Source organism: Haliotis asinina, chromosome 2 (assembly GCF_037392515.1).
Source record: "Haliotis asinina isolate JCU_RB_2024 chromosome 2, JCU_Hal_asi_v2, whole genome shotgun sequence".
Classification (NCBI taxonomy): Eukaryota; Metazoa; Mollusca; class Gastropoda; order Lepetellida; family Haliotidae; genus Haliotis; species Haliotis asinina.
In genome coordinates, this window is record NC_090281.1 from 10959189 (window position 1) to 11031277 (window position 72089).

General features: G+C 39.3%; 1 protein-coding gene, 3 non-coding genes and 2 pseudogenes across 4 annotated transcripts; 1 reads left to right on the plus strand and 5 right to left on the minus strand.

The window, feature by feature from the left end:
* Positions 1 to 3741: 3741 nt before the first annotated feature.
* On the minus strand, positions 3742 to 3925 carry LOC137274921 (U2 spliceosomal RNA). Its single transcript, XR_010956272.1, has one exon. It is a non-coding gene; the product is annotated as a U2 spliceosomal RNA (small nuclear RNA).
* Positions 3926 to 13096: 9171 nt separating this feature from the next.
* Positions 13097 to 13280, minus strand: LOC137274922 (U2 spliceosomal RNA). Its single transcript, XR_010956273.1, has one exon. It is a non-coding gene; the product is annotated as a U2 spliceosomal RNA (small nuclear RNA).
* A 9169-nt stretch (positions 13281 to 22449) lies between these two features.
* Positions 22450 to 22633, minus strand: LOC137274924 (U2 spliceosomal RNA). Its single transcript, XR_010956275.1, has one exon. It is a non-coding gene; the product is annotated as a U2 spliceosomal RNA (small nuclear RNA).
* Positions 22634 to 31839: 9206 nt separating this feature from the next.
* Positions 31840 to 39456, plus strand: LOC137271359 (uncharacterized; annotated as a pseudogene).
* Positions 39457 to 46669: 7213 nt separating this feature from the next.
* Positions 46670 to 55414, minus strand: LOC137271371 (ATP-dependent DNA helicase RecQ-like). The gene is made up of 5 exons (XM_067803992.1): positions 55357 to 55414; positions 51494 to 51651; positions 47808 to 48010; positions 47188 to 47297; positions 46670 to 46935 (listed from the first exon to the last, which is right to left on the minus strand). Exons 1-5 carry the CDS (start codon positions 55412 to 55414, stop codon positions 46670 to 46672), a joined length of 795 nt encoding a protein of 264 aa, XP_067660093.1.
* Positions 55415 to 71014: 15600 nt separating this feature from the next.
* Positions 71015 to 71190, minus strand: LOC137274928 (U2 spliceosomal RNA; annotated as a pseudogene).
* Positions 71191 to 72089: the final 899 nt, after the last annotated feature.

The window sequence follows — 72089 nt, forward strand, 5'->3', positions numbered from 1 at the left end:
AACCATGGAGCGTATGGTAAACAGTCGATTAACATGGTTTCTTGAAACTAACAACCTTATCACAAATATTCAGTGTGGTTTCAGGAAGAATCGTAGTACCATTGATCATTTGGTACGTTTAGAATCCTTTGTAAAAAATGCATTTATCAATAAGCAACATGCTGTACCGATCTTTTTTTGATCTCGAGAAAGCATACGATACCACCTGGAAGCATGGCATTTTAAAGGATTTACATGGTTTCGGTTTAAGGGGTCGTTTACCTCTGTTTATATCGCAATTTTTACAAGGCAGGCAATTTCAAGTCCGAGTAGGTTCTACCCTGTCTGATCATTACAATCAGCATCAGGGTGTTCCGCAAGGCAGCATTTTGTCTGTGACCTTATTTAGTATCAAGATCAACAGTTTATCCAAGGTTTTAAACGATTCAATAGATGGATCACTTTTCGTGGATGATTTTAATATTTCCTGTCGCGGTAAGAATATGCATACTATTGAACGGCAACTGCAATTATGTTTAAACAAAATAAATAAATGGTGTCTTGAGAATGGTTTTAAATTTTCTAAGACAAAAACTAATTGCTTCCATTTCTGCCGTAAGTATAAACCACATAAGGACCCAGAATTATTTTTAAATGGCACTCCTATCAAAGTCGTTAAGGAGGCCAAGTTCTTAGGTTTGATTTTCGACTCTCATTTAACTTTTCTTCCGCATATCAAATACTTGAAAACTAAATGCCTGAAGGCACTTGATCTATTGAAAGTTGTGTCAAATTCAAAATGGGGAGGGGATCAAGCTACTCTCCTGCACCTATACCGTGCACTTGTCCGTTCGAAGCTTGATTATGGCTCCATCATTTATGGTGGAGCCTGTAAAAGCAATCTAAAACTCCTTGATTCTATCCACCACCAAGGTCTGAGACTTTGTCTTTGGTCGTTCCGAACTTCTCCTATTGACAGTCTCTATGTCGAAGCCGATGAACCATCTCTTACACAGCGCCGTATCAAATTAGCTCTACAATATATTACAAAACTATACTCTAACGAATCCAACCCTGCTTTTAACTGTGTTTTCGATCCTCTTTATGAGCATTTATACATCAAAAAGTCTTCTCTTGTTCCACCTTTTGGGCACAGAATTAAACCATTCATTTCTGCTGCCGGCATTGAGCTGAAAAGTATAGCGCCTTCTCGTCTTCTCCTCCTTGGCAATTAGTGAGGCCACAAGTTGACCTCACATTAACAAAGTTTAAAAAATCAGACACAAACGAATTACAATATAAACAAGAGTTTATGCAATTAAAAAATAATTATAGTACATACAAATCCTTATTTACAGATGGTTCCAAGGATGGTTGCACAGTTGCTTGTGCCACTGTCATTGGATCCAGAACAATATCTTCTCGATTACCTGATAACAGCTCCATTTTCACTGCAGAAGCTAACGCAATATTAACGGCTCTTCAATATATTCAAAGACATCCTAATCATGTACAGTATATAATTTTTTCTGATTCTCTTTCTTGCCTTCAGGCTATTAAAAATTTGTCTTGTAAACATCCACTTTTAATTGACATAATTGAATTGTATAATGATCTTACAACTGGCAGTGCGACATCTTTTGTTGGTTACCCAGCCATGTCGGTATTTCTGGGAATGCAATGGCCGATCTTGCTGCTAAGGCTGCACTCAACAAATCTGTGACACCACGACTTATTCCATGCAGTGACTATAAAGCTAGCATTAGAACTTACATTCGTGATCTGATGCAAAAGAAGTGGGACACCCAAGTTGGAATAAATAAATTACATGCCATAAAACCTTATATTGGTTACACTCACTTGGGCTGTCAGTCCAGATTTGAAGAGGTCGCATTGGCCATACGCGTTACACCCACAGTTATTTACTAAAAGGTGATGATCCTCCGTTTTGTATCCCTTGTGATGAGAGAACCACGGTCAAGCATATCCTGCTTGACTGTTGAATTCTCCATCATAAGGGATAACTATATATTTCAATGTCAAAACAATGAAGGATCTTTTTAGCACAGTTAGTACTCATTTAATTCTTGGATTTTTAAAAGAAATTGATTTTCTTATTGAATTGTAATTGATATGTTCTGTAGATAGTTGTATTTTAATGATTGGTAGTTTAAATTAGTAACTTAGATTGTTAGTGGCTGTACCCTCAACGGGGGTTGAAGTATTGTAAAATTATTGTCCTCCTGAGAGGGTACGTAAGTCCAATACTCTCATAGTCAATTTAAATCTACTACTAGTTTTTAATCGTAGAATATTTGTTGTTTTTAAGTCATGGCTAAATTTCAGGATAATCGCCAATAGCTGAAGGGGTGGTGTAAATCCAGCTAGGTTTCATGCAGGTAGCAGAAGTAATGTAAGTCCCCATGGACCTTAGTATGGTGATCTACTTCAGTTGTTGGCGATCTATAGCCCCGGTTTTATGTTGTATTGTCTTCTTTAAATCCAATGTTTTAACTTTCAATGCTAGTTTTATGTTCTGTGATACTCTAGTGTTTTTACTGTCCTTCGCTGACAGGTTTTACTTTTTCTCTTTTCTCATCCTAACATTACTATAACTTATTTTGTTCTCGTCACGATATGGCTGCAATATTGCCGATGTGACGTTAAATGTTAACTCACTCACTCACTCACTCTATAAAATACTGAGCCCACTGAAAGCAGTAATCGCACTCTATTTTCGTTCTTAAACGTCACAAACCAAGTGCCATTCGCCTTTGGTTTCCATATTGAAAGAATTGGTTGCATGTTGAATAATATCAAACACATTTTCCCTGTCAAAATTTCTAATTGCAGATTTCATACGAACCGTCTGATGTATCGTCCTCCGATCCAGGAAACGGGTCGGCACAGCAGGTTCCACAACTGCAGCATGATAGGCCATGGTCCTTAAGAACAATGGGGGTAGACCCAGAGGTCACATGAAATATGACAATTTTTGTGAAGGCAACAAAATGTTAAAATAACCTTATTTATTCCTTTGAATACACAGAGTGCAGGCGCTAAAACGTCGGGGCGACGTAGGAAAAGCATCCTGCAGCTAGCGCCATGAGCCGGTGGATTGGCGCTTAATTAACGAGGCGCGGGGACACAGCACTTGGAGGAGTTTGTGCAGTCACCCCCAGACAAGCGTAAACAAACAGTGCAACTGACCGCGTGGACTAAATCCACTAAACTTAAATACAGTGCAAGTATCAAAACAATGGTAGGATACGTGAACTTTAGTCACAAATGTTGTTTTATTTAAAAAATATAATGAAAGTTAAAGACATTTTGAAATTTCAATGTAAACTGATCCAGGGGAAACGCGCCGAAGTTTCTGGTATCTCCTTACCACTTGAAAACACTTACTAGGGGTTAGCTGGCTCTTAAGACGTGTGTTATCGGGCAGAATGTGGTTGTGAGGGTGTGAGAATCTACGACGTTATTACCGGCGTGCGACACCATGGCCAACGTCCTTGGATACTGGGACAGACAAACTGCAAGTGGAAAATAAATCACTTTGAGGAACTTCCCGGGGCTTGGTTTGGTCGGAGTACAATGTGGTTGAGTGGATGGGTCCATTTCTTCAGTTTGGAAGTGGTTGCATGGTGCCTCCAGTGAAACGGACGCGCGAAAAGGTAGGCAAAGTGAGATTAAAAAAGGGAAATGATATGTGGAAAAGAGAGGGCTAAGTTAAGCGTTCTATTTTTTGAATTGTATTATGAGTGGTGAGCCATTCCCGGAGGTACTGCAATACCGGGTCAACCCGTGATGAGGGCGGAGCAAGCTCCGTGGCACCTCATCCCGTTGCAAAAATCAGTTTAATATCGATGTCTCCAATAGGACACGTATCAGATATTAAGCTGATAAGAACAGATACTTTTTTTTTCTTTTTGATAAAATTTAATGCATATAACAAATTTACAAGCTCGGCCTAAAAGTATATCACAAAAAAGAAGTTTTGCCCTGCAGCGCTAACAACTAAAGAACTAAAAGAGGAAATTGCCAAACCTGGCTACATGCAATACACATTCACACTATATACATCAAATGAAGATAGATCTAGATGAAACACACGTAAATGAAGCATACATAATATATATTAACAAACGAGAAATACAAACAAACATGCCATATTCTAACTGACAACCAATCAAACCATATATATATATAAAGAATCATCAACATGCACATACTATATACATCACACTATACAAACAATATACATGCACAACATCACTATGTAAAATGCTACACATGCCAAAACCTGGCTACATGCACAATACATATTTACAATATAAAGATCAAATGAAGTATGAACTGAATGAAGCGAGCATAAATGAAGCATTCGAAAAGGAAACAAGGGTAAATGAAGCGTACGTAAACCAATAAACTCAAATGAAGCGTACATAATATATAGATAGATTCACAAACTTTTATGCCACATTATGGCTACAAAGTGTCAGTCAGTTAGAGCAAAAGTATGTGCATATATTTATCTATTAAGTTAAATATGTAATTCTAATAAATGATCGGGATTGATTTTACCAAATACTGAAGTTGAAAGCCAGTACCAGGAAAAGACAGATAGCGGAAAGCGACAAAAGTCAACCTTGACACGTGTCCTAAGGAAACATAGAAAACGCAACATGATATCATTTCCATTTAATTTTCTGTGCTCAAATTTATTTGAATTCCGAATAAGCAAAATTGTATATTTTGCCAAAGTTAAAAGGTAAATGCATAATGATTTTTTATAAGAATTTGGAATTTTAGGAACCAAATTAAACCGAATGACTTCGTTAGATCTTTCCAATAAGCCAAAAGACAATTGATCTAACCACTGGAAAACGATATCCCACAAAACATCAACACACGAGCAATAGATGAAAAGATTGTCAGAAGTTTCTATTGCTATACGACAGAGTGGACAGTTAGGAGTGATAGACATTCCCCGAGTATAAAGTGTATACCCCAAGGGGAGAGAATCATAGATGAGACGATAATTGACCGATTTCGAAAGTGGATCCACGAAGGAATTGTGTAGATTAAGCCAAACCTGCTGAAAAGGAATACGTGGATACAACGTTTCAACTTTATTTTCCACAACAGTTTGTAATAAACAAGCATAGTACTGTTTTGATGTAAACCGAAACATATCTATCAAATAATTTGAATTGACAGCTTCAAACTGTCTTAAAGCCAATAAACACGTCTGATACAATAATGGCATCGTCTCAGAATGAGGAAATAATAGTGAAGCAAAAGTAGGACAATAGTGACGTAAAGACATTCCTAACCAATATTTTGCAAAAAATGTCCACTTAGTTGAAGAATTATGCAAAAGATTTTGAATGTGCTTTAAATAAAAAGAATATAATTTTGATTGGATGTGAACTACACCCAAACCCCCATCCAAAATAGGTTTATAGCACACAGACCTCCGAATAGGCTTAGCAGTGGACTGTCAAATAAAACGAAAAGTCTCCCTCTGAAAAAGGTCGACATAATGTTTTGAAAATATTGTTACAGCCCCTCGATACCAAAATTTAGACAAAGCCATGACATTGCACACAGTAGATTTGCCCAGGTGATAACACCTTAGACACACTGGCAACCGACCCGGGGCAGTGACTAGCATGGACATTCTGTCACCCAGTCTAACAATATATGGAATATCTTCAGCTTTTCCACTGTCAACTTGCAACTGGACAGTTCTCACACCAGTCTGAACAGGGGATCCCCCAATTAACATAGTTTCAGGAGTTATGCTCAGCACCTTCCCAAATCTCCTAAAGTAGGAATCCAGGAATTCATTGGATACTACACCATGAATCCAGTGTACTCTCAAATCCAGTACTTCCTTGTCGTAGGGAGAAAAGTCTATTTTAATGTCTCTATAAAATAAGCACCCATGGCGAGCCACCTCCTCGTGGTGGGTGCTGGGTAACGCTAAGTGCTCGCCAACCCCCCGTGTGGATCCGGGGGCATATTTGGTCCACCAATCCGTTGGCCGTGGGTTGCGTCCCTGTGTCGGTGGAGGAGGGGATCCTGGTGGTTGAGGGTAATGGGGGCCTCGAACGACGTTCCTGTTACTCAACACACCACTTTGGCCCTGACTTCACCTAGACGGGTGGTAGAACTGGCCCGGTTCTATCAATCGGCTGGTCACGCCATGCCCTGTGCATGGACAAACTTCCTCAGCAATTATTGTGCATGTTTGTACATTTGTGACAATGAGCGTTTGTTATTATCATACTCTATACTATAATAATTTGCCTAGAGTCCTATGCCAGAAGGCGGTGGCTCATGGGCCAATCTAGTGATGTTGACCTCCGAATGATGTATGTCTCTAATTTCTTGTCTAGGGCCGAACCAGTCTGGCATTGAATTGGTCGACAAATACAGCTATTCGTGTCATATTCGCTGGAGTATACTATCCCTGTATCCCTGGTGTCAGCATCTTGGATACCCGTTGCTAATAGACACCGTCCTTGTTGACACTCCATGGTGGGTGGGGAGCAGGGATGGTGAATGATTTTCCTTTCGCCATGACTTTCCAACAAGCTGGTTCAACTCGACATGACAAAAAACGACGTCTGGACGAACTAGATCGTCCATCCGACACAAATTCAACCACTGATTCCTGGGCTAATCGAAGCAACTGATTTTCTGCCTAACAAACTCAACCCATTTGCCGTGTCAAAAGCTATCTATGGGATCTGTGGGGAGGTGAAAAATGTCACCCGTCTCCGTAATGGTTCACTGTTAGTTGAGTGCGCACGGAGACAGCAATCTCTAAATCTTATGTCTGTTAAAACATTTGCCAATATAGAAGTTGCCGTGTCCGTGCACAAAACTCTTAATTCGTGCCGTGGTATCATACGTGACAGGGCACGCTCTCTGTATGATATGAGTGAAGAGGATATTGCAGCTGAGCTTGAAGATCAGGGGGTTACAGCAGTGAAACGTTTCACCATTAAAAAGGATGGAATTGTAACTAAAACAAATATATATCTTCTAACATTTGCCAGACCTTCTTTACCACAGTCAATTAAGGCAGGATATCTTAACATCGGGGTGGATGTGTATTGTCCCCAATCCACTCCGGTGTTATAAATGTCAACAGTTTGGTCATGGGACTTACTCATGTCGTAATCCTGCAGTATGTTATCGCTGTGGCGATCCTCATGATGGCACAGGTTGCGAGAATGATCTCAAGTGTGTTAACTGCAAAGAGACTCATGCTGCTTCTTCAAGGTCATGCCCTATATATCAAAGGGAATCGAAGATAATGAAAATAAAATGTGAAAAAAATCTCTCTTATTTTGAAGCCAAAAAACTTTTCACCACTCAGTCCTCAACCCCATCAAATATAACATATTCTGCTGCAGTTACCCGTTCTGTAGCAATGTCCTCAGCTGCATGTCAAACTGACTTGACCTGGGTCAAATCAGAAAAATCTGTGTTTTCATCTAACAAACCTGCTTCTGAACCGAAAGAATCTACTGCCCCAGTCACTCAAATAACGTCTGAGTCTCAGACAGAAATTCAGTCTGAGTCATCACAATTGACTGCTTCGCCACTAGCCACATCACAACCACCCACTATTCCAGTGAAAAAGCAGAAAGGTAAAAAATTACATATGACAGAAACACATGTTGTTCCTCTACAAAATACTTTTGGGCCTCTAGACATGGAGGTGACCCCATACTCACAGGACGAGCGGAGGTGCTTACCCCCGTCACGTTCTCGCGAAAGATCGCCCATTGAGCCACCATGACTCAGCTGGCCAATATAATTCAATGGAACTGCAGAGGGATTAAAAATAACTTTAACGAGTTACAGTTACTCGTACAAGATCATCAACCGTCGGCATTCTGTATCCAAGAGACATATCTTAAAGATACAGATAATTTTAAATTGAGACAGTATGATGCTTACCATTCTTTTTCTCCTCAGAGGGATCGTGCAACTGGAGGAGCTTCTATTTTAGTACATCACAACGTCATCCATAGCCCTGTCGCTCTAAATACACAATTGCAAACTGTAGCTGTTCGTATTACTTTGCACATGGCGCTGACATTGTGCAGTTTGTACATACCGCCCTCTTCAAATATTCACAAATCAGATCTTCAAAATTTATATGATCAACTCCCGAAGCCATGTTTAATCACGGGCGATCTTAACGGACACAACCCACTTTGGGGAAGTGTCAACACAAATAGGAAGGGTAAATCATCGAGGATTTCATATCTGATAATAACTTATGTATTTTCAATGACGATTCAGCTACTTACCTACATCCAGCTACGGGAACATATTCTTCCCTGGATATATCATTTGCCGACTCAAATTTGTGTAATGAATTCGAATGGGAGGTGCATGATGACCTGTGTGGGAGTGATCACTTCCCAACTATTCTTAAAGGCATTATCCCTGGGGATGATCCACCCTTATCCAGACGGAACTTCAAGAAGGCTGACTGGTCCTTATATAAAACACTTTGTATTGATCATTTAAAACCTGATGTTTTTGTAAACAGCGAAGATCCTATACAGCTGTTTTCAGATATAATCAATAACATTGCTGACCAAACTATCCCCAAGTCCTCTGCAATTCCACATGTTCGCAAACCATGGTTTACTAATGACTGTTAACAGGCCAGAAAGAGTAGGAGGAAAGCGGAAAAGTATTTTCGCCGCCACCCTACAGTACATAATTTAGATAGAGTAAAAATTTTAAATGCCAAGGCTCGACGCACTTTTAAACAGAGTAAACGCCTGTCTTTGAGGAACTATGTCTCCAAAATTAATTCCCGTACACCCATGTCTAAGGTGTGGAATATGATACAAAGAATTACGGGCAAAGGTTCCAGATCTACTGTTCATCATCTGAAGGATGGTGACCGGGTATTAACTGATAAATCTGATATTGCCAACAAGCTTGGTGAAACTCTCGCCAAACATTCTTCTTCGTCCAATTACGTACCTGAATTTAAACACTACCAGAAACAGCAGGAGAAGAAGAGAATAAATTTTACCTCAGACAATGGCGAAGACTATAATGAATTATTTTCATTACATGAGCTACACACTGCCCTTGAGCAAGCTCATGATACAGCGTCAGGAGCTGACTATATTCACTATCAGCTCCTGAAACATTTGCCCAAATCATGTTTGGAAACAATGCTCAATATTTTTGATTCAATATGGACTTAGGGAAAATTCCCGTCTTCTTGGCGTAATGCTATTGTAGATCCTATTCCAAAACCTGGCCGGGATCATACTGATCCGTCGAATTACAGACCAAGTTCTTAAACGAGTTGTGTCTGTAAAACCATGGAGCGTATGGTAAACAGTCGATTAACATGGTTTCTTGAAACTAACAACCTTATCACAAATATTCAGTGTGGTTTCAGGAAGAATCGTAGTACCATTGATCATTTGGTACGTTTAGAATCCTTTGTAAAAAATGCATTTATCAATAAGCAACATGCTGTACCGATCTTTTTTTGATCTCGAGAAAGCATACGATACCACCTGGAAGCATGGCATTTTAAAGGATTTACATGGTTTCGGTTTAAGGGGTCGTTTACCTCTGTTTATATCGCAATTTTTACAAGGCAGGCAATTTCAAGTCCGAGTAGGTTCTACCCTGTCTGATCATTACAATCAGCATCAGGGTGTTCCGCAAGGCAGCATTTTGTCTGTGACCTTATTTAGTATCAAGATCAACAGTTTATCCAAGGTTTTAAACGATTCAATAGATGGATCACTTTTCGTGGATGATTTTAATATTTCCTGTCGCGGTAAGAATATGCATACTATTGAACGGCAACTGCAATTATGTTTAAACAAAATAAATAAATGGTGTCTTGAGAATGGTTTTAAATTTTCTAAGACAAAAACTAATTGCTTCCATTTCTGCCGTAAGTATAAACCACATAAGGACCCAGAATTATTTTTAAATGGCACTCCTATCAAAGTCGTTAAGGAGGCCAAGTTCTTAGGTTTGATTTTCGACTCTCATTTAACTTTTCTTCCGCATATCAAATACTTGAAAACTAAATGCCTGAAGGCACTTGATCTATTGAAAGTTGTGTCAAATTCAAAATGGGGAGGGGATCAAGCTACTCTCCTGCACCTATACCGTGCACTTGTCCGTTCGAAGCTTGATTATGGCTCCATCATTTATGGTGGAGCCTGTAAAAGCAATCTAAAACTCCTTGATTCTATCCACCACCAAGGTCTGAGACTTTGTCTTTGGTCGTTCCGAACTTCTCCTATTGACAGTCTCTATGTCGAAGCCGATGAACCATCTCTTACACAGCGCCGTATCAAATTAGCTCTACAATATATTACAAAACTATACTCTAACGAATCCAACCCTGCTTTTAACTGTGTTTTCGATCCTCTTTATGAGCATTTATACATCAAAAAGTCTTCTCTTGTTCCACCTTTTGGGCACAGAATTAAACCATTCATTTCTGCTGCCGGCATTGAGCTGAAAAGTATAGCGCCTTCTCGTCTTCTCCTCCTTGGCAATTAGTGAGGCCACAAGTTGACCTCACATTAACAAAGTTTAAAAAATCAGACACAAACGAATTACAATATAAACAAGAGTTTATGCAATTAAAAAATAATTATAGTACATACAAATCCTTATTTACAGATGGTTCCAAGGATGGTTGCACAGTTGCTTGTGCCACTGTCATTGGATCCAGAACAATATCTTCTCGATTACCTGATAACAGCTCCATTTTCACTGCAGAAGCTAACGCAATATTAACGGCTCTTCAATATATTCAAAGACATCCTAATCATGTACAGTATATAATTTTTTCTGATTCTCTTTCTTGCCTTCAGGCTATTAAAAATTTGTCTTGTAAACATCCACTTTTAATTGACATAATTGAATTGTATAATGATCTTACAACTGGCAGTGCGACATCTTTTGTTGGTTACCCAGCCATGTCGGTATTTCTGGGAATGCAATGGCCGATCTTGCTGCTAAGGCTGCACTCAACAAATCTGTGACACCACGACTTATTCCATGCAGTGACTTTAAAGCTAGCATTAGAACTTACATTCGTGATCTGATGCAAAAGAAGTGGGACACCCAAGTTGGAATAAATAAATTACATGCCATAAAACCTTATATTGGTTACACTCACTTGGGCTGTCAGTCCAGATTTGAAGAGGTCGCATTGGCCATACGCGTTACACCCACAGTTATTTACTAAAAGGTGATGATCCTCCGTTTTGTATCCCTTGTGATGAGAGAACCACGGTCAAGCATATCCTGCTTGACTGTTGAATTCTCCATCATAAGGGATAACTATATATTTCAATGTCAAAACAATGAAGGATCTTTTTAGCACAGTTAGTACTCATTTAATTCTTGGATTTTTAAAAGAAATTGATTTTCTTATTGAATTGTAATTGATATGTTCTGTAGATAGTTGTATTTTAATGATTGGTAGTTTAAATTAGTAACTTAGATTGTTAGTGGCTGTACCCTCAACGGGGGTTGAAGTATTGTAAAATTATTGTCCTCCTGAGAGGGTACGTAAGTCCAATACTCTCATAGTCAATTTAAATCTACTACTAGTTTTTAATCGTAGAATATTTGTTGTTTTTAAGTCATGGCTAAATTTCAGGATAATCGCCAATAGCTGAAGGGGTGGTGTAAATCCAGCTAGGTTTCATGCAGGTAGCAGAAGTAATGTAAGTCCCCATGGACCTTAGTATGGTGATCTACTTCAGTTGTTGGCGATCTATAGCCCCGGTTTTATGTTGTATTGTCTTCTTTAAATCCAATGTTTTAACTTTCAATGCTAGTTTTATGTTCTGTGATACTCTAGTGTTTTTACTGTCCTTCGCTGACAGGTTTTACTTTTTCTCTTTTCTCATCCTAACATTACTATAACTTATTTTGTTCTCGTCACGATATGGCTGCAATATTGCCGATGTGACGTTAAATGTTAACTCACTCACTCACTCACTCTATAAAATACTGAGCCCACTGAAAGCAGTAATCGCACTCTATTTTCGTTCTTAAACGTCACAAACCAAGTGCCATTCGCCTTTGGTTTCCATATTGAAAGAATTGGTTGCATGTTGAATAATATCAAACACATTTTCCCTGTCAAAATTTCTAATTGCAGATTTCATACGAACCGTCTGATGTATCGTCCTCCGATCCAGGAAACGGGTCGGCACAGCAGGTTCCACAACTGCAGCATGATAGGCCATGGTCCTTAAGAACAATGGGGGTAGACCCAGAGGTCACATGAAATATGACAATTTTTGTGAAGGCAACAAAATGTTAAAATAACCTTATTTATTCCTTTGAATACACAGAGTGCAGGCGCTAAAACGTCGGGGCGACGTAGGAAAAGCATCCTGCAGCTAGCGCCATGAGCCGGTGGATTGGCGCTTAATTAACGAGGCGCGGGGACACAGCACTTGGAGGAGTTTGTGCAGTCACCCCCAGACAAGCGTAAACAAACAGTGCAACTGACCGCGTGGACTAAATCCACTAAACTTAAATACAGTGCAAGTATCAAAACAATGGTAGGATACGTGAACTTTAGTCACAAATGTTGTTTTATTTAAAAAATATAATGAAAGTTAAAGACATTTTGAAATTTCAATGTAAACTGATCCAGGGGAAACGCGCCGAAGTTTCTGGTATCTCCTTACCACTTGAAAACACTTACTAGGGGTTAGCTGGCTCTTAAGACGTGTGTTATCGGGCAGAATGTGGTTGTGAGGGTGTGAGAATCTACGACGTTATTACCGGCGTGCGACACCATGGCCAACGTCCTTGGATACTGGGACAGACAAACTGCAAGTGGAAAATAAATCACTTTGAGGAACTTCCCGGGGCTTGGTTTGGTCGGAGTACAATGTGGTTGAGTGGATGGGTCCATTTCTTCAGTTTGGAAGTGGTTGCATGGTGCCTCCAGTGAAACGGACGCGCGAAAAGGTAGGCAAAGTGAGATTAAAAAAGGGAAATGATATGTGGAAAAGAGAGGGCTAAGTTAAGCGTTCTATTTTTTGAATTGTATTATGAGTGGTGAGCCATTCCCGGAGGTACTGCAATACCGGGTCAACCCGTGATGAGGGCGGAGCAAGCTCCGTGGCACCTCATCCCGTTGCAAAAATCAGTTTAATATCGATGTCTCCAATAGGACACGTATCAGATATTAAGCTGATAAGAACAGATACTTTTTTTTTCTTTTTGATAAAATTTAATGCATATAACAAATTTACAAGCTCGGCCTAAAAGTATATCACAAAAAAGAAGTTTTGCCCTGCAGCGCTAACAACTAAAGAACTAAAAGAGGAAATTGCCAAACCTGGCTACATGCAATACACATTCACACTATATACATCAAATGAAGATAGATCTAGATGAAACACACGTAAATGAAGCATACATAATATATATTAACAAACGAGAAATACAAACAAACATGCCATATTCTAACTGACAACCAATCAAACCATATATATATATAAAGAATCATCAACATGCACATACTATATACATCACACTATACAAACAATATACATGCACAACATCACTATGTAAAATGCTACACATGCCAAAACCTGGCTACATGCACAATACATATTTACAATATAAAGATCAAATGAAGTATGAACTGAATGAAGCGAGCATAAATGAAGCATTCGAAAAGGAAACGAGGGTAAATGAAGCGTACGTAAACCAATAAACTCAAATGAAGCGTACATAATATATAGATAGATTCACAAACTTTTATGCCACATTATGGCTACAAAGTGTCAGTCAGTTAGAGCAAAAGTATGTGCATATATTTATCTATTAAGTTAAATATGTAATTCTAATAAATGATCGGGATTGATTTTACCAAATACTGAAGTTGAAAGCCAGTACCAGGAAAAGACAGATAGCGGAAAGCGACAAAAGTCAACCTTGACACGTGTCCTAAGGAAACATAGAAAACGCAACATGATATCATTTCCATTTAATTTTCTGTGCTCAAATTTATTTGAATTCCGAATAAGCAAAATTGTATATTTTGCCAAAGTTAAAAGGTAAATGCATAATGATTTTTTATAAGAATTTGGAATTTTAGGAACCAAATTAAACCGAATGACTTCGTTAGATCTTTCCAATAAGCCAAAAGACAATTGATCTAACCACTGGAAAACGATATCCCACAAAACATCAACACACGAGCAATAGATGAAAAGATTGTCAGAAGTTTCTATTGCTATACGACAGAGTGGACAGTTAGGAGTGATAGACATTCCCCGAGTATAAAGTGTATACCCCAAGGGGAGAGAATCATAGATGAGACGATAATTGACCGATTTCGAAAGTGGATCCACGAAGGAATTGTGTAGATTAAGCCAAACCTGCTGAAAAGGAATACGTGGATACAACGTTTCAACTTTATTTTCCACAACAGTTTGTAATAAACAAGCATAGTACTGTTTTGATGTAAACCGAAACATATCTATCAAATAATTTGAATTGACAGCTTCAAACTGTCTTAAAGCCAATAAACACGTCTGATACAATAATGGCATCGTCTCAGAATGAGGAAATAATAGTGAAGCAAAAGTAGGACAATAGTGACGTAAAGACATTCCTAACCAATATTTTGCAAAAAATGTCCACTTAGTTGAAGAATTATGCAAAAGATTTTGAATGTGCTTTAAATAAAAAGAATATAATTTTGATTGGATGTGAACTACACCCAAACCCCCATCCAAAATAGGTTTATAGCACACAGACCTCCGAATAGGCTTAGCAGTGGACTGTCAAATAAAACGAAAAGTCTCCCTCTGAAAAAGGTCGACATAATGTTTTGAAAATATTGTTACAGCCCCTCGATACCAAAATTTAGACAAAGCCATGACATTGCACACAGTAGATTTGCCCAGGTGATAACACCTTAGACACACTGGCAACCGACCCGGGGCAGTGACTAGCATGGACATTCTGTCACCCAGTCTAACAATATATGGAATATCTTCAGCTTTTCCACTGTCAACTTGCAACTGGACAGTTCTCACACCAGTCTGAACAGGGGATCCCCCAATTAACATAGTTTCAGGAGTTATGCTCAGCACCTTCCCAAATCTCCTAAAGTAGGAATCCAGGAATTCATTGGATACTACACCATGAATCCAGTGTACTCTCAAATCCAGTACTTCCTTGTCGTAGGGAGAAAAGTCTATTTTAATGTCTATAAAATAAGCACCCATGGCGAGCCACCTCCTCGTGGTGGGTGCTGGGTAACGCTAAGTGCTCGCCAACCCCCCGTGTGGATCCGGGGGCATATTTGGTCCACCAATCCGTTGGCCGTGGGTTGCGTCCCTGTGTCGGTGGAGGAGGGGATCCTGGTGGTTGAGGGTAATGGGGGCCTCGAACGACGTTCCTGTTACTCAACACACCACTTTGGCCCTGACTTCACCTAGACGGGTGGTAGAACTGGCCCGGTTCTATCAATCGGCTGGTCACGCCATGCCCTGTGCATGGACAAACTTCCTCAGCAATTATTGTGCATGTTTGTACATTTGTGACAATGAGCGTTTGTTATTATCATACTCTATACTATAATAATTTGCCTAGAGTCCTATGCCAGAAGGCGGTGGCTCATGGGCCAATCTAGTGATGTTGACCTCCGAATGATGTATGTCTCTAATTTCTTGTCTAGGGCCGAACCAGTCTGGCATTGAATTGGTCGACAAATACAGCTATTCGTGTCATATTCGCTGGAGTATACTATCCCTGTATCCCTGGTGTCAGCATCTTGCATACCCGTTGCTAATAGACACCGTCCTTGTTGACACTCCATGGTGGGTGGGGAGCAGGGATGGTGAATGATTTTCCTTTCGCCATGACTTTCCAACAAGCTGGTTCAACTCGACATGACAAAAAACGACGTCTGGACGAACTAGATCGTCCATCCGACACAAATTCAACCACTGATTCCTGGGCTAATCGAAGCAACTGATTTTCTGCCTAACAAACTCAACCCATTTGCCGTGTCAAAAGCTATCTATGGGATCTGTGGGGAGGTGAAAAATGTCACCCGTCTCCGTAATGGTTCACTGTTAGTTGAGTGCGCACGGAGACAGCAATCTCTAAATCTTATGTCTGTTAAAACATTTGCCAATATAGAAGTTGCCGTGTCCGTGCACAAAACTCTTAATTCGTGCCGTGGTATCATACGTGACAGGGCACGCTCTCTGTATGATATGAGTGAAGAGGATATTGCAGCTGAGCTTGAAGATCAGGGGGTTACAGCAGTGAAACGTTTCACCATTAAAAAGGATGGAATTGTAACTAAAACAAATATATATCTTCTAACATTTGCCAGACCTTCTTTACCACAGTCAATTAAGGCAGGATATCTTAACATCGGGGTGGATGTGTATTGTCCCCAATCCACTCCGGTGTTATAAATGTCAACAGTTTGGTCATGGGACTTACTCATGTCGTAATCCTGCAGTATGTTATCGCTGTGGCGATCCTCATGATGGCACAGGTTGCGAGAATGATCTCAAGTGTGTTAACTGCAAAGAGACTCATGCTGCTTCTTCAAGGTCATGCCCTATATATCAAAGGGAATCGAAGATAATGAAAATAAAATGTGAAAAAAATCTCTCTTATTTTGAAGCCAAAAAACTTTTCACCACTCAGTCCTCAACCCCATCAAATATAACATATTCTGCTGCAGTTACCCGTTCTGTAGCAATGTCCTCAGCTGCATGTCAAACTGACTTGACCTGGGTCAAATCAGAAAAATCTGTGTTTTCATCTAACAAACCTGCTTCTGAACCGAAAGAATCTACTGCCCCAGTCACTCAAATAACGTCTGAGTCTCAGACAGAAATTCAGTCTGAGTCATCACAATTGACTGCTTCGCCACTAGCCACATCACAACCACCCACTATTCCAGTGAAAAAGCAGAAAGGTAAAAAATTACATATGACAGAAACACATGTTGTTCCTCTACAAAATACTTTTGGGCCTCTAGACATGGAGGTGACCCCATACTCACAGGACGAGCGGAGGTGCTTACCCCCGTCACGTTCTCGCGAAAGATCGCCCATTGAGCCACCATGACTCAGCTGGCCAATATAATTCAATGGAACTGCAGAGGGATTAAAAATAACTTTAACGAGTTACAGTTACTCGTACAAGATCATCAACCGTCGGCATTCTGTATCCAAGAGACATATCTTAAAGATACAGATAATTTTAAATTGAGACAGTATGATGCTTACCATTCTTTTTCTCCTCAGAGGGATCGTGCAACTGGAGGAGCTTCTATTTTAGTACATCACAACGTCATCCATAGCCCTGTCGCTCTAAATACACAATTGCAAACTGTAGCTGTTCGTATTACTTTGCACATGGCGCTGACATTGTGCAGTTTGTACATACCGCCCTCTTCAAATATTCACAAATCAGATCTTCAAAATTTATATGATCAACTCCCGAAGCCATGTTTAATCACGGGCGATCTTAACGGACACAACCCACTTTGGGGAAGTGTCAACACAAATAGGAAGGGTAAATCATCGAGGATTTCATATCTGATAATAACTTATGTATTTTCAATGACGATTCAGCTACTTACCTACATCCAGCTACGGGAACATATTCTTCCCTGGATATATCATTTGCCGACTCAAATTTGTGTAATGAATTCGAATGGGAGGTGCATGATGACCTGTGTGGGAGTGATCACTTCCCAACTATTCTTAAAGGCATTATCCCTGGGGATGATCCACCCTTATCCAGACGGAACTTCAAGAAGGCTGACTGGTCCTTATATAAAACACTTTGTATTGATCATTTAAAACCTGATGTTTTTGTAAACAGCGAAGATCCTATACAGCTGTTTTCAGATATAATCAATAACATTGCTGACCAAACTATCCCCAAGTCCTCTGCAATTCCACATGTTCGCAAACCATGGTTTACTAATGACTGTTAACAGGCCAGAAAGAGTAGGAGGAAAGCGGAAAAGTATTTTCGCCGCCACCCTACAGTACATAATTTAGATAGAGTAAAAATTTTAAATGCCAAGGCTCGACGCACTTTTAAACAGAGTAAACGCCTGTCTTTGAGGAACTATGTCTCCAAAATTAATTCCCGTACACCCATGTCTAAGGTGTGGAATATGATACAAAGAATTACGGGCAAAGGTTCCAGATCTACTGTTCATCATCTGAAGGATGGTGACCGGGTATTAACTGATAAATCTGATATTGCCAACAAGCTTGGTGAAACTCTCGCCAAACATTCTTCTTCGTCCAATTACGTACCTGAATTTAAACACTACCAGAAACAGCAGGAGAAGAAGAGAATAAATTTTACCTCAGACAATGGCGAAGACTATAATGAATTATTTTCATTACATGAGCTACACACTGCCCTTGAGCAAGCTCATGATACAGCGTCAGGAGCTGACTATATTCACTATCAGCTCCTGAAACATTTGCCCAAATCATGTTTGGAAACAATGCTCAATATTTTTGATTCAATATGGACTTAGGGAAAATTCCCGTCTTCTTGGCGTAATGCTATTGTAGATCCTATTCCAAAACCTGGCCGGGATCATACTGATCCGTCGAATTACAGACCAAGTTCTTAAACGAGTTGTGTCTGTAAAACCATGGAGCGTATGGTAAACAGTCGATTAACATGGTTTCTTGAAACTAACAACCTTATCACAAATATTCAGTGTGGTTTCAGGAAGAATCGTAGTACCATTGATCATTTGGTACGTTTAGAATCCTTTGTAAAAAATGCATTTATCAATAAGCAACATGCTGTACCGATCTTTTTTTGATCTCGAGAAAGCATACGATACCACCTGGAAGCATGGCATTTTAAAGGATTTACATGGTTTCGGTTTAAGGGGTCGTTTACCTCTGTTTATATCGCAATTTTTACAAGGCAGGCAATTTCAAGTCCGAGTAGGTTCTACCCTGTCTGATCATTACAATCAGCATCAGGGTGTTCCGCAAGGCAGCATTTTGTCTGTGACCTTATTTAGTATCAAGATCAACAGTTTATCCAAGGTTTTAAACGATTCAATAGATGGATCACTTTTCGTGGATGATTTTAATATTTCCTGTCGCGGTAAGAATATGCATACTATTGAACGGCAACTGCAATTATGTTTAAACAAAATAAATAAATGGTGTCTTGAGAATGGTTTTAAATTTTCTAAGACAAAAACTAATTGCTTCCATTTCTGCCGTAAGTATAAACCACATAAGGACCCAGAATTATTTTTAAATGGCACTCCTATCAAAGTCGTTAAGGAGGCCAAGTTCTTAGGTTTGATTTTCGACTCTCATTTAACTTTTCTTCCGCATATCAAATACTTGAAAACTAAATGCCTGAAGGCACTTGATCTATTGAAAGTTGTGTCAAATTCAAAATGGGGAGGGGATCAAGCTACTCTCCTGCACCTATACCGTGCACTTGTCCATTCGAAGCTTGATTATGGCTCCATCATTTATGGTGGAGCCTGTAAAAGCAATCTAAAACTCCTTGATTCTATCCACCACCAAGGTCTGAGACTTTGTCTTTGGTCGTTCCGAACTTCTCCTATTGACAGTCTCTATGTCGAAGCCGATGAACCATCTCTTACACAGCGCCGTATCAAATTAGCTCTACAATATATTACAAAACTATACTCTAACGAATCCAACCCTGCTTTTAACTGTGTTTTCGATCCTCTTTATGAGCATTTATACATCAAAAAGTCTTCTCTTGTTCCACCTTTTGGGCACAGAATTAAACCATTCATTTCTGCTGCCGGCATTGAGCTGAAAAGTATAGCGCCTTCTCGTCTTCTCCTCCTTGGCAATTAGTGAGGCCACAAGTTGACCTCACATTAACAAAGTTTAAAAAATCAGACACAAACGAATTACAATATAAACAAGAGTTTATGCAATTAAAAAATAATTATAGTACATACAAATCCTTATTTACAGATGGTTCCAAGGATGGTTGCACAGTTGCTTGTGCCACTGTCATTGGATCCAGAACAATATCTTCTCGATTACCTGATAACAGCTCCATTTTCACTGCAGAAGCTAACGCAATATTAACGGCTCTTCAATATATTCAAAGACATCCTAATCATGTACAGTATATAATTTTTTCTGATTCTCTTTCTTGCCTTCAGGCTATTAAAAATTTGTCTTGTAAACATCCACTTTTAATTGACATAATTGAATTGTATAATGATCTTACAACTGGCAGTGCGACATCTTTTGTTGGTTACCCAGCCATGTCGGTATTTCTGGGAATGCAATGGCCGATCTTGCTGCTAAGGCTGCACTCAACAAATCTGTGACACCACGACTTATTCCATGCAGTGACTATAAAGCTAGCATTAGAACTTACATTCGTGATCTGATGCAAAAGAAGTGGGACACCCAAGTTGGAATAAATAAATTACATGCCATAAAACCTTATATTGGTTACACTCACTTGGGCTGTCAGTCCAGATTTGAAGAGGTCGCATTGGCCATACGCGTTACACCCACAGTTATTTACTAAAAGGTGATGATCCTCCGTTTTGTATCCCTTGTGATGAGAGAACCACGGTCAAGCATATCCTGCTTGACTGTTGAATTCTCCATCATAAGGGATAACTATATATTTCAATGTCAAAACAATGAAGGATCTTTTTAGCACAGTTAGTACTCATTTAATTCTTGGATTTTTAAAAGAAATTGATTTTCTTATTGAATTGTAATTGATATGTTCTGTAGATAGTTGTATTTTAATGATTGGTAGTTTAAATTAGTAACTTAGATTGTTAGTGGCTGTACCCTCAACGGGGGTTGAAGTATTGTAAAATTATTGTCCTCCTGAGAGGGTACGTAAGTCCAATACTCTCATAGTCAATTTAAATCTACTACTAGTTTTTAATCGTAGAATATTTGTTGTTTTTAAGTCATGGCTAAATTTCAGGATAATCGCCAATAGCTGAAGGGGTGGTGTAAATCCAGCTAGGTTTCATGCAGGTAGCAGAAGTAATGTAAGTCCCCATGGACCTTAGTATGGTGATCTACTTCAGTTGTTGGCGATCTATAGCCCCGGTTTTATGTTGTATTGTCTTCTTTAAATCCAATGTTTTAACTTTCAATGCTAGTTTTATGTTCTGTGATACTCTAGTGTTTTTACTGTCCTTCGCTGACAGGTTTTACTTTTTCTCTTTTCTCATCCTAACATTACTATAACTTATTTTGTTCTCGTCACGATATGGCTGCAATATTGCCGATGTGACGTTAAATGTTAACTCACTCACTCACTCACTCTATAAAATACTGAGCCCACTGAAAGCAGTAATCGCACTCTATTTTCGTTCTTAAACGTCACAAACCAAGTGCCATTCGCCTTTGGTTTCCATATTGAAAGAATTGGTTGCATGTTGAATAATATCAAACACATTTTCCCTGTCAAAATTTCTAATTGCAGATTTCATACGAATCGTCTGATGTATCGTCCTCCGATCCAGGAAACGGGTCGGCACAGCAGGTTCCACAACTGCAGCATGATAGGCCATGGTCCTTAAGAACAATGGGGGTAGACCCAGAGGTCACATGAAATATGACAATTTTTGTGAAGGCAACAAAATGTTAAAATAACCTTATTTATTCCTTTGAATACACAGAGTGCAGGCGCTAAAACGTCGGGGCGACGTAGGAAAAGCATCCTGCAGCTAGCGCCATGAGCCGGTGGATTGGCGCTTAATTAACGAGGCGCGGGGACACAGCACTTGGAGGAGTTTGTGCAGTCACCCCCAGACAAGCGTAAACAAACAGTGCAACTGACCGCGTGGACTAAATCCACTAAACTTAAATACAGTGCAAGTATCAAAACAATGGTAGGATACGTGAACTTTAGTCACAAATGTTGTTTTATTTAAAAAATATAATGAAAGTTAAAGACATTTTGAAATTTCAATGTAAACTGATCCAGGGGAAACGCGCCGAAGTTTCTGGTATCTCCTTACCACTTGAAAACACTTACTAGGGGTTAGCTGGCTCTTAAGACGTGTGTTATCGGGCAGAATGTGGTTGTGAGGGTGTGAGAATCTACGACGTTATTACCGGCGTGCGACACCATGGCCAACGTCCTTGGATACTGGGACAGACAAACTGCAAGTGGAAAATAAATCACTTTGAGGAACTTCCCGGGGCTTGGTTTGGTCGGAGTACAATGTGGTTGAGTGGATGGGTCCATTTCTTCAGTTTGGAAGTGGTTGCATGGTGCCTCCAGTGAAACGGACGCGCGAAAAGGTAGGCAAAGTGAGATTAAAAAAGGGAAATGATATGTGGAAAAGAGAGGGCTAAGTTAAGCGTTCTATTTTTTGAATTGTATTATGAGTGGTGAGCCATTCCCGGAGGTACTGCAATACCGGGTCAACCCGTGATGAGGGCGGAGCAAGCTCCGTGGCACCTCATCCCGTTGCAAAAATCAGTTTAATATCGATGTCTCCAATAGGACACGTATCAGATATTAAGCTGATAAGAACAGATACTTTTTTTTTCTTTTTGATAAAATTTAATGCATATAACAAATTTACAAGCTCGGCCTAAAAGTATATCACAAAAAAGAAGTTTTGCCCTGCAGCGCTAACAACTAAAGAACTAAAAGAGGAAATTGCCAAACCTGGCTACATGCAATACACATTCACACTACATACATCAAATGAAGATAGATCTAGATGAAACACACGTAAATGAAGCATACATAATATATATTAACAAACGAGAAATACAAACAAACATGCCATATTCTAACTGACAACCAATCAAACCATATATATATATAAAGAATCATCAACATGCACATACTATATACATCACACTATACAAACAATATACATGCACAACATCACTATGTAAAATGCTACACATGCCAAAACCTGGCTACATGCACAATACATATTTACAATATAAAGATCAAATGAAGTATGAACTGAATGAAGCGAGCATAAATGAAGCATTCGAAAAGGAAACAAGGGTAAATGAAGCGTACGTAAACCAATAAACTCAAATGAAGCGTACATAATATATAGATAGATTCACAAACTTTTATGCCACATTATGGCTACAAAGTGTCAGTCAGTTAGAGCAAAAGTATGTGCATATATTTATCTATTAAGTTAAATATGTAATTCTAATAAATGATCGGGATTGATTTTACCAAATACTGAAGTTGAAAGCCAGTACCAGGAAAAGACAGATAGCGGAAAGCGACAAAAGTCAACCTTGACACGTGTCCTAAGGAAACATAGAAAACGCAACATGATATCATTTCCATTTAATTTTCTGTGCTCAAATTTATTTGAATTCCGAATAAGCAAAATTGTATATTTTGCCAAAGTTAAAAGGTAAATGCATAATGATTTTTTATAAGAATTTGGAATTTTAGGAACCAAATTAAACCGAATGACTTCGTTAGATCTTTCCAATAAGCCAAAAGACAATTGATCTAACCACTGGAAAACGATATCCCACAAAACATCAACACACGAGCAATAGATGAAAAGATTGTCAGAAGTTCCTATTGCTATACGACAGAGTGGACAGTTAGGAGTGATAGACATTCCCCGAGTATAAAGTGTATACCCCAAGGGGAGAGAATCATAGATGAGACGATAATTGACCGATTTCGAAAGTGGATCCACGAAGGAATTGTGTAGATTAAGCCAAACCTGCTGAAAAGGAATACGTGGATACAACGTTTCAACTTTATTTTCCACAACAGTTTGTAATAAACAAGCATAGTACTGTTTTGATGTAAACCGAAACATATCTATCAAATAATTTGAATTGACAGCTTCAAACTGTCTTAAAGCCAATAAACACGTCTGATACAATAATGGCATCGTCTCAGAATGAGGAAATAATAGTGAAGCAAAAGTAGGACAATAGTGACGTAAAGACATTCCTAACCAATATTTTGCAAAAAATGTCCACTTAGTTGAAGAATTATGCAAAAGATTTTGAATGTGCTTTAAATAAAAAGAATATAATTTTGATTGGATGTGAACTACACCCAAACCCCCATCCAAAATAGGTTTATAGCACACAGACCTCCGAATAGGCTTAGCAGTGGACTGTCAAATAAAACGAAAAGTCTCCCTCTGAAAAAGGTCGACATAATGTTTTGAAAATATTGTTACAGCCCCTCGATACCAAAATTTAGACAAAGCCATGACATTGCACACAGTAGATTTGCCCAGGTGATAACACCTTAGACACACTGGCAACCGACCCGGGGCAGTGACTAGCATGGACATTCTGTCACCCAGTCTAACAATATATGGAATATCTTCAGCTTTTCCACTGTCAACTTGCAACTGGACAGTTCTCACACCAGTCTGAACAGGGGATCCCCCAATTAACATAGTTTCAGGAGTTATGCTCAGCACCTTCCCAAATCTCCTAAAGTAGGAATCCAGGAATTCATTGGATACTACACCATGAATCCAGTGTACTCTCAAATCCAGTACTTCCTTGTCGTAGGGAGAAAAGTCTATTTTAATGTCTCTATAAAATAAGCACCCATGGCGAGCCACCTCCTCGTGGTGGGTGCTGGGTAACGCTAAGTGCTCGCCAACCCCCCGTGTGGATCCGGGGGCATATTTGGTCCACCAATCCGTTGGCCGTGGGTTGCGTCCCTGTGTCGGTGGAGGAGGGGATCCTGGTGGTTGAGGGTAATGGGGGCCTCGAACGACGTTCCTGTTACTCAACACACCACTTTGGCCCTGACTTCACCTAGACGGGTGGTAGAACTGGCCCGGTTCTATCAATCGGCTGGTCACGCCATGCCCTGTGCATGGACAAACTTCCTCAGCAATTATTGTGCATGTTTGTACATTTGTGACAATGAGCGTTTGTTATTATCATACTCTATACTATAATAATTTGCCTAGAGTCCTATGCCAGAAGGCGGTGGCTCATGGGCCAATCTAGTGATGTTGACCTCCGAATGATGTATGTCTCTAATTTCTTGTCTAGGGCCGAACCAGTCTGGCATTGAATTGGTCGACAAATACAGCTATTCGTGTCATATTCGCTGGAGTATACTATCCCTGTATCCCTGGTGTCAGCATCTTGGATACCCGTTGCTAATAGACACCGTCCTTGTTGACACTCCATGGTGGGTGGGGAGCAGGGATGGTGAATGATTTTCCTTTCGCCATGACTTTCCAACAAGCTGGTTCAACTCGACATGACAAAAAACGACGTCTGGACGAACTAGATCGTCCATCCGACACAAATTCAACCACTGATTCCTGGGCTAATCGAAGCAACTGATTTTCTGCCTAACAAACTCAACCCATTTGCCGTGTCAAAAGCTATCTATGGGATCTGTGGGGAGGTGAAAAATGTCACCCGTCTCCGTAATGGTTCACTGTTAGTTGAGTGCGCACGGAGACAGCAATCTCTAAATCTTATGTCTGTTAAAACATTTGCCAATATAGAAGTTGCCGTGTCCGTGCACAAAACTCTTAATTCGTGCCGTGGTATCATACGTGACAGGGCACGCTCTCTGTATGATATGAGTGAAGAGGATATTGCAACTGAGCTTGAAGATCAGGGGGTTACAGCAGTGAAACGTTTCACCATTAAAAAGGATGGAATTGTAACTAAAACAAATATATATCTTCTAACATTTGCCAGACCTTCTTTACCACAGTCAATTAAGGCAGGATATCTTAACATCGGGGTGGATGTGTATTGTCCCCAATCCACTCCGGTGTTATAAATGTCAACAGTTTGGTCATGGGACTTACTCATGTCGTAATCCTGCAGTATGTTATCGCTGTGGCGATCCTCATGATGGCACAGGTTGCGAGAATGATCTCAAGTGTGTTAACTGCAAAGAGACTCATGCTGCTTCTTCAAGGTCATGCCCTATATATCAAAGGGAATCGAAGATAATGAAAATAAAATGTGAAAAAAATCTCTCTTATTTTGAAGCCAAAAAACTTTTCACCACTCAGTCCTCAACCCCATCAAATATAACATATTCTGCTGCAGTTACCCGTTCTGTAGCAATGTCCTCAGCTGCATGTCAAACTGACTTGACCTGGGTCAAATCAGAAAAATCTGTGTTTTCATCTAACAAACCTGCTTCTGAACCGAAAGAATCTACTGCCCCAGTCACTCAAATAACGTCTGAGTCTCAGACAGAAATTCAGTCTGAGTCATCACAATTGACTGCTTCGCCACTAGCCACATCACAACCACCCACTATTCCAGTGAAAAAGCAGAAAGGTAAAAAATTACATATGACAGAAACACATGTTGTTCCTCTACAAAATACTTTTGGGCCTCTAGACATGGAGGTGACCCCATACTCACAGGACGAGCGGAGGTGCTTACCCCCGTCACGTTCTCGCGAAAGATCGCCCATTGAGCCACCATGACTCAGCTGGCCAATATAATTCAATGGAACTGCAGAGGGATTAAAAATAACTTTAACGAGTTACAGTTACTCGTACAAGATCATCAACCGTCGGCATTCTGTATCCAAGAGACATATCTTAAAGATACAGATAATTTTAAATTGAGACAGTATGATGCTTACCATTCTTTTTCTCCTCAGAGGGATCGTGCAACTGGAGGAGCTTCTATTTTAGTACATCACAACGTCATCCATAGCCCTGTCGCTCTAAATACACAATTGCAAACTGTAGCTGTTCGTATTACTTTGCACATGGCGCTGACATTGTGCAGTTTGTACATACCGCCCTCTTCAAATATTCACAAATCAGATCTTCAAAATTTATATGATCAACTCCTGAAGCCATGTTTAATCACGGGCGATCTTAACGGACACAACCCACTTTGGGGAAGTGTCAACACAAATAGGAAGGGTAAATCATCGAGGATTTCATATCTGATAATAACTTATGTATTTTCAATGACGATTCAGCTACTTACCTACATCCAGCTACGGGAACATATTCTTCCCTGGATATATCATTTGCCGACTCAAATTTGTGTAATGAATTCGAATGGGAGGTGCATGATGACCTGTGTGGGAGTGATCACTTCCCAACTATTCTTAAAGGCATTATCCCTGGGGATGATCCACCCTTATCCAGACGGAACTTCAAGAAGGCTGACTGGTCCTTATATAAAACACTTTGTATTGATCATTTAAAACCTGATGTTTTTGTAAACAGCGAAGATCCTATACAGCTGTTTTCAGATATAATCAATAACATTGCTGACCAAACTATCCCCAAGTCCTCTGCAATTCCACATGTTCGCAAACCATGGTTTACTAATGACTGTTAACAGGCCAGAAAGAGTAGGAGGAAAGCGGAAAAGTATTTTCGCCGCCACCCTACAGTACATAATTTAGATAGAGTAAAAATTTTAAATGCCAAGGCTCGACGCACTTTTAAACAGAGTAAACGCCTGTCTTTGAGGAACTATGTCTCCAAAATTAATTCCCGTACACCCATGTCTAAGGTGTGGAATATGATACAAAGAATTACGGGCAAAGGTTCCAGATCTACTGTTCATCATCTGAAGGATGGTGACCGGGTATTAACTGATAAATCTGATATTGCCAACAAGCTTGGTGAAACTCTCGCCAAACATTCTTCTTCGTCCAATTACGTACCTGAATTTAAACACTACCAGAAACAGCAGGAGAAGAAGAGAATAAATTTTACCTCAGACAATGGCGAAGACTATAATGAATTATTTTCATTACATGAGCTACACACTGCCCTTGAGCAAGCTCATGATACAGCGTCAGGAGCTGACTATATTCACTATCAGCTCCTGAAACATTTGCCCAAATCATGTTTGGAAACAATGCTCAATATTTTTGATTCAATATGGACTTAGGGAAAATTCCCGTCTTCTTGGCGTAATGCTATTGTAGATCCTATTCCAAAACCTGGCCGGGATCATACTGATCCGTCGAATTACAGACCAAGTTCTTAAACGAGTTGTGTCTGTAAAACCATGGAGCGTATGGTAAACAGTCGATTAACATGGTTTCTTGAAACTAACAACCTTATCACAAATATTCAGTGTGGTTTCAGGAAGAATCGTAGTACCATTGATCATTTGGTACGTTTAGAATCCTTTGTAAAAAATGCATTTATCAATAAGCAACATGCTGTACCGATCTTTTTTTGATCTCGAGAAAGCATACGATACCACCTGGAAGCATGGCATTTTAAAGGATTTACATGGTTTCGGTTTAAGGGGTCGTTTACCTCTGTTTATATCGCAATTTTTACAAGGCAGGCAATTTCAAGTCCGAGTAGGTTCTACCCTGTCTGATCATTACAATCAGCATCAGGGTGTTCCGCAAGGCAGCATTTTGTCTGTGACCTTATTTAGTATCAAGATCAACAGTTTATCCAAGGTTTTAAACGATTCAATAGATGGATCACTTTTCGTGGATGATTTTAATATTTCCTGTCGCGGTAAGAATATGCATACTATTGAACGGCAACTGCAATTATGTTTAAACAAAATAAATAAATGGTGTCTTGAGAATGGTTTTAAATTTTCTAAGACAAAAACTAATTGCTTCCATTTCTGCCGTAAGTATAAACCACATAAGGACCCAGAATTATTTTTAAATGGCACTCCTATCAAAGTCGTTAAGGAGGCCAAGTTCTTAGGTTTGATTTTCGACTCTCATTTAACTTTTCTTCCGCATATCAAATACTTGAAAACTAAATGCCTGAAGGCACTTGATCTATTGAAAGTTGTGTCAAATTCAAAATGGGGAGGGGATCAAGCTACTCTCCTGCACCTATACCGTGCACTTGTCCGTTCGAAGCTTGATTATGGCTCCATCATTTATGGTGGAGCCTGTAAAAGCAATCTAAAACTCCTTGATTCTATCCACCACCAAGGTCTGAGACTTTGTCTTTGGTCGTTCCGAACTTCTCCTATTGACAGTCTCTATGTCGAAGCCGATGAACCATCTCTTACACAGCGCCGTATCAAATTAGCTCTACAATATATTACAAAACTATACTCTAACGAATCCAACCCTGCTTTTAACTGTGTTTTCGATCCTCTTTATGAGCATTTATACATCAAAAAGTCTTCTCTTGTTCCACCTTTTGGGCACAGAATTAAACCATTCATTTCTGCTGCCGGCATTGAGCTGAAAAGTATAGCGCCTTCTCGTCTTCTCCTCCTTGGCAATTAGTGAGGCCACAAGTTGACCTCACATTAACAAAGTTTAAAAAATCAGACACAAACGAATTACAATATAAACAAGAGTTTATGCAATTAAAAAATAATTATAGTACATACAAATCCTTATTTACAGATGGTTCCAAGGATGGTTGCACAGTTGCTTGTGCCACTGTCATTGGATCCAGAACAATATCTTCTCGATTACCTGATAACAGCTCCATTTTCACTGCAGAAGCTAACGCAATATTAACGGCTCTTCAATATATTCAAAGACATCCTAATCATGTACAGTATATAATTTTTTCTGATTCTCTTTCTTGCCTTCAGGCTATTAAAAATTTGTCTTGTAAACATCCACTTTTAATTGACATAATTGAATTGTATAATGATCTTACAACTGGCAGTGCGACATCTTTTGTTGGTTACCCAGCCATGTCGGTATTTCTGGGAATGCAATGGCCGATCTTGCTGCTAAGGCTGCACTCAACAAATCTGTGACACCACGACTTATTCCATGCAGTGACTATAAAGCTAGCATTAGAACTTACATTCGTGATCTGATGCAAAAGAAGTGGGACACCCAAGTTGGAATAAATAAATTACATGCCATAAAACCTTATATTGGTTACACTCACTTGGGCTGTCAGTCCAGATTTGAAGAGGTCGCATTGGCCATACGCGTTACACCCACAGTTATTTACTAAAAGGTGATGATCCTCCGTTTTGTATCCCTTGTGATGAGAGAACCACGGTCAAGCATATCCTGCTTGACTGTTGAATTCTCCATCATAAGGGATAACTATATATTTCAATGTCAAAACAATGAAGGATCTTTTTAGCACAGTTAGTACTCATTTAATTCTTGGATTTTTAAAAGAAATTGATTTTCTTATTGAATTGTAATTGATATGTTCTGTAGATAGTTGTATTTTAATGATTGGTAGTTTAAATTAGTAACTTAGATTGTTAGTGGCTGTACCCTCAACGGGGGTTGAAGTATTGTAAAATTATTGTCCTCCTGAGAGGGTACGTAAGTCCAATACTCTCATAGTCAATTTAAATCTACTACTAGTTTTTAATCGTAGAATATTTGTTGTTTTTAAGTCATGGCTAAATTTCAGGATAATCGCCAATAGCTGAAGGGGTGGTGTAAATCCAGCTAGGTTTCATGCAGGTAGCAGAAGTAATGTAAGTCCCCATGGACCTTAGTATGGTGATCTACTTCAGTTGTTGGCGATCTATAGCCCCGGTTTTATGTTGTATTGTCTTCTTTAAATCCAATGTTTTAACTTTCAATGCTAGTTTTATGTTCTGTGATACTCTAGTGTTTTTACTGTCCTTCGCTGACAGGTTTTACTTTTTCTCTTTTCTCATCCTAACATTACTATAACTTATTTTGTTCTCGTCACGATATGGCTGCAATATTGCCGATGTGACGTTAAATGTTAACTCACTCACTCACTCACTCTATAAAATACTGAGCCCACTGAAAGCAGTAATCGCACTCTATTTTCGTTCTTAAACGTCACAAACCAAGTGCCATTCGCCTTTGGTTTCCATATTGAAAGAATTGGTTGCATGTTGAATAATATCAAACACATTTTCCCTGTCAAAATTTCTAATTGCAGATTTCATACGAACCGTCTGATGTATCGTCCTCCGATCCAGGAAACGGGTCGGCACAGCAGGTTCCACAACTGCAGCATGATAGGCCATTGTCCTTAAGAACAATGGGGGTAGACCCAGAGGTCACATGAAATATGACAATTTTTGTGAAGGCAACAAAATGTTAAAATAACCTTATTTATTCCTTTGAATACACAGAGTGCAGGCGCTAAAACGTCGGGGCGACGTAGGAAAAGCATCCTGCAGCTAGCGCCATGAGCCGGTGGATTGGCGCTTAATTAACGAGGCGCGGGGACACAGCACTTGGAGGAGTTTGTGCAGTCACCCCCAGACAAGCGTAAACAAACAGTGCAACTGACCGCGTGGACTAAATCCACTAAACTTAAATACAGTGCAAGTATCAAAACAATGGTAGGATACGTGAACTTTAGTCACAAATGTTGTTTTATTTAAAAAATATAATGAAAGTTAAAGACATTTTGAAATTTCAATGTAAACTGATCCAGGGGAAACGCGCCGAAGTTTCTGGTATCTCCTTACCACTTGAAAACACTTACTAGGGGTTAGCTGGCTCTTAAGACGTGTGTTATCGGGCAGAATGTGGTTGTGAGGGTGTGAGAATCTACGACGTTATTACCGGCGTGCGACACCATGGCCGATGTCCTTGGATTCGGGGACAGAAAACAACTGCAACTTCACTTTGAGGGGCTTGGTTTGGACGGAGAACAATGTGGTTGAGGGGATGGGTCCATTTCTACAATTTGGAAGTGGCTGCATGGTGCCTCCAGTGAAACAGACGCGCGAAAAGGGAGGCTGCGTCGCAAAGAGAGATAAAAAGAGGAGGGAAATGAAATGTGAAAAACAGAGGGCAAAGTTGGCGGTTTCTGTTTTTTTTTTTGGTGGGTGGGCCATTCCCGGAGGTACTGCAACACCGGGCCAACCCGTTATGAGGGCGGAGCTTGGGTACTGCAACACCGGGCCAATCCGTGATGAGGGCGGAGCAAGCTCCGTGGCACCTCATCCCATTGCCAAAATCAGTTTAATAACGATGTGCCCAATAGAAGATAGTAAGGTGATAAGAAGAGGTAGGTACTTTTTCCTTTTTCATACATTTTATTCAGTTACACTATTAATAGCATATTTGGACAGCACTTCTTGACACTGCTCCTAAGTTAAAAACGCTATCACAAATTTTGGAGCAGTGGCACTAACATTGGAAGACTTAAAGAGAAGGAAAAGTAATGATAACATTTTAAAATTAAAATACAAACAACAACGTATTTACAATTATCCTTATCAGTACTAGCATATACCATATATAACATATTATTAACGACACAAGAAACAGCACTAACCAGACCTATTATGTACAATATAAAATTATTCTATTAATATTTTCTGGATGAAACTTGTCTAAACATTGCATTCGTAAAAAGTATTTCCATTTACATCTTTAACTTATACAACATTATACGCGTATATATACATACACACACTTACACATATATAGATCATACCCTACACGCTTATACATGAATACACAACCATACCTATGTACACATACATACATATATACATACATCCATATACATGCACATTCATACACAGACATATAAACACATACATGTACCTTACCAATATTTCATCACATAAAATAATTGCAAATGACCTTGATTAACTGAGCAGAACATAGTAGAAGAAAGCCAGTTATTAGCAAATGAAGAACTTCACAGTCTAAAGAAATCAACCCTGATACGCGGTTTTAGGAGTGACAAAAAACGCAAGACAATATCATTCCCATTTAGCTGGTTGTGATCAAATTTATTAACATTCCTTACCCGCCAAAGATACCAAACATACACAAACAGCATTGATTGATTTGGAATTTTTGGACACAGCCAAACTGTATGATTTCATATGATTTTGAAATTAGGCCTGAAGACAAAATATGTAACCATGGGAAAATGATATCCCCACAACACATTTGCACATGGACAGGATCCAAAAAATGATCTGCAGTTTTAATTGCAGATCGACAAAGAAAACACTCGGGAGAGACAGCCATACCGCGGGTATGAAGAAAATGCCCTAAAAGGGATAGAATTATAGATGCACTGTTTGGAAGACAATCCTCAAACTTATGAAGAATTTCCCAAACAAGCCTGTAATTAGTTTGTGGATATAACCTTTCTATTGTGTTTTCAGTAACTTTTGATAGCAAACAATTATAAAACTGTTTATAATTAAAATTAGCCAGGTCAACCACAGGGTCAGAAACTATGGACTTAAACTGTTTTATGGCCAAAGAACATTGTTGATAATTTAATGACGGATACGCAGAGATAGAAAATCAGGACAGTAAGGACATTCCTAACCAGTATTTTGCAAAATAAGTCCATTTGGCTGAATAGGTTTTGAATATGTTTTAGCTGGAAGGCTTGTAATTTTCATTTAACATGTATAACATTCAACCCTCGTTCCAGTCTACTATATAAAACAGAGTCCCTAATAGGTTCAGACTTGCACTGCCAAATATACGTAAAAGTCTCTCTTTGGAGTGAGTGAGTGAGTTAATATTTAACGTCACATCGGCAATATTTCAGCCATATTGTGACGAGAACATTTAACAAAGAAAAGGATTATATGTATATTATAAAATCTGTCAGCGAAGGACAGTAAAACAACTAGAATATCACAATTTAAATTAAAACTAGCGTGGAAAGATAAAACTAATATCACTATTCGGACAATACAACATAAAATCCGGCTATAGATTGCCAACAACTGAAGGTAGATCACCATACTAGGGGCCATGGGGACTTACAGTACCTTAGCTACCTACATGGACCCTAGTTGGATTTACATCATCCCCTCAGCTGTTAGCAATTTAGTCCCATCTAGCCAAATATTAAAAATACACATATGCTACGATTAAAAACACTGGAAGTTTAAACGTACAGGAAATGTGTAGGGACCTACGTACCCTCTCAGGAGGACAATAATTTTACGGTACTTCAACCCCCTTTGAGGGTACAGCCACTAACAATTCAAGTTACTAATCTAAACTACCATGAATTAAAATGCAGCTATGTACAGAATATAATCATCAAAATTCAGTGATGAAATCAATTTCTTTTAAAAAGCCAAGAATTAAATGAGAACTTACGGGTGAGTGAGTTAAAATTTAATGTCACATCGGCAAAATCTCGTGACGAGAACATCTAATATCAAAATTAATTATATGTCTACTATAAAACCTGTCAACGAAGGACAGTAAAATAGCTAGAATATCACAAATGGAATGAAAACTAGCATGAAGAGTTAAAAACAGCATCTCCATTAGGACAATACACTATAAAATCAGGCTATAGATCGCCAACAACTGAACGTAGATCACCAAACTAGGGACCATGGGGACTTACAGTACCTTTGCTACCTGCATGGACCTTAGTTGGATTTACACCATCCCCTCAGCTGCTGGCGAGTGTACAATATGCTAGCCAAACTTAAAACAACAAGAATACTACGATTAAAAAGCCTGGTATATTTAAATTTACATCGAATGTTTGTGGACTTACGTACCCTCTCAGGAGGACAATAATTTTACAATACTTCAACCCCCTTTGAGGGAGGGTACAGCCACTAACCATTCTAGTTACTAACCTAAACTACCAATCATTAAAATACATTTATATACAGAACATATAACTCAAAATTCAACCAAGAAATCAATTTCCTTTAAAAAGGCAATAATTAAATAAGCGCTGACTGTGTTAAAAAGATCCTTAACAGTTTTTACAGAAAAATACTTATCCCTTATGATGGAGAATTCAACACAGTCAAGCAGCATATGCTTGACCGTGACTCTCTCATCACAAGGGATACAAAACGGAGGATCCTCACCTTTTAAAAGGTATGCGTGAGTGTATCTTGTATGGCCAATGCGACATCGTCGCAAAATGACTTCTTCAAATCTGGACTGACAACCCAAGTATGTATAACCAATGTAGGGTTTTATTTCATGTAGTTTATTTATACCTACTTGGGTTTCCCACTTCTTCTGCATCAGATCACGAGTGTAAGCTCTAATGCTAGCTTTGTAGTCAGAATAAGGAATAAGAAGTGGTGTCACAGATTTATTGAGTGCTGTGTTAGCAGCAAGATCGGCCATTGCGTTACCGGAAATGCCAACGTGGCTGGGTAACCAACAGAAGACGATGTCGTACTGGCCAGTAGCAAGATCATTATATAATTCAATATTTTCAATTAAAAGTGGATGTTTACAAGAGAGATTTTTAATCGCCTGAAGGCAAGAAAGAGAGCCGGAATAGATTATATATTGTTTATGTTTATGGCGTCTTTGAATATATTTAAGAGCTGTTAATATGGCGTTAGCCTCAGCGGTAAAAATAGATCTGTTGTCTGGTAATCTAGAAGATATTGTTCTGGATCCAATGACAGTGGCACAAGCTACTGCGCCACCGTCCTTGGACCCATCTGTAAATAAGGATTTATAACTGCTATATTTATGTTTCAATTCATTATATTCTTGTTTATACTGTAATTCATTAGTTTCTGAGTTTTTAAATGTGGTCAATGTTAGGTCCACTTGGGGCCTAACCAACTGCCAATGAGGAGAAGAAAGAAGACGGGAAGGAGCTATATTTTCCAGCTCAATGCCGGCAGCAGCAAGAAATGGTTTAATTCTTAAACCAAGAGGCGGTACAAGCGAAGATTTCATATCGTGTAAGTCCTCACACAGAGGACTGAAAACACAGTTATATGCAGGGTTTGACTCACTGGAATATAATTTTGTTACATACTGTAAAGCTAATTTGATACGTCGCTGCTCAAGAGATGGCTCATCGGCCTCAACGTACAACAGGTGAAGTTCGAAAGGAGCCAAGACAAAGTCGTAGACCTTGATGGTGAACAGAATCTAAAAGTTTCAGGTTGCTTTTACAGGCTCCACCGTATACAACGGAGCCATAATCAAGTTTTGACCGGATCAGTGATCGATAAAGTTGCAGGAGGGTAGCTTGGTCCCCTCCCCATTTAGAATGTGAAACGACTTTCAACAAGTCACGTGCCTTCAGGCATTTAGTTTTGAGGGATTTGATATGTGGTAGAAACGTTAAATGCGAGTCAAAAATTAATCCCAAGAACTTGGCCTCCTTTATAGCTTTCATGGGAGTGCCATCTAGAAATAGTTCAGGGTCCTTATGTGGCTTATATGTTCTGCAAAAATGTATACAATTGGTTTTGGACTTCGAAAATGTGAAGCCGTTTTCAAGACACCATTTATTTATTTTGTTTAAACACAACTGCAGTTGCCGTTCAATACTATGCATATTTTCACCTCGGCAAGAAATATTAAAATCATCCACGAAAAGCGATCCATCAATTGAATCGTTTAAAACTTTTGATAAACTGTTGATCTTGATGCTAAAGAGAGTGACAGATAAGATACTGCCTTGTGGAACACCCTGATCCTGATTGTAATGATCAGACAGGGTAGAACTCACACGGACCTGGAATTGTCTGTCATTTAAAAAGTTGGCAATAAATTGAGGCAAACGACCTCGCAAACCAAAGTCATGTAAATCCCTCAAAATACCATGTTTCCAGGTTGTGACATATGCTTTTTCAAGATCACAAAAGATAGACACAGCATGTTGTTTATTAATTAGTGCGTTTTTCACAAATGATTCCAGTCGCACTAAGTGATCGACAGTACTTCTGTTTTTACGGAAACCACACTGTATATCTGTGATAAGATTATTTGTTTCCAAGTACCAAACAAGTCGATTATTTATCATGCGTTCCATGGTCTTGCAAACACAGCTAGTTAGTGAAATAGGTCGATAATTGGACGGATCCGTATGATCACGTCCAGGTTTAGGTATTGGTACTACTATGGCGTCACGCCATGACGGAGGAAAGTTACCCGATGTCCAAATATCATCAAAAATATTGAGAAGCGTTTCTAGGCAGGATTCTGGTAAGTGCTTCAGGAGTTGATAATGTATGTTATCAGCTCCTGTAGCAGTGTCATGAGCTTGATCAAGAGCAGTATGGAGTTCATGAATAGAAAACGTTTCATTATAATCTTCCCCATTATCAGAATTGAAATTAATAGTTTTCTTTTCTTGTTGTTTTTGATATTGCTGGAATTTTGGTACATAATTTGAAGAGGAAGAGTGTTTAGCAAGGGCTTCACCTAGTTTATTAGCAATATCTGATTTATCAGTAAGCAGTTGATCTCCATGTTTAAGATGATGGACAGTAGTATTTAGTAGATTTTCTGGACCATGTTCCATACCTTGGACATGGGTGTCCGAGAATTTATTTTGGATACATAATTTTGCCAAGATTGGCGTTTGTTCTGTTTAAAAGTACGCCGCGCTTTAGCATTTAAAATCTAAAATGTATTTAAATTATGCACCTACTTGGGCTGTCAGTCCAGATTTGAAGAGGTTATTTTAAGACGATGTCGTATTGGCCACACACGATATACTCATGCATACCTATTGAAAGGTGAGGATCCTCCGTTTTGTATCCCTTGTGATGAGAGAGTCACTGTCAAGCATATTCTGCTTGACTGTGTCGAATTCTCCATCACAAGGGATAAATATTTCAATGTCAAAACTGTAAAGGATCTTTTTACTAACATTAATTCTCATTTAATCGTTGGTTTTTTAAAAGAAATTGATTTTTTGGTAGAAGTTTGAATAACGTGTTCTGTAAATAGATGGTTGTTTAGATTTGTAACTAGAATTGTTAGTGGCTGTACCCTCAAAGGGGGTTGAAGTATTGTAAAATTATTGTCCTCCTGAGAGGGTACGTAAGTCCACAAACAGTTAAAGTCAATTCTAAATTTCCAGGTTTTTAATCGTAGAATATGCGTCTTTTTATTGTATGGCTAGATTTCACAAATTGCTGACGGCTGAGGGAATGATGTAAATCCAGCTAGGGTCCATGCAGGTAGCAAAGGTACTGTAAGTCCCCATGGTCCCTAGTATGGTGATCTACCTTCAGTTGTTAGCAATCTATAGCCCATTTTTACATTGTATTGTCCTGTATAGATAAATTGTTTTAGGTATAGTTACTAGTTTTATATTCTACTCTGTGATACCCTAGTTGTTTTACTGTCCTTCGCTGACAGGTTTTATAGTAGACATATATTTCATTTTAGTATTAAATGTTCTCGTCGCGATATGGCTGAGATATTGCCGATGTGACGTTAAATATTAACTCACTCACTCCATCTCTTCTTTTTAAATTTTGGGTAATATCTTCTTGTCCTGTATTAACTGATAGTTTCTATGAATGAATGAAATTTGATTTTGAAAACTTAGCTATCGAGTATTAATTTCTTCGCCTTAGAACTCACTTCAAATTTGTGGAGGATGTTGTTGCTGCAACAGTCGTGGGACAATTCTTCGAAATCCATGGTATGGACAGTGCAGACTCCCCACCACATGGATTACCGGTTCTGTCCTTCATGTCAGATGATGAATGGACAAGGCGCCAGGGATATCATGATGAAATTTGGGGTATTTGTGATGATATTTTGTAGTTTGGTTTGAATATAAAATTAACAGGTACATGCTCTATTTGTGAAATCAGATGTCCAAAGTACCGAAGCAACTCCGTAACCATCATATATACTTGTTAACATTATTTGGAACGTATGTTTGCTGAATTTGAACTTCAGATTAAACAAACAGTTTTTCTGAATTCTCTGGGGGTTTTTTTTTCAGATTACCGATTCTCAACATCTTGGTACCTTTAGGCAATTTATTGAGTCCCTGGACAAAGATGAACAGACTTTGATGAACATGTTGGATGGGAACACGTATGTATGTGCAGTGTGTGGGAAAAGTTAGATGAGACAGATGGTTCAAAACTCATTTGAGGAAAGGGCACAGCTGGCAGTTCACACAAATATCAAGTTCCCCAGCAACACCTGACAAGGTCTTGTCCTGTTTCATGAGGATGTCGCTCCTACTTCTGGACACCTGTGACGCATACAGAATGGGAGATGGGGACTGGATACTTGCAAATGCCAAGTTTGAAAGGCTCTATGCTGGACCCACAAACCATACTAAGTACCGTCTGTGGCTTTGGAGGATGTTAGCTTATGACATGGCTGTACTTTCACCCAGGGAAAGTTATGACTACTTGTGGAATACAACTGTCAGCAAGTACATCTCGTGGCAAGAATATCCCCAATGACAATCTTGAGATTCAAGTGAAGATGATAAAGGGTCGACTTCAAACATAAGGTGCCAACAAGTCATTTCAATCAGCCTACACTACTGCGATGACTATTCTGTACACTGACAGTCTCAAAGAATATGTCATGAAAGCAAGCCATTTCATCACATCATCCCAGAAGAAGCCACAGATTGACAAGTCAAAGGAAATTTTCTCCATGTCTGCAGTTCTTAACCATTACACTGGAGCAAAGTGGAAGGCCTTCACTAAATTCTCAGACCCTTTGACGAAAATAAATGCTGACATCAGAGCTGAAGCTACCCTTCACATGGGAAGTAGTTGAGGGACACTTGTTATATTGCTGTAGGCTACTACTGACTTCATGAAGTGGATATTACAGACGGTATGTTATTTATTCAGTTGTGCTAAATCCTAGTGATGTGATGATACGTTATCTTTAGTGACAAAAAGAGTTGTGTGGGATGCTGATGAATTTTTGGAATTGTCTCCATTTGACTATTAACTTTGATTCCTGTTTGACACTCAGTAATAATATTACTGGTGTTGTTGGGATTGATGAGCTGATGCAGACTTTTGTAACTATTTCTGCATGCTATTGAGAATATGTTCCCCTAACATGTTGTGGAGTACATGTCTGCAAGACGTTTTCCACTTTGTTTTGCTATTGAATATTTCATTCAACGTAGTTTAAAGAAGCACAGCTAATTAGTGGCATTTTGACAAATCTGTAGAAGATATTGTATGTTGACAGCTTTCAACTTGTACCATCAAGGTTTGTCCAACTGCTGGCAGGCGATAGCACAGTGCTACATGTGCACTGATCACATTCTTTTAATGTTATAACTTCTATGTAACTTCTTTACTTTCATGTACGGCACTACAGCAGGTGAAAGGGTATTCTTCTGATGCATCATCACATTCAGTATACATTAACATTATTCAATAACAACGTGAAAGCACATTGTCCTCCTGTGTTTAATCGATGTCCTCCTGTGTTTAATCGATATATTTAATCAATGGTGCATCATTTTTAATGCCACTGTATAAACCAAAACAGACCATATACCATGGACATTAGATTTAGGGATGACGATTTTCCTTTGATATATTACTTTTTGATAAACATTTGTTTGTCCTTTGGCTGCTTCAAGTTATTGTTTTAATAGCTACTAGAAAGCTCTTCAGAACTGTCTGGTGAACTTTTGGTGACATTTCACTGTCCCACATGTTTGAATCTTCTTCATTCTCTTCATCTGTTTCTGTCAGGAAGGGTGAGTGAGTTAGTATTTAACGTCACATCGGCAGTATTGCAGCCATATCGTGACGAGGACGATTAATTATAAAAATACAAATGAATTACTAGCACAGACATTGTAAAACCCTGTCAACGAAGGACAGTAAAACTGACTAGAATATCACAGAATAGAATATAAAACTAGTGAATAGACCTAAAACAATGTATCTATAGAGGACAGTACAATATAAAAATGAGCTATAGGTTGCCAACAACTGAAGGTAGATCACCATACTAAGGACCATGGGGACTTACAGTACATTTGCTTCCTGCATGGACCCTAGCTGGATTTACATCATCCCCTCAGCTGTTAGCAATTTAGACAAATCTAGCCATAAAAGTAAAAACACACTTATTCTACGATTAAAAAGCTGGAAAACTGAAATTTACGTCAAATGTTTTTGGACTTACGTACCCTCTCAGGAGGACAATTATTTTACGGTACTTCAACCCCCTTTGAGGGTACAGCCACTAACGATTTGAGTTACTAATTTAATCTTCCAATTTTAAAATATTTATCTATTTACAGTTGGTTAACAAATTTAATTCCTTTAAAAATGCAATAATTAAATGAGGACTAACACTGTTAAAAAGATCCTTCATAGTATGTGAATTAAAATACTGATCCCTTGTGATGGAATACTCAACACAGTCAAGCAAGATATGCTTGACTGTGATTCTTTCATCACAATGGATGCAGAAAGGAGGATCCTCACCTTTCAAAAGGTATTCATGTGTATATCTGGTGTGGCCAATACGACATCGCCGCATGATGACCTCTTCAAATCTGGACTGACAACCCAAGTAGGTGTAACCAACATAGGGTTTTATTGCATGTAATTTATTTATGCCCACTTGGGTGTCCCACTTCTTCTGCATCAGATCACGGATGTAAGTTCTAATGCTGGCTTTATAATCAGAGTATGGAATAAGAAGTGTTGTCACAGATTTGTTGAGTGCTGCCTTGGCAGCAAGATCGGCCATTGCGTTACCGGAAATACCTACGTGGCTGGGGAACCAACAAAAGACGATGTCGTATTGGCCAGTGGCAAGATTATTATACAATTCAATAATTTTTATTAAAAGTGGATGTTTACAAGAGATATTTTTAATTGCCTGAAGGCAAGAAAGAGAGTCGGAATAGATTATATATTGTTTACGTTTAGGGTGTCTTTGAATATATTTGAGAGCTGTTAATATGGCGTTACCTTCTGCTGTAAAAATAGAACTATTATCGGGTAATCGAGAAGATATTGTTCTGGATGCAATGACAGTGGCACAAGCAACTGCGCCACCGTCCTTGGACCCATCTGTAAATAAGGATTTATAATTGCTATATTTATGTTTCAGTTGATTATATTCTTGTTTATACTGTAATTCATTCGTTTCTGATTTTTTAAAAGTCGTAAATGTTAGGTCAACTTGTGGCCTAACCAATTGCCAAGGAGGAGAAGAAAGAAGACGGGAAGGAGCTATGTTTTCCAGCTCAATACTGGCAGCAGAAATAAGTGGTTTCATTCTTAAACCAAGAGGCGGAACAAGAGAAGATTTCTTTTTGTATAAATCCTCATACAGGGGATTGAAAACACAGTTATATGCAGGGTTGGACTCATTTGAATATAGTTTTGTTACATACTGTAAAGCTAATTTTATACGTCGCTGCTCATGAGATGGTTCGTCAGCCTCGACATACAGGCTGTCAACTGGTGAAGTTCTAAAGGAGCCAAGACAAAGTCTTAGACCTTGATGATGGACTGAATCTAATAGTTTTAAGTTGCTTTTGCAGGCTCCACCATAGACCATAGACAATAGAGCCATAATCGAGTTTCGAACGCACGAGAGATCGATATAGATGGAGAAGGGTAGCTTGATCCCCTCCCCATTTTGAATTAGAAACAACTTTTAGCAAATCTAGTGCCTTCAGGCATTTAGCTTTAAGGGATTTAATGTGTGGTAAGAATGTTAAATGAGAGTCGAAAATTAAACCCAAGAACTTGGCCTCCTTTACAACTTTGATAGGGGGCCATTTAAAGATAATTCTGGGTCCTTATGAGGCTTATATTGTCTACAAAAATGTATACAATTCGTCTTGGATTTAGAAAATTTAAAGCCGTTTTCAAGACACCATTTATTTATTTTGTTTAAACATAGCTGCAGTTGCCGTTCAATTGTATGCATATTTTTACCACGACAGGAAATATTAAAATCATCCACAAATAATGATCCATCAATGGAATCATTAAAAACCTTGGATAAACTATTGATCTTGATGCTAAAAAGTGTGACAGACAAAATACTACCTTGAGGGACACCTTGATCCTGATTGTAATGATCAGACAGGGTTGAACCCACTCGGACTTGAAATTGTCTGTTATTTAAAAATTTGCCTATGAATTCAGGCAAACGACCTCGCTAACCGAAATCATGTAAATCTCTCAGAATGCCATACTTCCAGGTTGTGTCATATGCCTTCTCAAGATCAAAAAGGATAGACACAGCATGTTGTTTATTAATCAGCGCGTTTTTCACAAATGATTCTAAACGCACTAAATGATCAACAGTACTTCTGTTTTTACGGAAACCACATTGTATATCTGTGATAAGGTTATTTGTTTCCAAGTACCAAACAAGTCGATTATTTATCATGCGTTCCATGGTCTTCCAAACACAGCTAGTTAATGAAATCGGACAATAATTGGATGGATCCGTATGATCACGTCCAGGTTTAGGTATGGGTACTACTATAGCATCATGCCATAAAGAAGGAAATTTCCCGGAAGTCCAAATATCATCAAAAATTGACAAGAGCGTCTCTAAACAGGATTCTGGTAAGTGCTTCAGGAGCTGATAATGAATGTTATCAGCTCCAGTAGCAGTGTCATGAGCTTGATCAAGAGCAGTATGGAGCTCATGAATAGAAAAAGTTTCATTATAATCTTCCCCATTATCAGAATTGAAATTAATAGTTTTCTTTTCTTGTTGTTTTTGATACTGCTGGAATTTAGGTAAATAATTAGAAGAGGAAGAGTGTTTAGCGAGAGTTTCACCCAGTTTATTCACAATATCTAATTTATCAGTAAGTAATTGATCTCCATGTTTAAGATGATGGACAGTAGATTTAGTACCTTTACCTTTAATTTTCTGGATCATGTTCCATACCTTGGACATGGGTGTCCGAGAATTTATTTTGGACACATAATTTTGCCAAGATTGGCGTTTGTTCTCTTTAAAAGTACGCCGCGCTTTAGCATTTAAAATCTAAAATTTATTTAAATTATGCACCATGGGATGGCGACGGAAATAATGTTCTGCCTTTTTCCTTGCCTTCCTAGCTTGTTTGCACTCATCGTTGAACCATGGTTTTCTTATGTGTGGAACTGCAGAGGAATTTGGTATACACTCATCAGCTATGGAGTTCAGTTGATCAGAAAAGCATTTAATAGCATCAGGAACGTCAATAAAACGTTCGGGTTTAAGTTTCTCAGCACACAGTGTTTCATATAAAGCCCAGTTAGCCTTTTTAAAATTTCGCCTTGATGATGGAGGAACATCAGATGGAGTTACAGCTTTTAATATAGTAGGAAAATGGTCACTTCCACACAGGTCATCGTGGACTGACCATTCAAATTCATTTAGTAGTACTGAATTTGTCAATGACAAGTCAAGAGCAGAATAGGTCCCTGTACCAGGGTGTAAATATGTGTTGGAACCATCATTATAAATACATAAATCATTGTCATAACAAAAGTCCTCCAACAATTTACCTTTAGTGCTTGTTGTTACACTACCCCAGAGTGGGTTGTGCCCATTTAAATCTCCCATTATAATACAGGGCTTCGGGAGTTGGTCATATTGAGCCTGAAGATCAGTTTTGGCAAACGTTGAAGACGGCGAAATATAGAGAGAGCATAGCGTAAACGCTACATGTAAAGTAAGTCTCACTGCAACAGCCTGCATATTAGTATTTAGTGAAACAGGGCTTTGAATAACGTTTTGTCTGACTAGAACGGATGACCCGCCAGTGGCTCTATCACCCGGAGGTGAAAAAGAATGATATGCATTATAATGACGAAGGTCAAATGTATCTGTTTGTTTTAAATATGTCTCTTGGAGACATAACGCTGAAGGTGTAAAATCCTGGACTAATAGCTGTAATTCATGTAAAGTAGTCCTCAATCCTCTACAGTTCCACTGTACAATATTATTGGAGTAAACTATCTTTTGGGGTGATTTATTGGGGATCTACCCCGCACTCTTTTGGAGGGCGACAAGCTATGTGCCCTAGAATGGACGTTTTCAGAAACGTCCATGTCCTCGAGAGACCCATATTTGTTAAACAATTGTATTTTGTTCTGTGACCCTTTAGGAGCTCTGCCACTTAGTTTTTTCATAGGATCTGGCCTTTTAGGTTTAGTTTTAACAGTTTCTGAACATTTTGGAGTTGATTGAGAAGACTCATGATCAGAGGATGCTACTGATTGGATTTGAGACTCTGGCGTTTGAGTAGATATTGCAGGTGAAAAAATCAGAGGAGCTTCTGATGTTATCCAAGTCAAGTCAGTTTGACAGCTTGCGGTTGATTTTGTACTTGCTTCCGACGATGTTTTAGTAATGGAAGCATAGCTTTCTTTAGGTTCAGAACTTTGGACCAGTTTTTTTGGCATCTGCAAAACTAATGTTTCGGGTGAATTTTAGTTTGTTGATCTCCATGTGATACTTCCAGACAGGACATTCTTTGGAAAACGATGAATTGGCACCAGTGCAGTTCGTACATTTCTTAACGTTACTGTCACAATCTTCCGTTGTATGTGTCTTTTCACCACAGTGAGCACAAACAACAGACAATGTGCAGTTATTAACCCCATGGCCGAACTTTTGGCATTTGAAACATCGAAGAGGGTTTGGAATGTACATTTCAACGTTGATGTTACAGTATCCTGCTTTCAATGATTTTGGAACATTTGGAGAAGAGAAAGAAAACAAATATGTATTTGTGTTGACAGTAGCATCATTTCTACGGGTTGTAAAACGTTTGACAAAAAGGACACCTTGCTCCTTCATCTCTGAGGCGATGTCAAGTTCTGACATGTCAGCAAACAAACATTCACGGTCCCTGACAATTCCTTTGCTCGTGTTAAGTGTTTTGTGAGCCGAGATCGTAACTAGAATACCGACAAAAGATTTAGTACTCATAAGATTGGTGGCTTGCTGTCTTTTTGCACACTCAACCAGAAGGGCACCGGAACGTAATCACCAGCGATGCCTTGTATACCTTTAGCTACGGCAAAAGGATTCAACTTTAAAGGGGTCTTGTCAATAGTCTCAACAACAAGAAAACGTGGCCAGTAATCAATTGAGTTGGGCAGTCTGTGGTCAGTTTCAATGGGATCAGTATCAAGCTGACGTTTGCTCTTTTTTTGAGGGGTTTTGTAAGCCATGTTTAGTTAGTTACATTTCATCATCTGAGCTCCCCACCCACCACGGAGTATCACAAGGACAATGCTGAATGCAAGTGGGTCTCCGACTTGCAGCACCAAGGATACTCAGATGATATACTCTAGCGGAAGAATTAAAAATAACTAATCCACCAGATTGGCCCATGAGCCATCGCCTTCTGGCATAAGACTCTAGGCAAAGTTCATACGATCATAATTCAGAATAAAAAGGTTACAAATCAACAGTAGTGCCAAGACCGAATTTCAAAACAATTCCAAATATCAAAAATGTGCAATGACACAGACACAGTCCATGACCAGCCGATTGGTTGAATCGGGCCCATTCAACCACCCGTCTAGGTGAAGTAAGGGCCGAAGTGGTGTGTTGGGCAAATGGAACGCAGTTAAAAGCCCATCTGCCCTCAACCACCAGGATCCCATCCTCCACCGACACGGGACGCAACCCACGGCAAACAGGTTGCCCAATTTAGTCGCCTCTTACGACAAGCAATGGGGTGCTGTGGATACATTCTGTCCCGGGTCCACACGGGAGAAGAGCACTTAGCGTTACCCAGTACCCACCACGAGGAGGTGGCTCTTCATGGGTGCCTCTGTCAGGAAGGAAGGGTGTTGAAAGGCTGAGCAATCTGCCTCTTCACAGGTACAGGATTTGGTGCAGACATCACAGCACAAGTGCTGTTTCAGTTCAGATTTTGTAGCTTGATATGCATCAAGTATGACTTGTCTGTGACGTAAGTCTTTGTTTGTAACATAGGTGAGCATTTCTTGCCCGTACTTGTCCCTTTTCAAGCCCAACGTGCAGACCATGGCAGATGGAATGACTGGTCACCGTCTCGAATTGCTCGCCCAAGTTGATGCACGAAGCTGACCATGTCTCTTTGCGGTCCATAATGCTTAACATTATGTATACCTTTAAAGTTCACACCCATTCCTGCAGAGCTGGAAGCCATGAGGACACGAATAAAACCATCCATCGTGCCCATGTCCTCACGGATGACTTCTTTCACTGATTCTGGTGTGACAGAATGAAACATCAGAATGTAGTGATAAGCTGATGGCAACATTTTTTAAACATGCTGAACAATGTTCCACACATCCTTATTGTGGTAAAACTAATGTATCTGGGACAGATGTCTTCCTTTTCGACAACCAGTGTCAGCAACCACTGAAAGCAATAACCTTAGTGAAGAGTTTTATATTTACTCTGTCTGGAGTGAAGAGTTTTATATTTACTCTGTCTGGACTGTCAACAATGTCAACACAATCAACAAGGGCCAACGTCTTATGTATTTTGTTCGCATACTCTTGCTGGCTGTTGCAGTGATAACAGGTATAGGGCATGATAAGAAACATCTTGCCTCTCCAATGTTGCCAAACCATTTCCTGAAAGCCTCGTCTTCAAACTTTTCAGACCTAAAAATGTATGAAAACCATTTTTAGTTTGTAATTGTGTGAAAGCTTTACATCAGTTTTAATTTTTTCTGAGTAACAATATCAATAAATTCTCAGATTAATACCAGTTTACTGTTATTATAATTCATGATATTTCAATGATAAGGTAATTGTGACGTACACTGGGTATTAAAATACCATTTAGCATAACCTAAATAGATTAGTATTGTTAACAATATGAAGTATAGAATTGGATTGCACCTTTCAATGAGAGTGGTGTGAACTATGTGCTGAGAATGCTGGACCGAATTATGTATTCACTGGTCTATTATTCACTGGTCTATAATCGATATACAAATAACACATGGTTGATATTGCCAGATAATCCTCGGCATTTGACGACACTGATCAATAACAGTTTAAAATAGATTCATAGACTGGTATTATGGATTATTCAGTGACATTAGGAAGACTTGTTTTGCCCTCGATATCATTATAATAATCATACCAATAGTGAATATCAGTACTTACCATAAAATGAAGGTATGGGCTTCTTCGACGACGAGGAGATCAATCAGTTGGTTTAGAAGCCAGTGTGCAACTGAGAGGAGAGATTCGGGTGAACTGACGACAAACCGAACTTTCTCACTGTATATAGAGTCATCGTCGATCTTGCTTTTTCCAATGTAAGATGCAGCAAACCCAAGTTTGGCAAGTTCCTGACACCGTTCTTTCTAGGGGTGTCACGATTCGATTCGATTCGATTTCGATTCGTTATCTTTCAATTTCGATTCGATTCATGAAGAGTTTACTTTACAGCTTTTCTAATCTATTTAATACAGCTTTTCTAATTTATTTAATTCAAATTATCTAACAAGTCATCGTTCTACAATCATCGTCCGAGAAAACAGACAGCTTTCTTTCACGTTCTGTTACTTGCAAGCTGATTGGATAGCTCGTTGCCCTATTAACCAATCACTGTTGATTTTACTTTACTCGTGTAAAGGTACATACAATTACTGGTTTCGTATTTAGACACTTCTAAATATTTGCAGTGTTGGCGATAATTCTCTCACCACAAAGAAAAGGAATTATATGCAACTATTTGACACGCTGTTAATCGATTCACTTCAAACATAAGCCAATACACAATCTTAATACCGTACAAAATGGCTGACGAAGCTACGCTACGAAATGCCCCGGCGAATTTAAAATCTAAAGTTTGGGAATACTTTGGGTTTAGGGGTGAGTCAAAGGAAACTGCCACTTGCAAATCATGTTACACTGATATTACATGCAAAACTGGCTCGACAACGAACTTATTCAATCATCTCAAGCGAAAACACAATGTCGATGTGAATGGTTTAGGTGGGAAATCAGCGTCTGGGGATGCCAAGCGGCCTTCAATTACTAGACAGCAAACCTTATTCCAATCAGTGGCTAAGTCAAAAGCTTGGGGATGACCGCAAAACTGCGATAACAAAGGCAATAGGTGGATATTTGGCTCATGATATGAGACCCTACTCAACCATTGATAAACTTGGGTTTCAAAATATGATTCAGGTCTTGGAACCAAAATATTCCTTGCCTTGCCGAACACATTTTAGCCAAACGGCCATTCCTGGATTATTTACCAAAGTGAAGGATAGAATGTATCTATCACAACAGATTCATGGACGTCAAGGGCAACAGAAAAATTACATAGCCGTGACAGCGCATTATGTAAATGAAGAGTGGAGAGGTGAAAATTTTGTTCTTGAAACACACAAATTCCCTGAATCCCATACAGCAGAAAATCTGGCCAAGTGTTTGAAGGAAACTGTTGGGACATGGAAATTGGAGAGAAATGGGAAGGGGCCATCCGTCACAACGGACAATGCAGCCAACATAGTCAAGGCAGTGAAAGAGACTGGGTTTGAGCCACACATAACTTGCTTTGCTCACACTCTAAACTTGGCTTACACAGCGTGGATTAACAGTGCCACAGATGGAATGATTACTCGGTAGGGTGAGGCGAGTGGTGAGTTTCTTTCACAAAAGTACCTCGGCTACAAGTGCGCTTACACTCTTGCATGCTAAACTTGGGTCTGCCAAAAAAAAGACTTGTGGTGGATGTTTCAACCCGTTGGAACTCAACATATGACATGTTGGAGAGGTATGTGCAACAGCAAGCTGCAGTGTTTGCTGCAATACTGGAACTGAAAAAAAAGATCAAAGACCTGTCTGATGATGACATTCATAACATTGAAACCATTATCCAAGTTCTGAGGCCAATTAAAACAGTAACTACAAAGATGTGCAGCCAAACACATCCAACTGTATCAATGATTCATCCATTCAGAGATGTTCCTGAAACACTTGAAGCAATCTTTTGAGGACAACACCCTGGTTGCTGATGTGAAGAAGGTCATTCGATCTGACTTGGAATCCAGGCAAGTTTATTATATTTTAAATTTTAATTTGATGACAAAAGAATGGCAAAATAAATAAATATAAAATACATAACACTTGTAAATGTTAACTATTCCTAAAATTGTAACAAGTGTATATAAACAATAAACATGTTGTCATGAAAACATATAATAAATCAACTAATTTCACAAAAATAATATGCCAAAAAGTCTACAATAATTCAAACATCATTATATACATCATTGAAAGATTGGTTGGAAAATAAATTTATCAACAATACATTAGACAACAACAATTTCAACAAACAATAATTGGTGAAAATTTATTTTCAGGTATACAGGTACTGTACTAGATTACCTTCTAACAGCCTCAGCTGTGGACCCAAGGTTCAAAAGCATGCCTTATCTAGATGAAGCAGGAAGACACAAGGTTTACCAGGCACTTCAAGACGCAGCCATTCGGTTCCACCAGTCTCAAATTGAGGTAAATAATTTGGCATTATGAATTCCAATTTGAAATTACAACAAAACCAATGTGTCATAATTTTTTATATAGTTAATTCAAAATCTAGTATGACCATATCAAAAATATTTTTAGGTTCATGGGAGGATGGCAGAGGAAATGTCATAGTTTTCAAACTTCATTGGTTTAATTTTCATGATGTTAGTTTGTAAAATAATAGGAAATGTAACCATATATATTTGCAAATGAAAAATGAAATAGTGAAAATCATAATTTGCAGGTTGTAAGAATCAAGACAGAACCAGGAGAGCAGTCTGGCCCAGCAATTCCCACTCTGCCTAGTATGCCTACAACAGATCTTGAAAATGAAGAGTTACAAGCCGAGGCAACAGAACCAGTGCTGAAAACAGAAAACAGAGAAGAAGCTCATTCTACTCTTAGTGACCTCTTTGGTGATGTGTTTGTTGTCAAAGTAGAGGAGGGTCTGAGTGTATATGACAGACTGGATGCAGAAGTGAAATCCTACAAGAATGATGAGTTCCTTGTCCTTGAAGGGGACCCACTGCTGTGGTGGAGGGGGAGGGAGGGAAAGTATCCCCTCTTAGCCAAGTATGCCAAGTGTTGTTTAAGTGTACCAACAACAAGTGAAAGGGTGTTTTCCACAGCAGGGGATATTGTTACTGCTCAGAGGGCATGTCCGAGCAGTAACAATGTTGACCAGCTAGTCTTCCTGGCCAAAAACATGATCATTCCAGATGATTTGCAGTGAATCTGTAACAGTGACTTTGTGGGATGTTAACATATTTGTTGTTTTGAGTTAATGTTAACACTAGCAGCCAGGTAGGCTCATACTAGGCTGGTAGACAAAACCTTTTGATTTTATCCTGAATAGGTGTATTTTGACTTTTAGTCTTCCTGGTCAGTGGCAAAGACCATGATCGTCTCAGATGGTTTGTACTTTACCAGTGAATCTGTAACAGTGAATCTCTTATTTGTTTATTTTGAGTTACTGTTGACTCAACTTGACTGTTTGACATTGGTAGGCCAGGCTGATGGCTTATGCTGAATATCCTCATATTGTGATATTACTGAAGGTCAGTGAAGGACTGTGACTAGGACTGACTACATGTATGTTAAACACTTTGTACTTTGGATTCTAGTCATTCCTTGGTTTACATTGCTGTTATTTATATTTTACTTTCTACAACAGACTAACAGTTTTCACATTAAAGTGAAACTAGTCAAACTAAAACATTTTTCACTTGTTTATGAACTTTATGTGAGAAGAATCGAATCGAGTTCTATTAATCGAATCGAATCGAAGAGTGAGTGAATCGTGACACCCCTAGTTCTTTCATGATTGAAATCAGCGGTGATATTATCAAAACCTTACAATCGGGATTTTTGTGTTCACTCAAAACAGGGAATGCTTGGTAGCAAATAGATTTTCCGCCGCCCGTTGTTATGGACAAGAAAACATCCTTTCCATCATAAGAGATGTCTCAGTGACTTCCTGAACGGGAGTCAACTTTCTATGTTGAAGCGAGAGCACACCCGATCGAAGTCAATTGTTTTCGCCGCCATTACTGTTTATAGAAAGCGCGGAGGTGTGTCCTGTTAGAAGGCTTGTGATTGGTCCGCTCAACTTCTCAGCGTATGCATCTCATTGGACAAAAAACCCGCAAAGGGAGGTAAAAAAAATATTCTCGCGCCGAGACGTAGATGCGTCCAGGGTATAGTGGAGAGTTATCGGAACGTTTATCCTGGAGATATCGAGGATGCCTTAGACCGAACTAAATGACCTTTAAATTCCAATATTTCCAAATCATGAAGTCGTTTTTGACAGCCTTAATTTGATCTGAATAAAGTCCAGGACGTAGAGATTCTGCATGGCATATTTTTTTTATATTGCAAAACTAATTCCTTACGAAAAGATGATTGTTGAGATTTACGAACTTGGGCAAACAGTGTAACAAAAGACCGAATTTCCGACTTCAAACCATCCCACCAGCCTAAAGTTATGGAATTTAAAGGGGGAATATGACTGAAACAAAACCCAGTAAATAGGGCTTTAAAAGATTTTATCTAACAAGAAGTTTTTGAATTTAAAATCTCCAGTACCCAAACTTGTACCAGCAAAATCCTTAGCTTAGAAAGGACACAGTCATGGTCATAAAAACCACAAGCAAAGATATCAGCAGACTCAAGAGTACGAGAAGTATAGTATCGGTCCAAACGAGGTCCGACGCAGGCTGTATTGCGCCAGGAAACCGCCACAGAACCAGGAAACTTGGAGCGATAGACATCAAAAATACAAAAGTCCGAAACCCATTGCTTAATAAGATTGGACCCAGCTTGAGATACTAATCTGCCCCCAATTTTATCTAATTTTGTATCAACAACACAGTTGAAGTCCCCACCCAAAATAACCATCTTACTAGTAACCAAATGCTTTGCTACAGATGTATTAAAATCAACCATATCTGCTTCATGGTTAAGTGCATATACATTAGCAAATCTAATACTAAAACCATTATATATAATTAATAAGCAAATCAACTAACGCCCCTCTATATCAAAATGAAAATATTCCACAACAAAGTTAATACAACATCTAACAATAAAACCCACACTACGACTGAAATTACTTCCAAAACGCCGAAATGCCTTCATCTTAACTTTAGACCCTAATGATTTAGCAATTAGTAAATTATAAACATGGGTTTCTTGGAGGAATAGAAAGAAATCAATGCTATCATTATTAAAATAAATAGCTGAAATATTTGCTTTAACCGAATTATCTAAAAGACCGTTGAAATTTAAACATACAAAGTTATCCATGTTGTTTTGATGAAGTAAAAGATACGCACGTAAAATGGATAACCATCAAGTAACAGTATTGTAGAGTTTCCCCTAGGATTTTTTAGCAGGGCGCAGCGCCCTGCCCTTTTCTAAGACGCCCTGCCCTTTTCCTAAGCCACCCTGCATTGCTGTTCACGGCCTCGCCAGTTTGACACGTGTCACTCGGTCCGGATTTTAAGAAAAACAATAGAGTTGCTCCCCTTCGCAAGTTGAAGGTTTTCACAACAATCTCGCCATTACTTGCAAATGTGCGTTATTTCACAATGCCAACTAAGGAAAGAATCAAGAGGAAAAGGGAAGAGGCTGCGAGGGCCGAAGCCAGGAAGTGTCGATGACTCCTTGATTTCTTCGCGGGGTAGGTGGCTATGTGCGGTTAATTTCGTTATATAACATATCTGTAATAAATTGCATGTGACAAGAAAAGATGACTCAGGCTTTGGTAGTAGTACAAAGTACTTAGCATTAATATTTTACATTGGCTGTTGGTTAGATATTTCAACGAAATTTGGGTTTGTTTCGACTGATTACCCAAGCGGAAGTGTCCGCCATTTTGTTTCATTTTACACGGATATTTGTAAAACGTATAACAAACACAGTTTTGTGTGTATATAAACATTTTAGACTATGCAACAATGCTTAATCAATAATTTATAAAGCACAGCTTTAGAAGTTATTGGTATATTTTGAACTGCTTAGTTCAATCGAAAATAACGACGAAGCCATTGTCGTCGCGGTATGGGTTTGGAAATGCGAAAACATACATACTTATATGGGTGATTTAGAAATAATCTGTTTTCATTCGAGCGTTTACATTATTCCATAACGTGATTCACAATGCTTGCAGAAACATTTTGGTATTTTCTTGTACTGCCAAATTAAACAAAAAACTATGATTTGAGTAATTGTGACACTGCAGCCACATTATAGTCACATTTTCTTTATTTGTAACGAGTTTGTGTACTCTGAACTACTGCATTTACATTGCAATCCATGTGGTTTTGCTTTTGTACTTACAACTGCTATAAACATAATGCTTAGTAACTTATAATAATTTCAGGCCAAATCTGGAGGAATCAGAAGTAGTTTCCTATGAAGAAAGGATTTCTTCATCAAAAGAATCCGAAACACCTGAAGGGACAGAAAGCAGAACAGTTTCCTTTCGCAAGAAAGAGAAAAAAGATGCAGGGCACAAACTGACATTTGAACCCACGTGGCAAGAAGGCAGGCCTTGGTTGAAATATCAAGATGACCAAAATGAAGATGGCGTAAAAGAATGCATGATGTTTTGTACTCTATGTCAGAAGTGGAATACAAAAGGGAGAAATGGATCCATGGTATGGAATAAGGAAGGATGCGAGACCATTAGACTTGACAAAGTGTCGTTGCATGAAAGCTCCCCTTATGAGAAGGATGAAGCAGTTTCCGTTAAGAACGCTTTCCAGAACTTTTCAGGACAAGAAAAATCTGCCCTAGTAGATGCACAGAAAGTCCTATATTTTCTTATAAAGCATAACTTGCCCCATACCACACTCTTTGGACCTTTGATTGATTTATGCATTGAACTTGGAGCTCCAAACATTGCCAACCTTGACTGTGGTAAGAATGCATCATACAAGGGTCATAGGACAATACAAGAGTTTGTTGAATGCCAAGCTGAAGTAGTGGAAGAGGAAGTGGTGAAGAAAATGAAGGAGAGCAGTTAATTTGGACTCATGCTTGATGAGTACACGGACGTATCAACAAGGAAACATCTTGCTTTTGTTGGGCGATACGTTGAGGATGGAGAGCTCAAGTTAGCCTACCTTTGTGATCAAGAAATCCCAAATGGTACTGCAGACACAATAGTTGAGTCTGTGAAGGGATACATGGCAGAAGCAAACCTCAATCCCCAAAAGATGACATGTTTTGCTAGTGATGGACCAGCAGTGATGGTTGGAAAACGAAAAGGAGTGGTCACACAGCTGAAGAAAGAAAATCCTGCAATGATTGATATCCACTGCATTAACAATCGACTACAACTTGCCATAAGTGGTGCATTTAAATCTGTGACAGCTATTGGATGTGTTGATGGGTCTGTTTAAATATTACCACTTCAGCACAGTTAGATCTAAAAGCCTGGAGAAAATGCAGGTTTTGACAAAAGAAATGGAAGACTCAGAATCTGGAAATCCCATCACAATCAAGAAGGCAGTGCATACCAGGTGGTTGAGTCATGAGAGAGCAGTGTACACAGTTAGGCAGTGTTACCCAGCAATTCTTGCAGATCTGGAAAATGCAGTTGGGATATGAAATGACAAGAGGGCTGGTGACAAGCTTAGTGTAACTGCTGAAGGACTGTACAAACAGCTGAAGTCATATGATAAGTTGTACTTTATCCTGCTCCTTTGTGATGTCTGCACCATGTTGGCTAACTTGACAAAGTTGTTCGAGAGGAGAGATTTGGACCTGAGTGTTATTGAACCACAACTTCGCAGCAGTGTTGCTTCACTGAAGAGAATGAAGGAGAAGCCAGGTCCATATCTCTCCAAAGTTGACCAGCTCACTTCTCAGTATGGTCTAGACATGACCATGAGCAGACAGATGAATGTGCAGTCTTCCAAGGATACCTTCCTTGACCTACTGATTGGGAACTTGGAGTACAGACTGCAAGCTACACCAGTCCTCAAGTCTGTCAGCCCTTGACCTGAGGAAAGCTGGAGATTCCTCATTTCTCACCTTTCATGGAGATGCTGAGGTATGCTTGTAATGCATGATATTCTAAATTCAGTAGTTGGAGTTCCTGAAAACCGACTAAGAAAGTATACCATTGTTGATGTGAACATTCAATGTCAATCATTTGTAACACTTATTTATTATGTCTTCAGTATTGTTAATAGTACAACTAGCTATTTGTATTATATCTCTTTTACAGGTGTCAGACCTCGCAGAACAGTTCAAGTTGGATACAGACCAAACTCTTCTGGAGTGGAATCAAGTGAAGGAACTCTTCTCCAATGATCTTGACACTAGCTCCCATGCAGCCATGCTGAAAACACTGACAAGCCTGAAATCACAACTGGGCAACCTGTATCCATGTATAGTCAAGCTGCTAAGTGTTTATGCTACAGTCATCCTGTCAACATCAGAAGTGGAGAGGGTTTTCTCAAAAGTGAAGCTCATTGTTACTGACCACAGGAACAGACTGTGTGTGAAGAACTGCAACAGTGAGTGAGTGAGTTAAGATTTAACGTCACATCGGCAATGTTGCAGCCATATCGTGACGAGAACATACGTGACATAAAATATATATATGTGTGCATACTATGTAGAACCTGTCGACGAAAGACAGTAAAACCACTAGACTATCACAGTTAATATTAAAACTAGTGTGGAAACTTATAAGAATATAACAGTATCATTATTTGGACAGTACAATATAAAAACAGGCCATAGATCGCCAACAACAGAGGGTAGATCACCATACTAGTGACCATGGGGACTTACAATACCTCTGCTACCTGCATGGTCCCTAGCTGGATTTACACCATCCCCTCAGCTGCTAGCGATTGTATACAAGATTAGCCACAAATTAAAATGACACATATTCTACGGCTAAAAAGGTGGAAGAATAAATCTGACTTCAACAGTTTTTTGGACTTACGTACCCTCTCAGGAGGACAATATTTTTTACGGTACTTCAACCCCCTTCGAGGATACAGCCACTAACAATCGTAGTTCCTGATTCGACTTCCAATCTTAAAACATTTATCTATTTACAAGTCATGTAATAAATCTAATTCTTTTAAAAACGCAATGATTAAATGATTACTAACGTTACTATAAAGATCCTTCATAGTTCCCGATTTAAAATAGTTATCCCTTGTGATGGAATATTCAACATAGTCAAGCAAAACGTGCTTGACTGTGATTCTTTCATCACAAGGGATACAGAACGGAGGATCTTCACCTTTAAGCAAATATTCATGCGTATATCTTGTGTGGCCAATGCGACATCGTCGCATGATGACCTCTTCAAATCTGGACTGACAACCCAAGTAGGTGTAACCAATGTAGGGTTGTATTTCATGTAATTTGTTGATACCGACTTGAGTGTCCCACCTTTTCTGCATCAGATCACGAATGTAAGACCTAATGGTAGCTTTGTAATCAGTGTGTGGAATGATAATTGGTGTCACAGATTTGTTGAGTGCTGCTTTAGCAGCAAGGTCAGCGAGCGTGTTCCCAGAAATGCCAACGTGGCTGGGTAACCAACAAAAGACGATGTCGTATTGGCCGGTAGCAAGATCATTATACAATTCAATGATTTCTATTAAAAGTGGATGTTTACAAGAAATATTTGTAATAGCTTGAAGGCAAGAAAGAGAGTCAGAAAAGATTATATATTGTTTACGTTTGGGGTGTCTTTGAATATATTTAAGAGCTGTTAATATTGCATTTGCTTCGGCAGTAAAAATGGAGCTGTTATCTGGAATTCTAGAAGATATTGTTCAGGATCCAATGACAGTGGCACAAGCAACTGCGCCACCGTCCTTGGAACCATCTGTAAATAAGGGTTTGTACTTGCTATATGTACTTTTTAATTGATTATATTCTTGTTTATATTGTAAATCATTAGTTTCTGATTTTTTAAATGAAGTTAATGTTAGGTCGACTTGGGGCCTAACCAACTGCCAAGGAGGAGAAGAAAGAAGACGGAAAGGAGCTATGTTTTCCAGCTCAATGCCGGTCGAAGAAAGAAAGGGTTTAATTCTGAGCCCTAGAGGTGGAACCAGAGAAGACTTCTTGCCGTACAAATCCTCATGAAGGGGATTGAACACACAATTATAGGCAGGGTTAGATTTATTAGAGTATAATTTAGTAATGTATTGTAAAGACAATTTTATACGGCGTTGTGTAAAAGATGGTTCATCGGCCTCAACATAAAGACTGTCAATACGTGAAGTTCGAAAAGATCCAAGACAAAGTCTTAAACCTTGATGGTGGACAGAATCAAGAAGTTCGAGGTTGCTTTTGCAGGCTCCACCATATACGATGGAGCCGTAATCAAGTTTTGAACGGACGAGTGATCGATATAAGTGTAAGAGGGTAGTTTGATCCCCTCCCCACTTTGAGTTGGAAACAACTTTCAACAAATCAAGTGCCTTCAGGCATTTAGCTTTAAGGGATTTAATGTGCGGTAAGAAGGTTAAATGAGAATCGAAAATAAGTCCCAAGAACCTGGCCTCCTTTACAACTTTGATGGGAGTGCCATTTAGAGATAGTTCAGGGTCCTTATGTGGCTTATATTTTCTACAAAAGTGTATACAATTAGTTTTAGACTGAGAAAATTTAAAGCCGTTTTCAAGACACCATTTATTTATTTTGTTCAAACACAACTGCAATTGTCTTTCAATAGTATGCATATTTTTACCGCGACAAGAAATATTAAAATCATCCACAAAAAGTGATCCATCAATGGAATCGTTTAAAACCTTGGATAAACTGTTTATCTTAATACTAAATAATGTGACAGACAAAATACTGCCTTGTGGAACACCCTGATCCTGATTATAATGATCAGACAGGGTAGAACATCACTCGTACTTGAAATTGCCTGTCTTTTAAAAACTGTGATATAAAATGAGGTAAACGACCTCTCAACCCAAAATCATGTAAATCCTTTAAAATGCCATGCTTCCAGGTGGTATCATACGCTTTCTCGAGATCAAAGAATATCGATACAGCATGTTGTTTATTCACTAAAGCATTTTTGACAAAGGATTCTAAACGTACCAAATGATCAATGGTACTTCTATTCTTCCGAAAACCACACTGAATATTTGTAATGAGGTTATTGGTTTCCAGATACCAAATTAATCTGTTATTTACCATTCGTTCCATGGTTTTGCAGACACAGCTAGTTAATGAGATCGGTCTGTAATTGGAAGGATCAGTATGATCCTTACCAGGTTTGGGTATAGGGATTACAATGGCATTACGCCAAGAAGGAGGAAAGTTTCCAGATGTCCATATTTTGTCAAAGATATCTAAAAGTGTGACCAGACACGGTTCAGGCAAATGTTTCAGCAGCTGATAGTGAATATTGTCATCACCTGCTGCTGTGTCATGAGCTTGTTCAAGAGCAGTATATAGCTCATGCAACGAAAACATTTCATTATAGTCTTCACCGTTATCCGATTCAAAATGAATGCTTGTCTTCTCCTGTTGTTTCTGATATCTCTGAAACTCAGGGACATAATTTGCTGATGAAGAATTTTTGGCAAGAGTTTCGCCAATTTTATTTGCAATTTGACATTTGTCAGTAATTAAATTATCACCACCTTTGAGATGGCGTACGGTAGACTTTGAACCTTTACCTTTAATTCTTTGAACCATGTTCCATACTTTGGACACTGGCGTGCGTGAATTAAGTTTGGAGACATAATTTCTCCACGATTGTCGTTTGTTTTGTTTAAAGGTTCGACGCGCCTTTGCATTCAGTATTTTGAATTTGTCTAGGTTATGGACAGTTGGATGACGGCGAAAATAATGTTCTGCCTTTTTCCTCGCTTTTCTGGCCTGTTTACAATCTGCATTGAACCACGGTTTTCGTACATGTGGAGTCATAGAGGACTGTGGTATACACTCATCAGCTATTTTTATTTAGAATGTCAGCAAAAGTGTGAATTGGATCAGTTACATAACTGAAACATTCAGGTCGCAGTTTTGATTGACACATAGTTTGATATAAAGACCAGTTAGCCTTCGAAAAGTTCCATCTTGTAAACGATGGAGAATCGGATGGAGTAATTTCTGAGAGGATAGTTGGGAAGTGGTCACTTCCACAAAGGTCATTATGAACTGACCAATCAAATTCATTGAGGAGGTGAGAATCAGCAAGAGATAAATCCAGAGAAGAATAAGTGCCAGTTGCAGGATGCAGATAGGTGCTTGAATCATCATTAAATATGCAGAGGTCATTATTTGAAATGAAATCTTCAATTATTTTGCCCTTAGTGTTAGTGTTAGTACTGCCCCAGAGTGGGTTGTGACCGTTTAGGTCACCCATAATAACACATGGTTTTGGGAGTTGGTCATAGAGTGATTGAAGGTCAGTATGTTGAAGTGTTGAAGAAGGCGGAATATACAGAGAACATAGTGTAAATGCTACACCCAGAGTCAGTCGCACTGCAACAGCTTGGATATTAGTGTTTAGTATAACAGGGCTATGAATAACATCTTGCTGTATATGAATAGTAGAACCTCCAGTGGCCCTATCACCCGGGGGGGGGGGAAAGAGAATGATAGGCGTTAAACTGGCGTAAGTTAAAATTATCTGTCTGTTTCAGATGTGTTTCATTCAGACAGAATGCGGATGGTGTGAGATCCTGGACTAAAAGCTGTAGTTCATTGAAATTAGTTCTTAGACCTCTACAATTCCACTGTACGATATTAGTTAAATGACCTATCTTTTAGGTGGATGGATAGGGGATCTACCCCCTTGCTTTTTTTGAGGGCGACAAGCTATGTGCCCTGGGATGGATGTTTTCTGACACATCCATGTCCTCCAATGAACCATATTTGTTAAATAATTGAAGATGGTTCTCCGAACCCTTTGAAGCTCTGACACATTTTTTCACTGTTTCTGCCCTAGTCTTGACTGTATTTTAACTGTTTTCTTTGAACTTGTTTCTGGACGAGTCTCCTGAGTGGACTGAAGCAATGACTGTGATTGATCCTGAACTTGGATCTGACTGTTTATACATGGTTCCGAAGTCTGAGTAGACTGTTCTTCAGGTATAAGGTGAGGGGTGTCAGCTGTTACCCAAGTCAAATCTGTTTGACACTCTATGGAAAAAACTAGTGACTGCCGAATTTACTCTTGACAAACTTTCAGACGGTGTCTTAATGACTGATGCATATGAAACATTGGGTACTGTTGATTCAACAATCTTTTTAGCATCAGCGAAGCTAATATTTTGAGTAAATTTAACTTTGTTGATTTCCATTTGTTTTTTCCATACTGTACAGTCTTTGGAAAAGGATGAATGATTACCGGAACAGTTTGTGCATTTTTTAAACGTACTTTCACAATCTTCAATTACGTGTGAAGTCTCGCTACAGTGAGCACATGTTATTGGCTTTGTGCACGTGTTGACACCATGACCATATTTTTGGCATCTGAAACATCGCAAAGGATTTGGAATGTAAACATCAACTGACATAGTGCAGTAACCAACCTTGACACACTTAGGAGGATTTGGTGAAGAGAAGGAAAAGAGGTACGTATTTGTTGGAATGACATCATTATTTTTCCGGGTGGTGAATCGCTTGACATATGTGACTCCCTGATCTTTCATTTCAGAAACGATGTCCAGTTCTGACATTTCGGCCAACAAACGATCCCTGTCTCTAATGATACCTTTGCTGCTGTTCAGTGTTCTGTGTTCAGTAACTGAAACCTGGATTCCAGCAAACGTTTCTGTATTCATCAAGTTAGTGGCTTGTTGTTTCCTGCTGCATTCAATCAGAAAAGATCCTGAACGCAAACGTTTTATATTCTTCACCTCACCTGCAATGCCATATATGTCCTTAGAGATTACGAAAGGGTTTAGTTTAAGTGGTGTCTTGTCTACAGTACTGAGAACCAGAAAACGTGGCCAATTGTCTGTTGAGTTGGATGACCTCTGTTCATTATCATTGTCGAGCTGACGTTTGTTTTTTTTTTGTAGGGGTTTGGTAGTCCATGATAAGATTATTTTGATTCATCATCCGGGCTCCCCACCCACCACGGAGTATCACAAGGACAATGCTAATTGCAAGTGGGTTTCCTACTTGCAGCACCAAGGATACCCGGATGATATACTCCAGCAGAAAAATTAATAATTAATAATTCTACCAGATTGGCCCATGAGCCACCGCCTTCTGACACTGGCATCTAGGCAAATTTTCTCAATTTAAAAACAAAACAACAAAAAACACATGTATCATAGCATATGTATATATGTATATTTAAATATTGTGTTGAAATTAACACCAAGCCAAACAATGATCGAGCAATGAAAATTAGTGCTCAGGGCTCGGCATGACCAGCCGATTGGTTGAACCGGGCCCATTCAACCACCCGTCTAGGCGAAGTCAGAGCCAAAGTGGTGTATTGAGCAACAGGAACACGGTTACAGGCCCCTATTGCCCTCAACCACCAGGGTCCCTTTGTCCGCCGACACAGGGCCGCAACCCACGGCAAACGGGTTGGTGGACCAAATATCCCCCCGGGTTTACTACGGGGGTGTCGGCGAGCTCTTAGCGTTACCCAGCACCCACCACGAGGAGGTGGCTCGCCACGGGTGCCAGAACTGCAACAGACTCCTGATGATAACCATGAACACATCTTCCACAGCTGACATTGACATGGACAAGGTTGTTGCAAAATTTCTGTCCAGGAAGAACAGAAGAATCTAAGTCTGTACATTTACTGCTTTTTTGAAAGATTTCTGTACAAAGAATACAATGATGGATATCAACGCTAGACTATTTCGAGTTTTCATTTTTGTGAAATAATTGTGACCTATTGTGAGCCATATGCATTCATAAACTACAACTTGCCCTTTTTGACATTTTGTTGCCCTGCCCTTTTTTAATCCTGGGGGAAACACTATATTGTGCATTTGGAATATAATATTCAAATCCATAATCCATCTAGTGTACAAACCATACGCAAAATACAATCTCACAATAAATACAAATTAGGAAATATATATACACCACATGTATATACAGGGATAAACCCAGCCACAAGACAAGCAAATGGAAGTAACTGAGACACAAAGTATTTCCTTAAAAAAATAATCTAAACATGCTTGCAAAACCATTTATTTATACAAATTTATGAATACAAAACTTACTAAAAAAGGAAAATCCTGCAGTGTAACTACAATATATAATGCTTAATTTATACAAAACATTTTTCAATATGAAAATTACATCAACCAAAATGGCATGCAACCCATCAATCACATATGAAAAAAAATCCCCACAATGCATCAGCCCCACCCCACACACACCCCCCAACACAATATGAATTTAAAGGTACCCTTCCCAAAAGAAAACCTCAAAATTAATGCACTCCCTATAGAGGGAGAAGCAGGCAATCATATTTGAATACATTATTCTAACTTATTGGTGGTGGACATAGGAAATTTCGTGAGTAAATCAATCATAAATCTAAATGTTAATTAAGGAGGATCATCTTGATCCGATCCAACCAGCGAAGCCTTATGAGAACCAGATGGGGGACCTGTCACCTGCAACAGCTGCCGCATCTGCTACCCCAGATGGGATAGAAAATACTCGTTGCTTTTTACCATCTGAACCCCCTTTGGCCCTCGATCTGCTTAGTTTTGACCTGCTGCCATGACGACTGAGAGTCTAAGTCTACAAGAACCTTATTGATACTGCCCTGCGAGGCCATGGACTCCTGCGACTCCATTGGGGGCAAAGTAACTGCCGCAGCATAAGTAGCCGGTGGTGGGCTATCACATCAGAATTCTTTTCCAATCTTATACCCCTCCCCTTGTGACTCTACCTCCTCGGAAACCACTTCCATATTAGAATCATCAGCCTCACAGGGAACACTTTCAGTTGGGGGAACATCCGAATCTACAGGAGGATCACTTTTCTGTCTGTTCTGATAACTTCTGGGGCAATCCTGTCTTGTGTGCCCCAAATGATAACAACGGAGACACACACCCGCAATCGACCAGGGCCAGTAATCAGCATACTCATACGATCGCCCAGACGAACTATATAGGGGATATCTTCTGCCTTTCTCTGATCAACTTGTAACTGGATAATACGGACACCCGTCTGAACAGGGGAACCCCCAACAATGGTTGTCTCATAATTTTCAGGAAACACTTTCCCATACTGGCTAAAGTATGTTTCCAGGAAGTGATTCGTTACCACACCATGAAACCAATGGTCTCTAAGATCCAAGGCTTCCTTGTCATATGGACAAAGGTCAATCTGAATAGATCATTGTAAAATACTGTACCAACTGATTACAACAATCGGACTCTGTCTTAAATGTCACATACCACTGGCCTCAGTTTTCAAAATTGAAATTATCTCCCTTCCCTGAATCAGGTTGTTAGTGGCACATTGAAGCATTTGAAAAATATTGTCTATATCAAAGTTCCTCACAGAAGATTTTATAAGCACCGTTGATGAGCGGCGCTTCTTATCCAGAAACCTGTCTGTGACGGCAGGTACGATCACCGCAGCTTGGTACGCCATGGTAATGGGGGGAGATATAAGGTCACACGGCTACTAGCACCGGAACAAACAGTGGTAAAATGGAACCGTCTCACCAATACTGCTGGTCGAATCTCCTCTAGGTACAGATAGTTTTCTCTTTCTTTTTGATAAAATTTATTCAAAAATGTAATTTTGACAGCGCGGTTTATTGCACTGCGGCCTAAAATTATCATAGGAAAGAAATGAGCCCTGCAGCATTAACAATAAAATAGACCACAAAGGAAGAGTAGTCACCATGTTTACACATTTGTAAGATAAAACAACAGAACAGACAAGCACACACATACCTATGTATATGTTTAAGAAATGCCAACTACGGCTATGGCGCAGGCATGGGCAAATGTACATAATATTACTACAGACTAAATGTTACAGTTTGATGAAACAATATTGAACAGTATATGAAAATTTACACATTAAAGGATAATTTATGATTGTCATCGACAGTACAAAATAATGAAGTAGACAGCCAATAGTTAGAGAAAACAGCAAATGGTACGCGATAGAAAACGACCCTAATACGTGTCCTAAGGACAGACAAAAACCATAACATGATATCACTCCCATTCAATTTTGTGAGCTCGAATTTGTTAAAATTCCGAACAAGCCAAATAGTGTATTTGGCCAAAGTTAAAAGATAGATGCACATTGATTTTTTATAGGAATTTGGAATTTTGGGAACCAAGTAAAATCGAATAACTTCGTTAGATCGTTTTAATAAACCAACTGACATTTGATCTAACCAATGGAAAACGATATCCCACAAAACATCAACACACCAGCAATAGATGAAGAGATGATCAGAAGTTTCTATTGCTATACAACAGAGAGGACAGTTTGGAGTGACGACATTCCCCGAGTGTAAAGAGTATACCCTAAGGGGAGAGAATCATAGATGAGACGGTAATTAACAGATTTACAAATTGGATCCAATTGAAACATATCTATCAGGAAATCCGAAGGAACAGCCTCAAAACGTTTAACAACCACAAACCAACCCTGAGAGAAAGCAGACATCGTCTCTGAGTGTGGAAATAGTAAAGAAGAAAATGAGGAACAATAGTGACGTAAGGACATTCCTAACCAGTATTTCGCAAAAACTGTCCACTCAGATGAGGAATGAAAAAGATTTTGAATGTGCTTAAGGTACAAAGACTGCCAATTAGACTGGATGTGTACAACACCCATTCCCCCGTCTAAAATTGATTTACACCAAACAGACCTCCGAATAGGCTAAGCTGTGGAATTCCAAATGAACAGAAAAGTCTCCCTATGAAAGATATGAAAGAGTTGGACATAATGTTTTGAATAAGGTGATACCGCCCCTCGGTACCACAACTTGCCATCACGTTGCACACAATAGTTTTGCCAAAAATAAAAATAGAGCGCCCTTTAACACCATTTAAAAGACTTCGAAATTAAGATAGTATAGGATGAAATTGATCGTCCGCATTGACATTTCTACCAGTGATAATTCCAACTATTTTAGAATGCTCAATCCAAGAAATACCAAAAGGGTGGTCCGATCTATTACGCCATTCACAAACCAAAAGCTTTGTTAAGATTTAATTTGGAGCCAGACGCCCTGCTAATAAAAATAAGATTCCAAAAGTTGACCAGAAGAAGCGTCTGTGGTACACAATCCCAGCCCATCATCAGCAAACGCAGATATTTTTGCCGAATCATCAGTGCCTGGTAATTTGACACCAACAATTTCATTTTTTTCCGAACGTATATTAACAGAGGCTCTAGTGCTAAGACATACAGGGACGGAGATAGACCACAGCCCTGCCGAACAGACCTCGTTACAGGAAATGGCTTGGAAATGTGCTGATTAATTTTAAGTGCACTAGATATGTCCTGTAAAGAATTTTAACCCATTTCTGAAAATTTGAACCAAAGCCAAAAGCGTCCAATACTTTAAACAAAAACTGATGAGAGACCCGATCAAAAGGTTTCTCTTGGTATAAACTGATAAAAGCACACAGTAGATCTTTCTGATCCACATAATCTAGCACATTACGTATAAGGTGGCAATTATCATGGATAGACCTGCCTGGAACAGCACAAGTTTGATCTAAATGCACGATGCTACCTATAACCTTTCCTAAACGTGTGCATAACAATTTGGAAATCTTTGAATTTTCACATCAACATTTAATAACGAAATAGGGCGCCAGTTACGAACATTAGTTGCATTATTAATGTCCTTACAAAGCAGAGTAATACAGGAGGTTTTAGAAGAAGGGGGAAGACTACTGTGAAGAAAGCACAGATGAACAACACGAAGAAGTACATAACCCAGAAACTCAAACGTAGACATTTAAAATTCCTCAGAAGGCCCATCCGGACCTGGAGATTTATTATTCTGCATAGCCTTAAGGGTGTTTAGAATTTCATCTCGAGTTATGTCCCCCTTCCAGTGAAGCCGAATGATCCGAAAGAAGCGTGGGTAAATCAGCAAGGAATTGATTACAAATTTCATCATCAATGGGCTCAAAGCCAAAGAGGTCGCTATAAAAATCAACAAAAACCCCCATTATTTCTCGAGAGGTAGTTACTGTATGGCCATGAGAGTCTAAAATGGAGGTGATAGATTTTTCTTCCCTCTCTGTGCTTAATTGCGTAAGAAATAACTGGAAGGTTTTCCATCCGCTTCGAGGTCCGTAGCTTTAGAACGGACTAAAGTAACCCTGAATTCCAACATTTCCTAATCATAAAGTTGTTGCTTTACAATTTGATCGGAATAAAGGCCAGGATTCAGCGTGGCATAAAGTTTTGTACTGAGTAATTAAATCCACTCTGAGAGATGCTCTATCGGACTTTCGATCTTTAGCTAGTAATTGAAGAAAATATTGAATTTTTATTTTGAAAGCATCCCAACATTCCAACGTAATTGATGCCAAAGGGGGAATATGAGTTAAACAAAAGTTTGAATGAATCATCGAAAAACGAATTATTACATTTAAAGAAACCAGTACCAAACTGAATGCCAGCAAAATCTTTCAGCTTAAATGACACATAATCATGATCAGAAAAAGAACAATGGAAAATAGCTGAGGAAACAAGGCATAACTAAGAGAGGATGTAATATAGAAACGGTCCAGACGAGACCCAACACCGGCTGTATTGCGCCACGTCATAGTCTGGGAACCAGGAAACAAAGTACGAGACATCAAATAATGAAAAGAGACCCATTGCCTGATAATATTAGCCCCAGGTTGAGTAGATTCACTGCCACCAACCTTATCGAAGGTAACATTTAAAACACAATTAAAAATCCCCCCCCTAAAATAAGAGAATCTGATTAGTGACGAAAAACTTTTCTATAGCATGAAAAAAGACAATGCGATCGGCAGGAATATTAGGGGCATAAACATTGATAAAACGAACATTGTAACCACTTAAGCTGAGATCCACTACGAAGAATCTCCCTTCAATATCAAAATAAAAATAATGAACACGAAAATTACTGTGTGATGAGACAATAAATCCCACCCCACAACTAAAATTTGAACCGAAGCTCCAAAAAGCCTTTCCCCGAAAGTTAGGCTCAAAACATTTAGCTGCCTTTAAATTAGAAACGTGGGTCTCTTGGAGGAACAGAAAATCAACAGAAGAGGTATTGACATATTGGGATAAAAGATGGGACTGATTAGAATTGTCTAATAGTCCATTACAGTTAAGAGAGTCAAACAGATACATACAAGGATTGTTTGGTCAAAATACTAGCTGGATATAAATAACAGAACAAAAACACAAAAATAATGCCAAAAATAAGCAACATAATACAACAAAGTGAACATGGAATAGGAAGCGTACATAAATGCCGTCCAAAGTAGGATGTATTGTGCGCTAGTCCTAACTGACAAGGAGAGCAATCGACATGCAACAAGGAAAAACTCATAACAGCTAATAAACAGTTCACAAACAAACAACAACACAGACACGAACGCAAATAGCATAATACATAATAAACCGTCGAGGAAAAAATCAAATACAGTAAAAAGAACATGGTATGCAAAAGAAGGGACCTTATGCAGTGCATAAAGGAAACTGAATCATTTGAAAATAAAGCTGCTAAAGCGCGTATTATATCTAGGCGCAACTATGGCAACGATTGTCCGAACAACTGAACCCAAAAGTGACGCACAACATCCCACCCTCCATCCTCAGAAAGAAACGCCCACCAAATGAGCCACCCAAAGCACAGAGGCCACAGCACAAAAATACAAACAAGAACAAAGCAAAATACAATTGGAAAGGGTCATGCCACTACGATCTCACACTGAGCAATATTACAGCTAATCGTTGGCCGAGGGAACATCACCACTAGCCATAAGGACAAAACAGCCCAAAGGGCAAGATGCGGACGTAAAATCACATGCGACTCAAAACAGAGCCTTCCCCAAATACCGAAAAAGCTAATAATCCTGCCCATAACGGTAGCAAACACCCAAATAAACATGCCACTAACAAGACAGAACTAGCAAGGACAAAAAACCCCGAAAAAAAGGAAATAATGAGGAACAAAAACGGTTGAATGGAAGTGGAGCACCCTCATGCATTGTGGAAGCCACAAAGGAACCCACCCCGCCAACCCACCATTACGTCGTGCTGCAAAGAGTAAAATCTCACACCCCACCCAGCCAGGCACATAGCACAAAATGAGTGAGTGACTTTAGTTTTACGCCGCACTCAGCAATATTACAGCTATATGGCGGCGGTCTGTAAATAATCGATTCTGGACCAGACAATCCAGTGATCAACAACATGAGCATCGATCTGCGCCATTGGGAATCGATGACGTGTCAACCAAGTCAGCGAGCCTGACCCCTCGATCCCGTTAGTCGCCTCTTACGACAAGCATAGTCGCCTTATATGGCAAGCATGGGTTGCTGAAGGCCTATTCTACACCGGGACCTTCACGGGTCCACAGCACAAAAAGTCAGAACAAAACCAACAGAATGCAATATAGCTTACTGACAAATGAACACTTACATCTGTCCGAGCAAGACCTGAAGAAAAAAGGGGTAAAGGTATAAATAGCAAATATATATCATGGAACATACAGGAGGAGAAACTACACATGTTACGGACAAGATTGGCAAAAGAGACAATCCCATAAAGGGAGAACCTGGCGGTCACAACAAAGTCCATTAATCAGTCTACAATCCGTGGACACAAAACAGGTCGTAAACGCAAACATTAGGAGGGGTCAGGGTGGTGGATGGAGACCTGTCCACAGAAACCTGTGCAGCTGCAGCCACGCCCTTGGGGATGGCAGATGTGGACCTCTGCTTGGATTTGGTACCCTGACGGGATGTGTGAAGCACCTGAAAGTCAGTGAGCATTAAAAGAGTCGTCGTCACTGGCCATGTCTAGGAGGGGCATGGCAGCAACGTCAGCAAATGTCCTAGGTAAAACAGAATCATCGAGCACAGGTGTAGCAGAAGCAAGGTCAAGGTCACCGAGGGAGGAAGAAGGCACGTCTAAACATGTCCTGATCCCCTTCCTGTCTAAACAATGGGGGAGCCGACTCTGTAGCTAGGTCCTCATGGGCTGTCTCTGGTTCATGAACAGGTTTTAGCCTGACCAGGAGGAGGTAACAAGGACAGTTCCTCAAGGAGAGCAGCTTCTCTGGCCTCCGGTTCAGGAAACTGTCGGGACAGTCAGCCCTACTGTGTCCTAACTTATAGCACCTCAGACAGATGGGCATATGACCAGGGGCGGTTACCATCATGGGGACCCTATCCCCCAGCCTGATAATACAGGGAATCCGTTCCTTTCCATCCAGCTGAGAACCCAAACACCAGTTTTCAGGGGGGCACTATCAATTAGAACTGTCCCATGACTAATGCTAAGAATGTCTCCAAATTTACCGAAGTAGTTCCGCAGGAATTGGTCTGTAACTACACCATGGACCCAGTGGATTCTCAGATCCATGATCTCAACCTCATACGGCGCGAAAGGGAGGGTAAGTTTGTCATGACCCAGTGTCCTAGTATGCACTAACAAACGGGTCCGTTTGTCTTTGCCAAATGTCATACCAAGTGCCAAGATTTTCTGTCTTCCAGACAGAATCCAGTTCGCAAGTTTTCAATTTAAAACAAGATTTGAGCAGTCTTACCAATTCCTCCCGATCTAAACGGCCTCATTCTGTTTCAATGCGAACAGTCTCTCAGGAAGCAGCAGCATCGTAGAAATCACTTGCTATGGGAGGGGCGATACCACCTCCTCGAAAAGCCATGGTGAGGAAAGTATGGGGGGAGACCCAAAGGTCACACAATTGCTTGAGCAATTGATACCCCTCCGTAGACCTGCAGAAAAGAAGTTCACACATAGCTAAATACAAAGCAAGCAAGAAATAGCATACAAGCAATAGAGAACAAACCCACAAGGAGTGAGAATAAGACCACTTCCACCAATCAATCGCAGACAAAACACTTTGCTTGACAGCCAAAAGGCCGAGAAGCGATGCCGGTTGTCGGCTTGCGCCGGCAAAATACCACTAAATCCACAGCGGAGTACAATGTGGTTGAGTGGATGGGTCCATTTCTACAATTTGGAAGTGGTTGCATGGTGCCTCCAGTGAAACAGACGCACGAAAAGGGAGGCGACGGCGCAAAGTGAGATAAAAAAAGGGAAATGAACTGTGAAAAACAGAGGGCCAAAAGCTGAGGGTTCTATTTTTTAAATTGTATTATGAGTGGTGGGCCATTCCCGGAGTTACTGCAATGCCGGGCCAACCAGTGATGAGGGCGGAGCAAGCTCCTTGGCACCTAATCCCTTTTCAAAAATCAGTTTAATATCGATGTCTCCAATAGGAGACGTATCAGGTATCAAGCTGATAAGAACAGATACCTTTTTTACATAAATCTATTTACACAAAACTTGGACAGCAGCAACCACTACCCCTAAAGTTAATAGTTATCACAGTAGTAGGGGTAGCGGCACTAACAATAATAATAACAACTAAAGATAGAAAGAACTCATAGCAAATATAGTCACAAAACACACCATTTACCACCAATTAAAGAACTACATATACAGCAAATATTTTACACACAAGAAATATATTTATATGCAATTAATCCTATATTTATATACAACTTATGGTGTGGTTCAAAAGGAAGATATACACATACATACTGCACAAATATATTAAATACATTCATTATGCAATAATACATACACTATATATACATATCAATTCATAAGGGAACGCGGGGACATAATAGGGGACTGAACACTATAATTTACATTTGGATTACTTTAAGTAATTTTAACCTAAACTGGGCGAATAGGGACATGAACAGGGCCTTATGTATATAAATGGACATTATATGATACTTTAATCACTTCGTTTTAAACAAACCTAAAATACAGAGTAATACTAAAAGTGAAAGTTTAACATACCTGTACTGAGTGAACAGAAACAGGAGGATGAAAGCCAGTATTTTGTCGAAAGAAGTCGACCCGAATACGAACTTTTTTGGAGTGACAAAAACGCAGGACAATATCATTCCCTTTTAACTGCTTGTGCTCAAAGTTATTCAAACTACGTATCCAACAACAATTTCACAGCGAAAACGATACTGTTGATAAAACGATGATATCACGCCTGATTGTGGAATTCGTAGGGATAGAAATCTAGGACAGTACAGACGCAATGACATACCGTACCAGTATTTTGCAGAAAAGTCCATCTTGCTGAACTGCCCTTATTGAGCTTTTGAATACGTTTCAATTGTAAGGATTACAATTTCGATTTGATGTTAC

Coding starts and splice junctions, on each gene's coding strand:
- LOC137271371 (XM_067803992.1), bottom strand. CDS start 55,414: ATGGTGCAGACATCACAAAGGAGCAGGATAAAGTACAACTTATCATAT. Junction 47,298..47,807: donor GCCCATACCTTCATTTTATG/GTAAGTACTGAT, acceptor ATACATTTTTAG/GTCTGAAAAGTTTGAAGACG. Junction 46,936..47,187: donor CACTGCAACAGCCAGCAAGA/GTATGCGAACAA, acceptor TGTTGCCATCAG/CTTATCACTACATTCTGATG.